At 29.4% G+C, this 72,089-nt stretch overlaps 6 protein-coding genes across 7 annotated transcripts; 2 read left to right on the top strand and 4 right to left on the bottom strand.

The window, feature by feature from the left end:
- The first annotated feature begins 38,503 nt into the window (after positions 1–38,503).
- On the top strand, positions 38,504–47,326 carry LOC123295965 (nuclear pore complex protein Nup214-like). The gene is made up of 9 exons (XM_044877427.1): positions 38,504–38,568; positions 38,635–38,773; positions 38,842–39,035; positions 40,209–40,393; positions 40,850–41,969; positions 42,693–43,577; positions 43,656–46,866; positions 46,953–47,082; positions 47,168–47,326. Exons 1-9 carry the CDS (start codon positions 38,536–38,538, stop codon positions 47,193–47,195), a joined length of 5,925 nt encoding a protein of 1,974 aa, XP_044733362.1. The 5' UTR covers positions 38,504–38,535; the 3' UTR covers positions 47,196–47,326.
- A 362-nt stretch (positions 47,327–47,688) lies between these two features.
- Positions 47,689–54,963, bottom strand: LOC123294567 (endoplasmic reticulum lectin 1). The gene is made up of 6 exons (XM_044875639.1): positions 54,733–54,963; positions 52,857–53,561; positions 50,933–50,983; positions 48,789–48,938; positions 48,211–48,450; positions 47,689–47,949 (listed from the first exon to the last, which is right to left on the bottom strand). Exons 1-6 carry the CDS (start codon positions 54,880–54,882, stop codon positions 47,689–47,691), a joined length of 1,557 nt encoding a protein of 518 aa, XP_044731574.1. The 5' UTR covers positions 54,883–54,963.
- A 1,152-nt stretch (positions 54,964–56,115) lies between these two features.
- On the bottom strand, positions 56,116–58,253 carry LOC123295964 (RNA-binding protein 41-like). Its single transcript, XM_044877426.1, has 5 exons — positions 58,045–58,253; positions 57,673–57,969; positions 56,491–57,058; positions 56,280–56,427; positions 56,116–56,213 (listed from the first exon to the last, which is right to left on the bottom strand). Exons 1-5 carry the CDS (start codon positions 58,191–58,193, stop codon positions 56,116–56,118), a joined length of 1,260 nt encoding a protein of 419 aa, XP_044733361.1. The 5' UTR covers positions 58,194–58,253.
- A 588-nt stretch (positions 58,254–58,841) lies between these two features.
- Positions 58,842–60,360, top strand: LOC123296696 (WD repeat-containing protein 18). 2 transcript variants are annotated; one of them, XM_044878287.1, is made up of 2 exons: positions 58,842–58,916; positions 58,982–60,360. In XM_044878287.1, the coding sequence occupies exon 2, from the start codon at positions 58,989–58,991 to the stop codon at positions 60,342–60,344; it is 1,356 nt and encodes a 451-aa protein (XP_044734222.1). In that variant the 5' UTR covers positions 58,842–58,916; positions 58,982–58,988; the 3' UTR covers positions 60,345–60,360. The 2 variants fall into 2 exon arrangements, with proteins under 2 accessions (XP_044734222.1, XP_044734223.1); XM_044878288.1 differs by having other exon boundaries at positions 58,856–58,916; positions 58,976–60,360.
- A 1,578-nt stretch (positions 60,361–61,938) lies between these two features.
- On the bottom strand, positions 61,939–65,100 carry LOC123296697 (gamma-secretase subunit Aph-1). The gene has a single exon (XM_044878289.1). It carries the CDS (start codon positions 64,850–64,852, stop codon positions 64,130–64,132), a length of 723 nt encoding a protein of 240 aa, XP_044734224.1. The 5' UTR covers positions 64,853–65,100; the 3' UTR covers positions 61,939–64,129.
- Positions 65,101–68,245: 3,145 nt separating this feature from the next.
- LOC123296699 (glia maturation factor beta) lies at positions 68,246–71,013 on the bottom strand. Its single transcript, XM_044878290.1, has 4 exons — positions 70,870–71,013; positions 70,690–70,792; positions 70,574–70,623; positions 68,246–69,205 (listed from the first exon to the last, which is right to left on the bottom strand). The coding sequence occupies exons 1-4, from the start codon at positions 70,870–70,872 to the stop codon at positions 68,933–68,935; spliced, it is 429 nt and encodes a 142-aa protein (XP_044734225.1). The 5' UTR covers positions 70,873–71,013; the 3' UTR covers positions 68,246–68,932.
- Between the last annotated feature and the right edge of the window lie 1,076 nt (positions 71,014–72,089).

Raw genomic sequence — 72,089 nt, 5'->3', positions numbered from 1 at the left:
GTATATTTCATATCCATGGTATAATAATAATAACCAACAACAAACTTGAAAAAAAAACTTACAACTTACAATTTCTAAAAAATTTACGGAATGTAAATAAATATTAACGATATGAAATAAAAAATGATGCTAGTAATAAGAGAGTGATACTAGTGATGCTAGTAATACGAACAATTTCAATATTATATTGCATTTTATTAATTATTTTTTATATTATAAATTACTTAATTTATTTGCAAATTTAATACATTTATATTCATTTAAAGAGTATAAAAATATAAAATATCAATATAAAATTTAAAATTTAAAAAAAAAATCACATTTAAAACCAGTATAAGAGTTAAGTTACTTTTATCATTAATTTGAAGATATTATTTTCAATAAAATCAGCATTTAAATAATACCAACGTAAATGGTGTAACTATAAGGAAATGACACTATTTATTTTGAAGATTCCGTATCGAAACTTGTCTTTTTTGTAATTTCAAATGAATTTTTGAATTAGATTTTGATGATTTGAATTAACTATTTAATTTAGAAGGAAACTCTACATTTACAGAATTACATAAAAAATACAAATCTTCAAGGGAATCTTAACATCTTTCAGATTTGTTATAGATATAAATCGCCGCGGATAATAATCAAAAGGGGTATATTATAATTATAAAAAGATTGGATTTTTACCTCCGTTTTCCATAAATAACACTAATTTGACCTTTACTTCAACTAAAATTATTAAAATTATGTAGTATGCTTGACGGCGCTTAACCCACCCCCTAAAAATCAACTTTACCCATCATGTGTTGATCCATCAATCAATCAGTTTGTTCTTTTATTTATAGTACCTAGATGCCCGAAATTTGCTCGTTATTTAAAATGAAATCAACCTAGATCGATTTTTCACCTCCGAAGACCCCTCCATACTAAATGCTATGAAATTCGTTGGAGCCGTTTCCGAGATTCAAAATATTTATATATATATACAATAATTGTTCGTTTAAATACATAAGATTGATGACAAACAAAATATTTAAAAAATTGGAATATGTCAACTTGTAATTTTAAAATTCCGTTACAAAAAAAAAAAAAAATGGCTAGCTATTCAATCAAAGTACAGCTCCCAATTGAATCAATTCAAATGATTTAAGTAATTAAAGTATATTTTTAAGTGTTTCTACCATATAAACATCATAAAAAATAAAATTATAAAGAATGTTTAAGTGTAACTAATGTCTATATTATAAATAATTAACGATAAAATCTAATGTCTTGTTGATTTTATAATATTATTTATTTTAGTGTACAAGAAGACTACTTTAATTATTTGATGAAGCTTCAAATATAACAAAAGAATATTATTTCAAGGGCATGGATGTTTGTTTCTTTTAAAAAACGTTTAAAAAAATTAAATTTAAAACATCCGCGCTTCCTTATTCAAATTTCTGTGTAAAATTTACACATTAATATAAAACTAATTTGCAAGGTTAATTAACAATTATGAAAAACTGTAGATATCGTTCTGAAAATGGAAGGAAATGATGTCATTTGTCTGACAATGAATTTAAGTTCGTACATAAGTCGATGGCTTGAATAACACAAATATTAACTGTATAAAGTCTTCATTGTAATACACGTATATTATTTTTTTTAAATTCTTTTAATAAATTAATTTTCACCTAATTGAAAATTATATGCAATAACTATCATGCATCGTAATCTTGGTATTTTCTCATCGTTATCTTGATCTTCTTGATATTTTGTAAAGAGTCATAAATGTTAATTGCGAGCAACTTTTCTGAATAACATTTTGTAAACTTATAAAAAGGGAGGGTAGTTTACCAAAAAGAAAAATAGTGATTTCAATTTTTGGCTACCCTGTACATTATTTAGAAGTTTTAAATATGCATACATACTTTTCAGATTAAGCAAAATTTTTTATAAAGAATGCCTTTTTTTCTTAAAGTGAAAAATAAGAAAATTTACAAGTTATCTCTATCCGGGGACACACTATATATGATTTTTTTTCACCTTTTGAAGATTGATACAAATAAAGAAAAATTAGGTTTTAAGTTTTAACCGTGTCTCGAGTGACGAATTTATGAAACTTGAAACATATTTTTTTCAGCGAAACTTGTCTCTTTTACGACAACGATACTATCCTTTCGACATCCATTGGATAGTTGAAAGTTTGATTCCATTTGTTTTGATGTCAAAAGATTAAGAAGGGGACAAAAATCTTATTTTTCTTCATTCAGAATCATCGAAAGATGATCATAACTGATTTGATATATAATGATCATAACTTTTGTCGGTAATAGTTTTTCGAGAATCAAACAGTTAGGGATGAAATTGAATACAAAAATAGAGAAATTCTGCTCTAAAACGCATTGACAGTCAGAGGTGATAAAATGTTTCCAACAAACTTTGAATGAAAATGAAGCTTTTTTATTTAAAATTGCTCGTATGTACTACCTTAACAACTTCAAAAATTATATATCAATCAAAAAAGTTTCAGACTAAATAAATGTACTTAGATAACTGTAATTTATAAATAAATACTATTCGTTAATAATACATAAATGATTCATTTTAAATTAATTGGTTTTATATTATTAAGACATTAAAAGGATAATGACAACAAGTTAATAATAAGTATAATTTATAATAATTAAAAACGTGTAGGTGAAGAACATTAGATATATTATTACGCACACACAGGTGTGTGTTATCACATAACAGCTACCTACAAGTTCAAGATATTATTATTTATTATTTACAAAGTTATATTATTTATAATTTATATAAATGCAGCCATTACTCGACCGCTTCATTGGACTATTATTCCAACTTTATTTCCATAACTATTGGTAATTTTAATATTCCTTCAATGGTCAAATCATGCATTCTAGAAAAATCTTCGATGCCATTTAGTATCCCGTTCACATTGATACTGACATAATGATACTCACAAACAATTTCTTACCGTGTACCTGCCCAAAAAGTCCGTGAAAGAAAGTATAACATATATATATTTATTGTTATACTTTCGTACGAAATTATTACCCCTAAATGGTTCTTAAAACTATGAAAACAAGAAAATATTAACACCTGAAATTGTTATGATAACTAAAATCGTCATTATAGTCGGGGGACCTCTAAGATTAAATAGTTTTCCACACGACCGAAAAGAGGTTCCCCGACTGTAATGACGATTTTACTTATCATAACAATTTCAGATGTAAATATCTTTTTGTTTTCATAATTTTAAGATCGCGAATCTGTAATTGTCGGGGTTTTAGTTTTCGAACTTTATTATTATTTTATATTAGAACTAGCTGTGAACTACCCGCTTTGCTGGGCAAAATCCCCACTTGCACCCCTCCCTCCACATTTCCTTGCGTGGGATAACAGTTTTGTAATGTACACGTCATGCTCTTTTATTTGATACCCCACTTAGGTATATTTGTAAATATTCGATAATTCCTTCCCACTTTCTCGCTACACCTTTCTACCCTCCGAAGGTTAAAAGTAGATAAAAACAATAGATCTTTGAAGCTGGTTGTATATCGTGTCAATATTTTAGCTTAATCGATGCACAACTTTTTTAGTTTTTTAAGCATATCCCTTTCAACCCCTATTTCAACCCCTTACTCTACTATAATATGGATGTATTATACATAAAAACCTTCCTCTTGAATCACTCCATCTATTAAAAAAAACCGCATCAAAATCCGTTGCGTAGTTTCAAAGATTTAAGCGTACATAAGGACATAGGGACATAGGGACAGAAAAAGCGACTTTGTTTTATAATATGTAGTGATATTCCTGAAATATGTCTCTGAAAATATGTATAATATTGTGAATAGATTCTGTTTTTTTAAATAAATAAATTTTTTTTTATAAAGTAGTAAAATATTTTTGATGTTTTTAACTTGAACCTTGTTATATGCTGTACATTCAGTTGTTATCAATGATTCTTTTACCATTTGCAATACGCAATATTATACAATTTTAACAAGTTTTATATGTACTGCAAAAACACGTTAAGTGTTATTTTATTTTATTAGAATATGTACCTATACGATTATGTTACTGCTACAATACATTGAACAAAATCTTTAATTCGTAAGTTATTTTCATTGTTTGATAAAAGGTCTAATTTTATTTTTAGACTGGTTGCGAGCCATACTAAGGTCACGAATAAAGGTTGAAAATATTAATAAATGAGTTGGCATTCTCTGTTTAAATCCAAGAACATTTTGGATGATCGATCATATTTATATGAGAATGGTATTTTTTCGCATTTCTTAACAAAATATGAAATTCCGTGAAAGTTATGACAAAAAGTGGAATTAAAATTAAAATCGGTCAAGAAATACCGTTGAAGCATTTTAAATTACTAAATAGACAGATATTAGACAGAGAGATTTAGATTTAACGTAGTAGTTGACTTCACATACTATGTTTGCCATAAGAACTCCATGCTAAATTCTGTTTTTCTAGAAAAAGGTAGCCTGTTTTTTACTAAGCGGTGCATTTTTAGACTGTGAATCTTTTTTTTTTGTCAATAGGCAACACGATAAGCTTGAAAATGAAGGTAAAATGAAATTTGATAAAATGAAAAGGGAAGATATCCCGTGGACAGGAAGTTGTTTAGAACCTGAAACCTACAAAATAAGACATAAGATAGTAGGTTTTTTTTCTAATAGACAATATAGGCATTTTATAATACAACCAATTTAAATTTGCTTGCACTATTTATATATTATAATTAAACTTTACAAGTTGCATTTTCTATGAATGGTACTGTAGGGTTCAATAAAATTATGTCAAACTATAACGAAGATGATATTTATTTTCTGAATCGATGAAAATGTTTGACCAAGTTGCACTTCCACCAAGATAGCACTCCAACTCATTCTGTGACCGTTTCATAGGAATTCCCATCACTAGACCATCCTCCTAATAGCATCAACTTATTTGACGAAGAATAAGCTAAGATGAGCGATGATTTTCGAGAATAAGTTAATATTGAATACGCGCTTTGAACGCATGTTTAAATAAAATAAATACCAAAAACGCATTATTTAATGCATTAATAAATAGTTAGATTTTTGCGTCCTGGATCTTCTTTATCCTGGAAGTTTATTCAATTATCGTTCACCATAACAGGTTTACAGAATGTTCGATTTTATTTTATAAATATCACGAGTATGACAGAATACATGTGTTAAGAGCAATGCATCTAGGTGAGAGGTATTATATACATGTGTTGAAGCTTCGATATGCGTTGAGATTATTGTAAGACGTTTGGAGAGTGGGAGTTTCTTAGTTGAATAATTGAACTACAACAGATAAGCCACGATACAAGTCACTTTTGTAATTTCATATAACAATTATAATACCTCTTTCCTAGATGCATTGCTTAACGCATGTACTCTGTCATACTCGTGATATTTATAGGTAAATATGTAAATCGAACAATCTGTATAAATATCTCACAAAACAACTGTTATGTGGAGAATTTCAGTATCAGTTTTTTATAATTATATTGTACCATTTAGTATAAGTATTTAAAATAGTATTACCTAGTTGTTCAACTTGACATTGGTTTGTTTCAACAGTTCGTTGTTATTATTGTTGGTGATGTTAACCAGTATAGAAGAATATAAAATATATGTAAATAAATTTATATATTCGTAAAATAAAATAATTCTTAAACATTATATCAGATTTATCAGACAATTATACATTACATATGTGGCTTGTTTATATATTTAAAGACAATCACATATAACACTAAAGAAAATTGTTCATATTTAATGAACTTCATAAAATATGTACTGTACTGTACAGTGTACATTGCAGTATACGATGGTAACTGACCTTTAGGTATAAAATCATTTTCATACATTGTAAATAAAGTTCATCACATCCTTGACCATTACTAGGAATCTTCTAGTAGGAGGATGCTAATATTAATGCTAGAATTATTTTTTTCGATTTTAGAATTGATGAAGAACAATTTGTACAGGCCTGGTCTGGTTCACCATGAGTAGTCTTCTAAAGGACGTTCCTCGGGAAGAACCAAAAATCTCGTTTTCTTAAGGAAATCTTTAAAATCATGTATATGCATTCTTTGGGGGTGTAAAAGTTTGCGTTGAGCTGTTAAAAGATTCACTGGTATACCATTTTTAATTAAGACTAGGTACAGTTCGATGATTTTTCACATATTAATAAAATTTATTTTCTATTGTTTTAAAATTATGAATTAATTTATGCAAAAATAAGCAAAAATTTATGTATTCACACACAGAGTAATACATGAACCAAAACGAAAACAAAAATTTAAACACTTTACGCACATTATAAAATAAATGTTATCAATTTTATTTTCATTTTAAAAACATACATGAATATTCAATTATTTAAGTAAGTAATTACGTTGCTAGCTTGGGAACAGGATCCATAAAATCCTTGGACCTGGATGAAAACATATAGATCTATAACCAAGCCGTCTAAGCAAAAGAAAGATTAATTATTCTAATGAAATTTATAAAGTAAGGGGAAAAAAACTGCCCAGCAAACTATCAACCATGCAGACTGGGTCCAGGGCCGTAAACAAGGTACATAGCGCCGTTGATAAGTATTAAGGTTTCGCCTTATATATATCGGGAACGGCTCAAACAATTTTGATAAACCAAGTATGTAATCCTACTAAAATTGGGTCATACTTTTCAAATTTGTGATCAAAATTAACCTAGCTTTAATAGGTTTCAAGAAGGTGGAGTCCTGACCACGGAATTAAGCACATAAGTGATAGCTAGCAAAACTGGCATCACTGCTGAAAAGATTGACCCAAAATAAATGGGTTTCAAGAAAAATTCCAATAATTTCAGATCTAATTTGCATGCATTATCAAAAAAGTCAAATTTTTTAACTTTATGACATCATCAGAATCAAAAAAATTTAATTTTGCTCTATCACATTCAAATTTTATCCAATTTTGATAAACCGAATATGTAATCCTTCTAAATTTGGGCCATAATTTTCAAATTTTTGATCAAAATTAACCTAGCTCTACTACATTTTAAGAATATGGAGTCCTTGTCCCTGAATTAAGCACATGAGTGATAGCTAGCGAAAAAATGACATCACAGCTGGAAAGAATGACCCAAAATTAGTGGGTTTCAAAAAAAATTCCAATAAAATCGTATCAAATTCGCCTGGGTTATAAAAAAAATTGAATTTTTAACTTTATGGCGTCATCAGAATTCAAAAAATTTAATTTTGCTCTATCACATTCAAATTTTATCCAATTTTGATAAACCGAGTATGTAATCCTTCCAAATTTGGGTCATTATTTTCAAATTTGTAATCAAAATTAGCCTAACTCTAATTGCTATATCTAAAAGTGCCTTATTAACCATATTATGCGTATACACAACTATGGGCTACAACCAATCAAATTGTGACAGAGTGTGCATTAGGCTCTTAATTACTAATATTAAAAAATTGAAGTGCTCTTAATATTTTGCTGGCACGACTCAACTACTTTAATATAATTAGTAGGCTTTAAAAACAAAACCATATTTAAATCAATTCGAATTTCATTAAACACAGAATTACGAAATCAAAAATTTTGTTTTGCACCTTAATATGAGATCTTAACACCTAATCCATTACAGAGAAATCATTTTTGACATTTGATGTCCACTATACACATATTTATCAGATCTAATTCTTTTTTACTAAGTTGTATTTATCATATCTACATAATATCTGATCAAATTTCACTATCAGTATACGATATTCACAATATATTATAGATTATTTTTGCTGTCAGATTCACTTTTGACACATTAACAACTGATTCGCTCATATATTTATTATCTATTGATGGATGATGTGATATGTAGAATCATTTTATTTTTAGATTTCAATCATTGAACCTTTATTATTGGTCCGTAGCGAACAATGCAGCTAACTAAAATAAATTTAATCGATTTTCTTGGAATTATTTTCGAAGTTACAAATTTCTGTAGGTGTAGTTCTGGGTAAAGCAGAAAGGTGCGTTTAATTTTAACGGAGACATGATTTTAAAGTTTATGAATATCCATTTTAACGTCCCATTATAGCGGAGTTAATTGTAATCGATTCGATAATCCAAATCTAAATTTTCAGCATACCTTTACGTTTTATAGCCAGGACAATTTCGATTGATGTCTATCTGTACGCATGTGTGTGTGTTCAAGGACATTTTTCGGGATTGTAGAATGTGGAGGTCTGGTTTCGGAATTAAGCACATAAGTGATAACTAGCGAAAAACTGACATCACAGCTGAAAAGAATGACCCAAACTTAGTGGGTTTCAAAAAAAATTCCAATAAGATCGGATCAAAATTGCCTGTGTTATTAAAAAAATCGAATTTTTGAACTTGATGACGTCATCAAAATTCAAAATATTTAATTTTTCTCTATTACATCGAAATTTTATCCAATTTTGACAAACCAAGTATGTAATCCTACTAAATTTGGGCCATACTTTTCAAATTTGTGGTCAAAATTAACCTATTTCTAATAGGTTTCAAGAATGTGGAGCTCTGGTTTCAGAATTAAGCACATAAGTGATAAAAAAATTGCAAAAAATCGAAAAAAATTTTTTATCTCCAATTTCGATAAAATTCAGTGTATAAGATAATTTTGACCCAAAAAGTACAAAAATAGCATTTGATGACTGGTCGAATAGTTTTTGAGATACGGACTAAAATCCTAATCCACTTTGAGTTTTCGAGTAAGCAAATCAATCACATTACAGAATTTATTGATGATTGTTATTTAAAACATAAAAAAACACTTTAGCGATACCTGTATTTCTGAATCACATAAGTGTACTCTTTCTCATACTTGCAAATTTTAATTCACTGAATACATATTTAATATACTTTGCAGTTATCCTTGTAGCCATCAATCATAATATATTCCAGTTTAAGTTTTTATATACTTTTTTTCTTGTTTATCAAGTATAGTATAAAATTCTTCCTTAAACAATCCATTTATAGAAACTAAGTTTGAACTATATTTTGATCCAAGTTCGCAATAGACAAGTGTTTTTTAAATTCTTAAAATAAATAAAAGCAACCTAACAAAATTATCCAAAACAGTATCTCCCTAGGACGATACCAGCCTAAAATTTTTGAGGCAAGTAAATTGTAAAACGCATGACTGAGAATTATCGGAGTAGGCGAGAAATGTCTGAGGAGGGATCCTAATAATTGATGCGAGTGGAGTCCAAATCAGAGACTCGACCCATTTTGCGAGATAAATACTAGTTTATCTAATTTACTTGCACCACTAAATTATATTTTTCCTGTCGCTTCCACCAAAAAACTAAAACTAATAAGAACTGATAAATTTTTTACAACAGATAAAAATAAATATTTCACAAAATTGACTGCTCATTTTTCAATTCCACTTCTTCCGCGGGTTTTTCACCTTTATAAAATATTTCGCAACAAATATCTACCAATCACAATTAAACGGCATAGACACAATTTAAAATGCAATCATTTAATCAAGTTTAAAATTCAATAAATCATTTTGTTTTATAAATATTTTGTCATATTGGCCATATATCTACCTTCGATAACACGTAAATTAAAATTGGTATATAATATCTTTATACATCCATTTCATAACAAAAAAATTAAAACAATAAATTAATAACAGATGCTATGGAAAAAAAAATGATATAGAATTCTTGAAACTAGTTTATTATAATTGCGACACTCCCATTTGGGTAACTCTAGAAATGGATTTAAATGTTAATAAATCTCGATTTATTTACTCTTTTTTTCTTTTTGAATTTCCAAATTAAATAGCTATAAGCCAACACCTTTGGTGTCAAATACGTACCTCTATATACATATACAGTAGAATCTCGATAAGTTAAAGTCCAAGGGAAACACAAAATATTTTAAGTTATAGAAGTTTTAAGTTATCAAGTGTCTATGTTAGGTAAAGGTTAATATAGAGGTATGTACATGTTTCTATGTACCCTAGTTAATATAGAGGTATGTACATGTTTCTATGTAGTTACTGAGGGCCTATACAGAGATTATTTATTTAAGTTATAGAGGTTGCGTATTTTAAGTTATAGAGGTTTTGGGCTCTGATGGGAAGGGAACATAGTATTTTTTGAAGTAACAAAGGTTTTTATGTTACCGAGGTTTAAGTTATCGAGATTCTACTGTATTAAAATTTGAAAAACCAATTTATCCACCAATATTTTTTGGTCAATTTCTTTTTCATTCCTTAACAGAATCTATTGCTAGAGTGATACTATGTATATTTCTAGCACTGCTATAAGTCTATAACTCTTATAGAATGATATTCTGAACCCTTGAAAACACGTTTCAGTTTCGACCGCTTCCTCATTGAAGCCAAATCACTAAATTATCTACCCAACAGATAAAGCTTCTTTTCCCTATGGGATATTTTATGTTTGAGAACAGGTAATAATAACTAAGAACCCAATTAGGATAATAATTTCAATGCAAAAGTAACTCGTAGTGCAATTCATGCAGAGTTTTCTATCGGTTCAATTTATTTTTCTATCGCTAGAGATTGTACAGACTCATAAACGTATATATATGTATATGCATACATATTTATGTATATAAATTTTAACGAGGGTCATGTTTGACATCTATTAGGTAGGATCATCAGTACAAAAGCAATAGCTCCATTTCCTTCGAAAATGCGCTAATAGGAAAACCATAACTTTGCTACCCACTCAAGTGACTTTCTATGTGCTTCAGAAGTGTACCTACTAATAGAATAACTTCAAATCAAAACCCAAAAATTGGACATATTCTATTAATTAATAGTTTTAAGCCCAACTTCTTTTCACCCTTTCATTTCACAGTTGTTTTTACGATTTTTTGGGACTTTGTTGAATAACCACTCAGACTTTGTCGATGTTTTCGATATAACAGCCTTTTGTGCTCAACACGATACTTATTTTACATTATTTTCAAGGTATAGGCCTTTTCGGGGCAATTTTTTTTCACTTACTATTGCCTTGAACATTGGAGAGTAACTCAATCCGTAATCCACTGAATACAAGTTTAAAAAATATTTTGTCTTAGTGATATAAATAATATAATATTAATTAAGTAATTTAATTCGCAAGATAAGAAACATTATTAAATGTATTTAAATAACATATAAACTATAGCTGTACAGATGGTAAGAGGTAACTAATATCACTACGCTATCGCTATTTTAATTTGTTCAGACAATTAGACATTAATAATGTACCCTTTTAAAAGGTTAATCTGATTTTATGTAACGATAAGAAATTCAATTCCAATTATAAGATCTTGTTCTTGCTCAAGTCATTTACCTATCACAGAAATTGTTTTTCTGCCGACTTTAGTCGATTATAATTACTTTTTTTTTACTTTTGACACAACATGTCAAAACTAAGAATTAATCTTACAAGTAACATTAAAAAACTGCAGTTTTATTAACTACTTACTCATATTGTACTACATTTGCTGTAAGCCTAGCCACCGACTTTTCATTTAACTTTTACTTTTTTTATTTTCATAAAATGTTTGGAAAAAATGTGATCTCCTTGAAAATAGTAAAATAATCTATATAAACAGTTAATACAAGAAAAATTTAAAGAATTTTCAAACTTCACCAGAACTTATTAAACTTTTTTTTTACCTATTATCTTTGAGAGATTAATATTATCAAGTGGTCATAGTGTCAGAAAAATCTCCTGCTGAGTTTTTCCAGACCGATGGCTTAAATATGACGTTATTATGCTCATTTTAAAACGCAACCCTTTCAAAAAAAAAGTAGGAGAAAGTTTGGTAGACTCGCCAAAACGATGTCACTCACGCAGTTTCAAGTATATATTACACAAAAATTGAAAAAAAGGATGCTGTCCCGCGTACACGGTAAGAAATTTTTTGCCAATATAGTATGAATGTATAGGTGTGACACAAGACGGTATGGCTTCGATGATTTTGATTTGCTATACAATTTTAAACATATATGATTTACCATTAAATGTATCGGTAACATGAGCAACAGTCAGGTGCATGAGCCGATGTCAGTATGGGTGTGAGGCTCATACTGACTGGTGATATCCATAATACTTCTGGCAAATAGAACTATTTAACACTGTAATGTCACAGATTCAACATGGTATTCCAGCAATATTTCTTAAATTACAAAAAAGGTGAAGAATAATAGAGGGAAGAGCAATGTGACAACAAACATAGCGTTTACACCTATACTGAATAGTATCGTAGATCAATAATGCGTATTTATAAACGCACTAAAAATCAAAGCGGGAAAAACAAGTAGCATTGCAACATCTGCAATGTGGTATTGGGTCCAAGACTATACTATCGAGTTGACCATACTTACGACAATATTATATCAGAAACTTTTTGAGTATCTGTCCCTATACCATACCAGCATTGTAATAAGCGCCATGCATTTCTTACAGTGTACTAATACTTTGTAATGAATATTTCCCAAATTTAGTTCCTTACTCTTCGATTATGAAAAAAAAATTTGTTCGATAAAGTTATATCCATTTTGGCTATCCAATTCAATTCACACTTGACCTCTTTTTCTTAACATAGGTAGGTATTATTATTTTAAAAAATTGTCAAAACCAACACAATTAACTTGAACTAAGAATTAATTATTATTAGTTGATTCACCATGGCCTTACTTCTTATACTTCTTAATTACTAGCATAAAATAAAAATAAAAATCCCCAAATTATTAACCGATTGTGAGAATTATTAGAGACGAATAAAAATAATAATATATTATTATTAATAAAATGTTATTGACTTTTATAAAAAGAATGCAGTTGTATAAATATGAAGATTTATATACAGTCAAAGTCAAGTTTGACGTCCTTGAATTGGTTACCAAAAAAGGTATTAAATATTGTCTCAAATAAAAAGACTTATCATCGGGAACGGAGGATTTTGATTTAATTAAATTACCTTAGGAGCAACACTACTGAAATTGCGAAGATTTTTTTCAATACTAACTTAATTTCAACTTTTTTGTATATCTTTGCTAATAGAGACGGAGTTAGGTCTATCAACCAAAAATTGTGATTGAGGAATGAAATTTACCACGAGTGTTGTATAGCCCTTACCTTCAATTTAAAATGGATGCTCCGGCGAAAGGTAGACAAAGCTTTATAACGAAAAATCATAGAAAATTGTTTTGTCTTATCACATATATAATCACATTTTTCGGAAAATTGTTGTTTTTAAAGCTCAAATTCATGTCCAGTGACCGTTGAAATTTTGAATTTGACGTACAACTCCTCTCCACCCTTGGTTTTAGTCTGCGGGATAGGACCCTTTTTGTTAAATGATTAATACATACTTGTAACTTCATGAATAGCTTCCTTTTGGCGAATATACCAAACTTTCTCCCTACGGCTTTTTCGAAAGAGCTGCGTTTTGAAATGAGCATGATAGCGTCATATTTAAGTCATCGATCTGAAAAAATGCGACAGGGAATTTGTCGGACACTATGACCGCTTCGAACATGTCGTACTCAAGTAGTTTTGATTTTCAATACATAAATAGTTCACTTTTGATAAATTGTTTAATAATTATTAATGGTATCAAATGGTCATAGTGTCCGACAAGTTCTCTGCTGCGTTTTTTCAGATCGATGGCTTTAATATGGCGTTATCCTGTTTATTTGAAAACGTAACACTTTCGAAAAAAGTTGTAGAGAGAAAGTTTGGTAGACTCGCCAAAACGAAGCCACCCTCGAAGTTTCAAGTGTTGATCATTTAACAAAAAGGGCGATGTACCGCGGACTATTCTTTAAGAACTAGGTTAGGTTATATTGGCTGTCCACAAAGGACACACTTAGGCTATAGAGCCCATTGTGTGTTTTACCACCTTTCCGCTGATAATTTCATTTATCAGCTCCTCAATTTCAGAGCCTGAATGCACCTCCTTCATGCATATACCATGCACTACACCAGCCCATCACAACTATTAATTAAATTAATTTTGTTGCGACAGCGAGAATCGAACCCGCTACCCTAAGCTCATCCCGGATGGAATTGGTTAAGCTCCATAAGCAACATATGAATGAAAATTCATAATAAAACTTGACAATAAAAATTACTTTCACTGTATGTATACTTTGTTGCGTTTATTTTGAGTAGCAAAGTGCTTTTTTAATACAATATCATTTATGATGCATCTATTCTGTAATATACACTCAATTCCATTAAATTGCCCTACAGCTAGACCATTGCGGTTTTTTATACACTTCTTTTAAACAAATTATAGTTCTATAATATATTTTTGGAAAAAAAAATTCATTACATTTTAAATTATAGACTGTGATTTATGTGCTTCCTTTTAGTTTATTATTTTATTAAAAAAATATACCTTTATCATCAAATCGGAAAATAAATTAAAATTTCATGCAAAACCCGACGATATTTTTCTGGAAAACTAATTTAATTTAGATTAAAGTGTAGGTAAGGTAGTTAACGGATGAAATGCTTTAAAGCTTTTTTTCCAAAAAACTATCATGAAAAATACTCGTAAACACTGAAAGCTTGATAAGTTGATAAGTAGAGTAAACTGTTCTAAGAGTATGCTGGAGATAAGAGTATGCAGTGCAGCTAGCGATTAAACGTTTTGCGACTTAATTTGCGACCACTCACCTAATAAATTCAAAACTGATAAAAAATTATTATAACTAGTGTATCACATAGAAACACACATTTTCACAATATGGCGTCTTGTGGTCGCCATATTGAATTTTCTGCCATATCTTCAGTAGCACTCACAAGGTTACGAAAAATCGATTGAGGTAAGAATCGTCCAAATCGGACGAGGTGTTTGAACTCTAGTGAACAAAAATAGACTGATAAACACATTACCATTCCTTTGCGTTGCTCAGTCGGGTAAAAACTAATTAATTTTTTGTTTTTTAACATTGTGAAGCTTAAGTGCGTACTCTTATGTCAGCTAACCCTAATTAATAAAATTCAACTCATTAGACTAAAATTTTGGGTTTGAGGATTAAAAAACAATCTCTGATTTTTTTAAACCATCGATATTTCATATCCTTCCGATTTCGAAGTTCTGTATTAATCAGTATAAATATATGCTAGCTTCCTAAAATAAACTAATATGGTTCCCAGATAATACGCTCTATATTCGGGTTCATAATTTCCAAGGAAAATGGTAGGAATAGGCATAAATATTTCGAATCCTATTTCTCTGAAACTATTGATTAACATTTAAGGCGTATTTAATGCTCTAGTTTTATGGCAAACGCGACCTGATTTTTTTAAGAGAATTAAAAAATCAAAAGCCAACTCCTTTTGATTCTATAATTTTAAACAAACTTTATCACAATATTAAGAGGAAGATTGAATGTCTAAAGAACACAAAAAATATTAAACCACTATTATGGAATTTTAGTCGCGTCAATATTTTGGTCACTTTGATAAAGATGTTAAAAAAAACTATTCAAACGAAATCTTACAAGCGTGAATGTAATAATAAACTCTTCTGTGATCATTTAACACGTTTTTTATTATAATATTTTTTCGAATGTATTTTATTTTTTACTCATGTGTAACATTCACGTTTTAAGTGCCTATGTATATACATATACCTGTTAACGATAGTGCAATAACTTAAAAATTATTTTAGACATTGTGTTAAAATTTTGGGAGTATATTGTCAATAAAGGCCGTTCATGCTTAAAATTTTTTTGATATTTATCAATTTTTTTTACTTTTTATACAGTTGTGAGTGATCACATACTAAATAATATGTTGAAAAGACTTTGAACTTATTCAATTACCGCATGCAGTAATCTAAATTTGGTTCGGCGCGTGAAAACTATTACAGGCTAAGAAAATTAGTAATTAATATTTCCCAAGCATAAAACTTTAAAAATTTCAATTTCAATCAATCAATACATTACTTAAATTATCATATAAACAATTAAAAACCGAAATAAAACCGCTGAGGGCGAAACTGTTACTTATTATTACCTTTCCTGATTTTTATCATTGTTAAAAGTTTTTTTCAATTATTTAGAAATAACTTATAAAACGAATTCACATTACCTATAATTAGAAGCTAAGAACTTATCAATAAATTCCAATGTAATGATTAACTTCAGTAAAAATTAATACATCACTGTTTTAGTGGATAGTTGTTACTGGTACAAAGTAACTGACTAATGTAGCGATATTATTGTCCCTGGTGGTGTTTCGAGGATCGTGATTTATGAATTGTAGAAAGGATAAATTTATGACAGTTAAATATAAGCTTATACAAGAGAAAACAAACAATTGACTGAGTTACTTGTTGAAATACTGTGTATAGACAATGTTGATTACTTTATCACACTACACATATATACATGTCACACATACGTAACTGATTTACCCATATAAAATTACAATTTGCACATAATATTTGCTCTCTCACGGGTAAACAGTGGTGTTAACGAAAAAATGTTTCAAACAAAAGTTGTTTATTTTTTTATAAGGACAGAAAGAGATAAACTTTTGTTCTATACAACTAACAGTTTACAAGATCCCAATTGACCTATGTTCCTCATTTACGAAGTTGACCTCACTTTTAACATCCCAAGCACGCTATAAAAATTTCAGCTTGATTGATTTCATATCTCTTTTCGTTTTTGAGTAGTCAGTCGTGATGACAGACGAACAGACAGACGACAGACGACAGACGACAGACAGACAGACAACCGGAAATGGGCTAATTAGGTGATTTTATGAACACCTATACCAAAACTTTTTTTCATAGCATCAATATTTTTAAGCGTTACAAACTTGGGACTAAACTTAGTATACCTTGGTATATTTCATATACATGGTATAACAATAAAATGTCACCATAACAACAATATGGCAAAACAATTGACTATATTATCTTGGCTGTTATCTTTGAGGGCACATAACTCAAAAAAGTATATACGGCAATTTCGAATTAAAGTTGTCCAACGAATACACTCCTAAGCTATATCCATCGTGCCACGGGACAGCCTATATTTTCGGGTACAGCAACTTGGTACCGATTAATAATCAATAACAAATATTGATACTGATAAAAACATACATTCATCAATGTTTCTTCCTTATTAAATGTTTGCTGTTTGTTTTACGTCATGTTTTTTTTTACTCTGAAATTCATATCAATTTTTTGGATCAATTTATTGAACGCCACTACTAATTATCACCGTTCAATAAACATATCAAAGTGTTTATCCTATTATGAGAAGTGAATGAATACAACGGTACTTTTAGTATACAAAAGTATCAATTTTTATAGGGGTGAATCACCTATTTAATATTAATAATATACAAGAATTAAATTAACATTCGCACTTAGCTATTCCAAATCACTTATCAGCAAACCAGTCTAAGTCACCCACGCTTATTTTATTTAAAGGAATTAAATATATTTAATTAGATATACACCTAACTGTTTATACAATATAATTATTATATTTCAATTTTATTAAAATAATTCTTGTAAGATATAAACATTATTGACATTTGACGATACATATTAATTTTGCTAATAAAATTCCATGCAAAAATTTTAATACAGAGTGGGACAAAAAAGGGTGCGATTTTGAAAACGCTGTAAAACATAAAACCCATTAATTTTTCCAAATTGTTTTTTTATCTTCTTGAAATGCATACTTTTATTGCTTAAGTCGTTAAATAACATAAAAAAGCATTAAGGGCATTCCCAAAAAAACCACGTTTTCTTAGGATCATCTTAAATCATGTATATGCATTTTAATAAGGTAATGCCCTTTATAAGCAGATAAATTTTTAATACCCCGTTTTTGTACCATGTATGTGAAATATATCAAGGTATACTAAGTTTAATCCCAAGTTTGTAACGCTTAAAAATATTGATGCTACGAACAAAATTTTGGTATAGGTGTTCATAAAATCACCTAATTAGTCCATATCCGGTTGTCTGTCTGTCTGTCTGTCGTCTATCATCACAATAACTCAAAAACGAAAACAGATATCAAGTAAAAAGTGAGGTCGACTTCATTAATGAGCAACATAGGTCAATTGGGTCTTGGGTCCGTAGTTACTTTCTTTCCTGATACTTCGTTTCACGTAAACTCACAAAAATATTCAATTAAATAATAATTTACTTAAAAAATTTTATTCATTATACAAAAATACAATTCAAGATGGCAAATAAATTATTTGGAAAAAAATATGAGTTTTTATATTACAGTATTTTCAAAATCGGACACATCCCTGTCCTCTCTTGTACAGCTTTAGAAATAAAAAACATTAATCATGTACAATGGTCAAAAATTTTCTCATAATCTGAATAATCCAATTTGCATAATCCTTTCGGAAATTTCCTTTCTTCATACGTGGGTCAAAAGTTCTCTTAGACACAAATTCGAAGATTTAAAGTATAAAAACTGAATGGTGATTCAAAGATCAAACATGCGAAATAGCACATTCTTTCAAGATTTTATGCATATATGGCGTAATACTCGCCAAGCATAAAACCGGAAGATTATTAGAAGTTAATTCCACGGAGTCTTCTTCTGGTGAGTAAAACCAGGGAATGAATTCGTATGTTTTACTCACCTCATTGTGGAGGGTACTTTGGATAGGTCTTTCAAGAGTTTTTCAGTAACTTTTCTGCTCAAGTGATTATCATACCAAATTTATGCTACTTAAAGCGTGTATTATTATTGCCGGTCTTTGAACTTTGACCAACTATGTCTCAACAAATCGTATTAGTCAGACTCGATTCTTTCTAAATTATCGCAAATGGGGCACTTGGAGAACATAAGTTGTACAGTTATTTACATAAATTTTAAATAATAGGCATATAAACAAATAAGTAAATCAAAAGGTTAGCTACCAAGAGGGTAACATCAGACTTTAAATAACCACATACTGTGGTAAGAAATCATACTATATTTTTCAACTCGAGTAAAACATTATATTAAGCTTTAGGTAATTAAATATTTATATGTATATACAATAAATCTCTTTTTATTGGTAATTTTTAATACCAATAAATTATACATTTCCTTGCAGACTCTAAGGACATGTGGACAAGCTTAGTTGGTAAAATAATGTTTTTACGATTTACTTCGAGGCAGGCCAGTATAAATAAATTTTTTAAATAACAGGCAGTATTTTTTGTACAACAATTTTTAGCATCTTCAGTGACACAAATAATTAATGTATTTAAATTTGCAAAAAAAAAACCAACCGCATTCTTCATGTACAATGTGCAATGTATTCATTTTATGAACCCCTAACCTTTACAAGGAAAAGAACTGCATTTTTATGAATTTTTTTAATTCAAATTTTTTACATGACTTAAATTTATTATTCTCAACCATAAATACAAACTGTGGAAAACCACACATCCTTTATTTAACAATTTTACGTTCAAGTAACTACTACCTTTCTTCCCTACTTTAATGAATTCGATTATTTTGCTAAGATGCTGATGGGTTCAATTTTCATTACTTTCTCAGCACACCTTTTACTACACTTATCCATAGTTGCCTGAAATTCCAGACTTCCATACAAAATTCAATAAATGAATGGATGGACATAAGGTTGTTGACTGGTCGAATCGTTTTTGAGATACGGACTAAAATCGATCCAAATATTGCAATATCCCAGAAACTCTGCATCCAATCATTAAATTAACCTGATTTTTATACTTTTTGGATCAAAATTACCCCATCCACCGAAAAAATATTCATGTTTATAGTAATTTTTACGGTGCGCAGGCACAGGGTGACACGAAAACTACATGTTGAAGTTAGTTGCAATCTTTTAACAACATGAAGTTAGTCGATAAACGAAATGTCACTCACAATAGACAAGGTTAGATAGAAACAACTTCTCACGCATGTACATATAAGTGCATAAACGTTCTTTTTGTACTTTTCAGTTCAAGTAAATAAAATTCAGTTGCGAATAATATAACAATATGCATATCTGTATTTTGGCATTACTGTACTTAAATTCCTTTAATCTACATTTTAAGTAATTCTTGCGGTACTTAAAAGCAGCAAATATAAATCTTTTTAAAACAATTTCACACAGTTTAAACAAAAATAACTGATAATCGACCTTGACCTTATTTTTTGGTTTTTTTAGTATGCAAAAAAATTAAATTAAAGTTTAAAAAAATGGCAATACTATTAATTAAATTTGTATAATTAAATACATGTTAAACGTAATTGATAATATATAGAGGACATATTTTTTAGAGAATAGAGACACAAATTATAAATTTAAAAAAATGAATAAATATCTTATTTAGATAATAAATTTAATTCTAATTAAAATATTATTTTGTTTACAGTAACGGATTAATTTATAAGCGAAAAATATTGGTTTTGAAAACTCACACGACTTCTATAAAAATACAATTTTATTACGGAAAAAAACACCAAAGAATTCGTCGCAATTGAAGTATCAAAAAAAATTGTCGTAGTTTCATATATTTGCACCTCCGATGAAAAACTGATCCGATCTTGATCTTATACAGCTCAGTTGAAAGTAAACACTTTCAACTTTTTGAAAATGTAACTCGAAGTCTATTATCATCCCCTACCGCTCTGCATCGAGAGTGGGAAACTGTCAAAGCGAAATTGACACTTTTTACTTGAAATTACTGTATCTTCTGGGAAAATGATACCAAAACCAGTAAATTGATTTGTCATATTTTTCTATAAGAGAAATTGTTAGGAAGTTGATGTTGATGTAGCAAGTCCTAAAGGTCCTATACCTGACTCTGAATTGATAAAATGGACAACTTTTAAAAAGAAAACCATAAAACAATTCTCTTCAGTTATAGCGAACTTGAACACTATAAGCGATACTTATTTTAATCCAACTCACAGATCTAATTTACGGTCGATAAAAGAATTTTTCAAATACGTTATACCATAATTTGTTGTGAATTGTTACAAAAAGTTTGGTGGTCTTGAAAAAATTTTTTCGATTTTGTATAATTTTGTTTTTTTATTCTTATAAGTGTTATTGTAGTTGCCCTATTAGCTCAGTTGGTTAAGGCGTAACCAATTACGTCCGCGGTTTGCTTGGGGTAGTGGGTATGATTCCCGCCATCGCAACAAAATTAATTTAATTAATAGTTGTGATGAGCTGGTGTAGTGCATGGTATATGCATGAAGGAGGTGCACTCAGCCTCTGAAATTGAGGAGCTGCAAAATGAAATTATCAGCGGAAAGGTGGTAAAACACATATATGGTATCACAATGGGCTCTATAGCCTAGGTGTGTCCTTCGTGGACAACCAATATAACCTAACCTAACCTAAGTGTTATTGTAAGATAAAATATTTAAGTTATTTTATCTTAGCTTCTGATGATTTTATACTTTATATATAGAAGATATCTATCTGTACATAGAAGTTACAAAACCAATAATTATAATTAATTATCCATCAGGTATCAATAAATAAAAACAATAACGTAGTACTACAAGTCTGTGCACATTTTTTTGTTTTTTTAAGTAACCAGTTTTCATATTTTTGTTCAAAATTTATATACTGTATTAATTTTTCTAACGGCTATAAATAAAAAATAAATTTTTTATAACTGTTTATTTTTCTTAAAAATACATCTCGGTATTATGTTTTATGATTTCCTTTAGTAAAAAAAAGATTTATTACGCAATTATTATAATTGCTCTCCTATTTTCAATGCTCCATGCTGTTATTGTTGTAGTATCATAGCTTTTTTGCGGGGCTTTAAGCGAGTACCAAAACCACGATTTTCTGTATTTTGGACTAACGCTCAAACCAACTTACCTTTCCAGTGTGTAGTATAGTTGTGAACATTTCTTCCATAAGTTGATATCTTGTTTATTTCATTTGTTTTTTTTCCAACGATTTTATATATCTATATATATATATATATACAATAATGGAAGCTGGCTGATCGATCAACGCTATGTTTGGTTCAATTTTAGTCCGTATCTCAAAAACTATTCGACCCGTCATCGAATGCACCCTATTTTTGTATTTTGGGTCAAAAATACCTTATATACCGAGTTTTATCGACATTGGAGATTTAAAAAAATTTCTCGATTTCTGCAATTTTTTTAAGGGGTACCCCTTTGAAAAAATCGAGAAAATCGCAAAAAAATTTTTTGTTTTGGTATTTGATAAAACTTGGTAGATGGGGTAATTTTGATCCAAAAAGTATAAAAATCATGTTAATTTAATGATTGGATGCAGAGTTTCTGAGATATCGCAATATTTGGATCGATTTTAGTCAGTATCTCAAAAACTATTCGACCAGTCATTAAATGCACCCGATTTTTGTACTTTTTGGGTCAAAATTACCTTATGTACAGAGTTTTATCGATTTTTGTATTGGAGATAAAAAAAATTTCTCAAATTTTTGCAATTTTTTTAAGGGGTACAATTTTTTTAATTTGATGAAATTCAGACAACCAGTCAGACCAAAAGTGAAAATTTTTAATTTTAAATATCTACTACTTCTAAAATGGATGATCTAAACATCCGAATCTATTCTTCGAAGATGCATATTAATATATTTTAACTGTTAGTAGAAGCAAATAAATGGTGACTGGCATACTGTTACTTAATCTTGAATGGAAAAATTAATGACGTGAATCATGCCGTTACCTATAGAAAAAACGCTACAAATTGAATTCGATAACTATAAAAAGTTTTTCGTAAATAAAAAAACTAATAAAAACTCAAATCGAAGTAGGTAATAAGTTTTGAAATCGATTCATTTTTTATATTTATTTATTTTATAAAAAACGTATATTTACATATGGAATCAATAAATTTCTTTAATTAAGCATAACTTGATAAAAAACGCAAAAAAAAGATTCGTTTGCAAATATATAAACAAATTATAATTTGTTTAAGTAGACAGAGATATATTAATAAAAAATTTTTGACACAAGTACATACGTTTAGATCTAATTAAAATTTTAGATGATTACTATATTTAAAACACGTTTTAAGGTCATTATAAAACAATAACCTTTAATAAATAATAAACAAACGTTCCGACAATTTGTATATAGATATTGTAATTCTATTAAAAATTATATTATATAAAATTATCGTTGCAAATTTATTCATATAGTGTAAAAATACCACAATCTATGTGTTACATAAATATTATGTAACAAGAACTAAAATGCTGTGTCATGGGTAGATAGAGATGTCCAAAGAATATATCATGCAAAACTGAAACGAATGTAAATATCTCCTTTCACTATAGTACGCTCACGATTCGATGTATCTTTTAGCATTCTCAAATAATTTCTCAAAAATAAAAAATAAAACTTTTGACAAAAAGAAAACCGACTTCAAAAGAGAAAGTTTTCCAAAACAAATTAAAATGCACTAAAAATTAAAAAAATATCGATAATATAATATCTTTAAAATTATTGTTATTTTTGGAGTCGGTGTCAGCCAAGGAAACAACTCAACAACTGACACCGACTCCAAAAATAACAATAATTTTAACTACATTATATTATCGTTATTTTTTTACTTTTTAGTGCATATTAATTTGTTATGGAAAAGTTTTTCTTTTAAAGTTGGTTCCAAAAATCGTGCTATTTTGTACCCCAATCTAACAATATTTTGCTGGCTGAATGTTACTTTTGGTCCTTTAAACACGTTTACAAAAAAGTTTCATTAAATCGTTGCTGTTTCCCAACTTTCTAATGTATTTCGGCTTATTAACTGTGCTGTACTTAACAAGAGATGTTTTTAAAATTCATTCTTTATAAGTTTTCTTAGAGGATCGGTGACATTATATGTAGGCAGAGCTAGCGTTATGTTTCGGAAAGTCAAGCTTAAGGGTGGTGATTTTAGAAAAAATCAATAAGTAAAAAAAATAATGGAAGTTTTCATGTAAATTTCGTTAATAAATAACAAGAAAATATATATTTTTCGCAGCCCTATTAGTTCAGTTGGATAAGGCGTAACCAATTCCGTCCGCGGAATGCTTAGGTTAGCGGGTTCGATTACCGCCGTCGCAAGAAAATTAATTTAATTAATAGTTGTGATGGGCTAGTGTAGTGCATGGTATATGCATGAAGAAGGTGCACTCAGCCTCTGAAATTGAGGTGCTGATAAATGAAATTATCAGCGGAAAGGTGGCAAAACAAACCATATATGGTATCACAATGGGCTCTATAGCCTAAGTGTGTCCTTCGTGGACAGCCAATATAACCTAACCTAACCTAAATATCGCACTGTTTTTACTCACCGTTATATTTTTTATGTGCTCTGCTCTTTTCTAGAAAATCAATAATTCAGTAGAATTATGTTCCGGCATAGCTAAAATTCTAAATTACCTTCATAATTTTGATAATAATAAATTTAAATTTAAGGACGCAAGAATGTTTCCATTTTCTGTTTGTATGCCAAAATTTGTAACCCAAATACATGATCAACAATTTATATTACCAGGTCAGTTAATTTTCAACATACTTTGTCCTCCATTGCTCTAGATCTATAAACAACAACAACAACAACATTAGGTATTATAGAATAGGTAACACTGGTATTTAAAAAATATGGGCGTTAATAATAAAATTATATTATAGCCAAGCAAAGTAATTCCAAGAGTTAAATTCATTAAATATGTATTATATTCAAAATGTAAATAATATGATAAACAATGACTAATCTTTTTGCAAAATATTGTAACTGTACTAGCCAAACCCGAAAATAACAACAAACTACCTAGTAAACAAAAATTTATTGTCGTAGTATCTTGTCGTGTTCATAGTGTGTGTCCATCCAGACCAAACTATAGGGTAAGATGTTGTACCTAGAGTCAAATGTACGTTGAATCATTCTAGAATTTCTCAGAATCATTCTAAAATTTCTAATTTGCTAGTATGAATTTTTCTTGAAATGAAAGTATTTTTGAATGACCTATTTACTTTACTGGCTGTCTATTTACTTTATTACAAATAGTTCTTTAATTAAGATTACTAGACAAGATATTTGTCAATATTTAGTTTACGCTGTATGTATCATATTAAAAACATCAATTATAATCGAGAGACCATGATGTAAATAAATATCGTATGCACGATTAAAAGTAAACAAAAACAAAAAGTAATAATGTTAAAAAATAATTTTTACAAATCATACGGATTTAGAAAAAAATTTCTGTAATAATGTCCCATTTTTGAACACAAGGGCTAAAAACTTCCGAACCCAACAAACTCAACTCAACCAACTCGTAATTAAAACATTGCTCCGAGTCTATAAAATTTTCGGTTTTTTCTTCTGTCTATTTTTTTCGATTCGAACCAACGCTGGATTTAGGCTTTGGCACGTGAAGCAGTTGCTTTTGATTCTAGGTACTGCACTTTCCCTTAATTTTATTACCTTGGAATATATAATGTGTTCATGATATTGGACCGTGTGTTATCATCTGTATATGTAATTTTTGCTAAATATTGACCTCAACATTGAATCAAGTATCGGACTTCCATTTTATCTAATTATATTTTAACTCAATGAATATGCCAAATATATAAAAATGTCAAAAATTGAGCTTAGGTTTTATCAAAGAGTCCTTGTTTCAAGAGTCAACTACATAAGGGAAAGCTGTAAGAGTCAACTACATAAGGGAAAGATAAAAGCTAGTATAGTGATATGAAATCATAAATGAATCGCTAATTTGCTATCGCTAATTATATCATTTTCACATATTCCATCCCATTGTAACAAAAACAGAACAATAGACTTCCCAAGGCAAGTTATGGCTTGGATCGAGTAGAGTATTGTTTTATTCTACACGAATAAATTGCGGGGTTAATCATACGAATATATCGCTGGGTTAATCATGACAGATCAATAATCCACGACAGATCTCGGATTATTTCCATTAAAAAAAAAAAAAAATTTACCGAAAAATGTGCTCTAGCGAATAAACTAAGGGTTGGTCAATTTATGTTTAATTTGACGACCTTAATACGCGTTTCCATGACAAAAAGAATTTCAAGGAACTATGTGCAAAGTTTCGGAACTGTATCCAAAAGTGCTGTCTATAAATGCTTTTCGTCGTGTAGTGACAGCACTACCAATCTTACACACGAATGCACTATTTATAAAAAGATCTAGATGGTCTAAAAAATTTATGACAATGGTAGTGATTTGATGTAATTCAAACCAGATTTTATTATTTTATTATCAGAAAAATTTAGCATATACCGGAATAGGTATATTGAGATTCTACATAATATAGTATTTTGTCACCGAGTTAGTTAATATCACTAAAAAGTTGAATAACCAAAATGTGCTAAACTGAATTTTAAATAAGTCTTTCAGGTACGGAGACAACAATCTTTGATTTCAAATTTTTATGCTCATAGGTCATCAGTTGATACGGAATCACTTACAATGTGTACAATGAAAATTAAATACAATGTATAAAATTCACTAAATAGATTAATATAGGTAATTGAGTTGTTGAATATTTTTTTTGACAAAATTGGAAAGATAAATATAAGTTTTATATAAAAAAATTGATCATATTAGGCACTTTATAAAATTGATAAACCGGTATTTAGCTTGATAAATGGATCGGGTCTCTGATCTGGATACCACTTAATTGTTAGAATTCCTTCTGTAATAAATATAAGCCTACTCCGATAATATTCATTCACGTTTATACTTCGAAATGCATATGAATTAGTCACTTTGCCCTGAAAACGTATGTACACAGATTTAGGCTACAACCTATATCCAAATTCCTCATCTAATTCTATTTTTCATCAACTATCCTTCAAACAAGTGAAAATTTCAAAATTTAAACGTAAAGCTGCGCATCTTTATATTCGTCTTATCTTTATTCTTCTCTATTTAATTTGTATTAAAAACTATTATTTTTCAATTTGGAAGCGCTAGAAAGTAAACTTTTCTCAGCGCTTCCATATATAATCATTTTCAAATGCTTTAAAACTAGGAAAAGATCTGAAAATCTTCAAAAGGCAGATCATATATGCTTTTTGACCAGAAGTCGATTATATATTTTTCAAAGCCATATGATGCCATGAGAGACAAATACACAAACTTGTTATTATCAACTTTTTATGGCACGCGTACGTATATTTAACAGCTTAATAATGACAGTCTGCTTACAGATAGAAAAAATTACAACAAATATTTACGGAAATCCTCCCACTCAATACGTACTTGTCATAATCTGAGGATATTTTATTTTAATTAATAAAATACTATAAATTCGGTCAGTTGTGTTATATTCTTCTGTAACAGCAATTTTATTTGCCAATAAATTATCAGTTTTGGATAATTTGTATTCAGTACAACCACATACCAAAAAAAAAAAACATAATAAATTTTTTTTTTTGTATATATTATATTTTATTTATATAATAAGAATTTTTTTGCATGTTGGCGTCCTTTCAAAAAATATAAACATTTAGCACAATATTATGTGTTATTATATATCTAGGTCAAATTTAATTCTTCTTTTAAGTATACATTTTGGAAAATCCTTTATGAAGTGAATAACCTGGAAGTATTTTTTTTTCTTTCTCAAATTTTTCTACTGCATCAAAATATTTATTGATCCTTTGCACAATGGCGTCATCAGAATGCAAAAAATTTGATTTTGCTCTATCACATCCAAATTTTATGCAATTTTAACAAACCGAGTATGAAATCTTACTTTATTTGGGTCATACTTTTCAAATTTCAACCTAGCAAATTTATTATTTTAGAAATTAAAATTAATTAGAGCTAGGTTAATCAAAATTAACCTAGCTCTAATAAGTTTCAAGAATTTGGAGTCCTGGTCCCGGAATAAAGCACATAAACGATAGCTAGCGAAAAACTGACATCACAGCGGAAAAGAATGACCTAAAATTAGTGGGTTTCAAAAAAAATTCCAATAAGATCAGATCAAATTTGGCTGTGCTATAAAAAAAAAAAATATTTTTTACTTTATGACGTCATCAGAATCCAAAAAATTTAATTTTGCTCTATCACATCCAAATTTTATCCAATTTTGATAAACCAAGTATGTAATCCTACTAAATTTGGGTCATACTTTTCAAATTTGGGATCAAAATTAACCTATCTCTAATAAGTTTCAAGATTGTGGAGTCCTGGTCTCGGAATTAAGCATATAAATGATACCACAGCTGATAAAAATGATTCGAAATTAGTGGGTTTCAAAAAAAATTCAAGTAAAATCGGATCAAATTTGCCTGTGTTATCAAAAAAATCGAACTTTTAACTTTATGACTTTATGTAAATTAATGTGCGCTTTTTACATGATTTTTTACTAACTTTTTGTTTTGCGTATAAAACATTCGTATAATTTTGCGCCTCTATTTCTTATGCGGCGGTGGCGGGTGCCTCCTTTCCCACGCCCTAGTTACGCACTTGTTAATTAATATAGTCAATGGTTTTTATATATGACTAACTACCTCAAAATTAAATGATATTTGAAATGATTCTGAGGCGTAAGTAATTTTGATTGACGATTAAATTCACATACTGAAAAGCACGGTAGAGAAAATAAAAATGATATGATCGTTAGATGAACGTATTTCAAACCAGTTTGGGCAATCAACCAGATGACGATATTTTATATTTTAAATATCGTACTAATTTAAAAAAATTTAGTTTTACTACCAACATAAATTTAGAAATAATAGCAACATAGCAAGATCTGGTTGGGAATTCCAAAAAATATGAGAATAAAATTATCAATACATTTACTAATGAGTACCTATATAACTCTTTTATCAAAAATTTTTAAATGATGTAAAAATTATTATTATAAATATATGACAAAATGCACACAAAATATTTATATGACTCATTTCTTTTAACAAGTTCATTAACACAAAAGGTAATTAACTTTTACATTTATAGGTAATATTATTTTTACTAGAGTGATACCCACCCGCTTCGCTGGGTTTAAAAGTAAAGATTGATAGAGATTGCAGTCGCTTATCCATCCCCTTTCTATAACACTCGAATCTAATTTTTTAATTTTTAACTTCCCGCTAAGAAAATAGGGAAGTTATTGTTTTCACTCCGTTTTGCCAAAATCGAGTTTTAATCAGATCTCGACGTTTTAAGGTGTCAGGAAGCTTCCCTGACTACTTCCGCGAGGGTGTCTGTATGGCTGTATGTATGTATGAGTGTGTGTGTGTGTGTGTGTGGATGTATGTAAACCTCTCATAACTTTTGAACGGCTTGTCCGATTTGATCGCGGTTGGTGTCATTCGAAACGGCTTGACCAAACTTAAATTTTGAGGCCTATTCGAACCGATAGATTTCGAGCAATCTAAAAAAAACTGCAAAAAAAAATTTTTTTTTAAGTTGTTTTTTTTTTATAATAACTTTTAAACGGCTGTATCGATCAATTCCAAAAACTAATCAGCTCTCAACATCAAAAAACCACGTCGATCACCACCAGTCCGGTCAAAATCGGTTGATTCGTTCGTGAGTTATCGTTGACGAAAGAAAACCCAAAAAAGCGTTTTTTCGGAATAACCTCAAAATTTTTTGTTCTATCAATTGAAACTTAAAGATTCTTCATGAAGGTTTAAAAACTGCGTCGAATGTCACCAACCGCGTGAAAATCGGTTTATTCATTCTAAAGTTATCGCGATTTGAAAATTGGATATAACATCAGAATAGATAAAATTTTTTACACGTTATGAGTCAATACTTAGCGGGAAGTTACAGGGATGACCTGCAGGGTCAACCGTTTTCCAAATTTTTTTTAATGTTTTATTAATATATCTTTATAAATTATATCTCATGTCTTATTCTAATATATCAGCTATATTGCTGTACAGTTTCATTAAAAACCATTCGCTAGTTTAAGCGTGAAAGCGTAACAAACAAACAAACAAACATGCTTACTTTCCCATTTATAATATATAGAGATTATAAAGAGTGTTCCACAATAGACTAGAAGTAAAAATTTTTACCTTCAGCCACCCTTATGACTAAATATATTTATATGAATACCTAATTAGTCCATTTTCGGTTGTCCGTTCGCGGTCCATCTGTGAACACGATAACTCAAAAACGAAAAAAGATATCAAGCTGAATTTTTAATATCAATTTTTACAGCGCAACAATGACCAACATAAATCAATTGGGTCTTGGGTCTGTAGGACCCATCTTGTAAGTCGTTAGAGATAGAATAAAAGTTTAAATGTAAAAAATGTTTCTTATCAAAAAATAAACAACTTTTGTTTGAAACATTTTTTGTAAACATCACTGTTTACTCACGAGGGGCACACTATGTATTAATATGGGATTATCAATTATGTATGTGTAATGTGATAGAGTAATCAAAACTGTCTATACATGGTATTTCAACATATAACTCAGTCAATTGTTTGTTTTCACTTGTTATTTTGATAATTTTGTTTCAAGAGTTAGTTTATTATTCATCCTACTCAAATCAAACACTCCATCAACATATATTTTAACTTATGACTAGTCAAGTACTACATTCATATTGTATTATTTGCTCTGCTTTTTAGTCATTGTGGCCTCCAAAATATAGACTTACACAGCGCTTCATCAGTGATAAAAGAGACGAAAAAACTCTAAACCAGAAAGTTATTCCTTATTTAAAAGGTAGCATTTTTATTTGGATGAAAAAATGGAAAATAGTGTTTCAATAAAAAGCATCTTTTAATAAGAAGTATATAAAGAGGAGGAAATATGACCTTAGTAATAGAGTTCTGCTGTTCAAAGTTTTTTTTTTTTAAACTGTAACAAACACTTTTATTTTGTGTAGGTACACAAATTGCTGATATGTAAATATCTTGAATTGATTTTTCAAGATCAAGTCATTTCTATGACTTTATAAGAGTCAAGCCGTGTCAATGCAGATGGTGATTAATATTAAAAATGATATCATTTCCTATCTATTCTTTTAACAATTTATTTACGAATTATATTTATTTTAGAAACCAAAGAAATGGTACTCATATCCAGACATTAATGTGTTTTACAAAAGGTATTTTCATAATACGGCAGTGTTGCCAATGTGCGGATAATGACCCTTTTTTTTAAGTTTTTTTAAATTTCCTTAACTATTTACATGTTTTCCTGTATATATGTCGCAGCCAGTTAACTTAATTAGCCTGCAATTAACACCCAAACCTTTTACTAAAGGGTGCCGTTCAACTAGCGGCCTGAACTATATTAGCCATTTAATGAAATAGTTCGCCAAATAAAGTTTAATTACTTTCCTAGTCTAGTCGTTTAAATTTAGTTCCACTTGCTACCACCTGGAGCTGAAACTAAAACACTGTCAATATGGGCGTTGGAAAGCAACAAACAATATTGTTGGCGTTTCTCACAGCTTGACTACGTTTACGCAAAAAATGACACAATGGAAGAGTGCATGGACAAAAAGTTGGAACCAACTTTGGCACTATTAAAAACTGGATTTCGCGGAATGAGTTACAGTACTCAGGTGCAAATTATGTCGAAGAAATTTCGGAAAGTCAAATATCCTTGAGAGAGGCTGTAACTGGTCATTCATTTTTTGGTGGCCAGGATTCCAAAGATGTACGCCTGCCAGGATCTAAATGCCATGGAACTTTATCTAGCTATTTTATGAATGGCCTGTGTATCAACCAGCCAGTTCACTAAATGTTGTATTAGATTCTAAGGGCTGAATATCATTAAGGCTGCTAGTTGAACGGCGACATTTAGTAAAAAAGCTAGGTTGTTAACAGAACTCTTCTATTACAGGCAAACTATGCTTATTCTTATATCACAGACAGACATCGGATATCAGATAATATCAAATTTTAGGATTGTTTAATAAATTTTATGAGTGATTGTTTGATTGTTGAAAAATTTTAAGACTGAAATTGTTTATTTCAAAATGTTAAAAATTATCTTTAATAAGTTAATCATTAAAATCATAATATATATTATATCAATTGATGATTACATTCCATTTTTAATTTCAAAAGAAAACATGGAAAAATGCGTGTAATGCCCCCACAAAAGATGCAGCTAACTCTGCAACTGTCCAAATAATTCTTAATGGAATTCCTATAGGTCCAAGCGCTCTTAAAACTTGCAAAATCAAACTTGAAGTGACAGGCCTAATAATTCTGATTAAACTTCCAATTATTGCTGGTACACCAGAAGGTTCTGCACGAACATCGCCAGCAATCTAAAATCATAAATTTTATTAAGTAATTTAGAACAGGTGCTGACCGGATTTGAGTGTGCAAAACTATAGCCAAAATTTTTCTGTAGAATTGTTTAAAGGAGTGATATAAGCAAATGAATGTTTTCAGTTTCAAAAATAGTCGAGATACCCGTCTGAAATTTTGAGTATTGAATACGTCTTCTGTATAAATTTCAATTTGATTCTCTGTACGGTTTACGAGAAATTAATTATTAAAACTAGCCCTTTTTACATGGTGGTACATTGAGAAGTCATAAATGTTGGTTTTTAGTCAATAAGTGCTTTTAAAAATGTTACCATTTACATAAAAAAAAAACTTTTATCAATGTTTCTCAAGTTTTAAGCTTTATAATCAGACCAAAATTAAGAACCTTCGGAGTCTCTTAATTTAATAATTTAAATAAAACTGTGCATTAAATTGAAAAACCGATATACACTCAGTCAAAAATAAACGCACGCAAACTTAAACCATTCTAAGAGTTATTACTATAATATTACATGTGATTCACATATAATGTGTTAGTTTTAACACATAGAATGGTAAAACACGTGCATTTTGTTGTATAAAGAGTGAAAATGAAAATGATATCAACTATTTTTAATTTTATTTATCAATTAATCATCTTTTTATATGTCTTTTGTGGAAAATTCATATCGATTCTCTGTACAGTTTATGAGAAATGTGCTCTTTTTTTTTCATAAACCGCACGGAGAATTGATATGAATTTTGACAAAACACGTATAAAGAGGTGATTAATTGATTAAAAAATAAATTAAATTTTCATTTTACGTTATCGAAATACCTTAATAGCACTTACCAATGTAACATGACAAACAATGAAAACCATAAAGATGGCTAAGCACAATGTAACTGCACTCATAATGTTGAGAATATTTTAACAAATACTTTTCAAATAAGAGTCAGTCAATTTAGTGGTGAAAATTTTTTTTCTAATTCTGAATTATTTTCTACGCTTATATATGCGATAGGTACCTACTTTTAATGTAAAAACGTTATGCATAATTATTTAGGACAATAGAATTAATGATCTCTACGATTTTAATTTTGCTTTGTTTTCTGGACTCTAAAAACAATTAAATATTTTTGTTAAATCATTTTCATATGTGGGAAAAACATATTATATTTGGAAGTACCGTACCTCAAATCATAATAACGACGAAAAAAATGTCTACGGACGTACGTGGGTACGACAGAATTGGTCTCAGAGATACCTGGTGCTCATGGGTAAACGGTTACTCGTCGTCTAGTGGAGTTTTCGGGAAATTTGTTAAATAATTGGTCCAAACTCGTACCACGATAGTTTTTGGGGTCGCTGAACACGAATCTCGTGACAAAATTGGTCTCAGAGGTACCTGGTGCAACGGTTTCTCCGACGCCTGCTGAAGTTTTCGTCACGATATTCGTGTTCAACGATTCCAAAAACACCCTAGTAACGAGTTTGAACTGATTATATGCAAATTTCTCGAAAACTCCAGGAGACGACGGGGATACCGTTGCATCAGGTACCTCTGAGACCAATTCTATATCGTACTTAGATGAAGCTATATTATTTAATTTTAAAATATTTAAATTAAATTAAAAAATAAATTTATTTAAATAATTAATATAACATTGAAATTTTTAAATTCGGTGTCAATTACAAAAAATAAAAATGAACAAAAATAAATTATTTAAATATCACTTATTACAAAACAAACTTTATTTTTTATGTTCTAAAATTGTAAGCTAAGGTTCTTCGATCATTTAAAACTTCTAGAACAAATGTTTCTAGAATATTTTGTAATTTCTTTAATGTTTCTAGAATATTTAATATATTTTAAATTTCCTTAGATATTCACAGATACAAAAAATTTACGCGAATGGAATTTCGTTCTATATTAAAACTTTGAAAAGAACGTAGGTACTTATACAAGTAGCACTTATTCAATTTTTGAAATTTTCGTAAGTATTATCTTGAATTTTTTTTCATTCTTCGAAAATGTTTCATAAGGTGACTAGTTGAAGTTACGTACAAATTTTCAACTCCCTATCTTTTACAGTAATGTTTATGAAAAAATATTTCAAAAAAAAATTGTTACTTTTTTTATAAAGAATAACTTTTACATTTAAACTTTTGTTCATCAACTCACTGTCAGAAAAAGTGCCATTTTTGTGACATTGAGTATACGTACTGCGTCAGTTTTGATCTACTCTAACACATTGATATAAATGTAAACCAACACTGATGTACGCTTGTGTACATTGATGTACTCTGATGTACACAGATGAACTACTGTACATCAATTGTGATGTAAGTAGATCTACACAGACGAACAAGTGTACATCTACTAAGATATAACTAGATCCATTATGATCTCAGTTTTACCTTTTTTTAATCAAAAGAAATCATCGGATATATCCTGATATATAATACAGTTTTTCTCGGGACATTCAAATTGATTTGACTTTGTATTTTGTCTAGGACCCACTGAGGATTTAATTTGGCTATATAGCACTGAACAACCTTAACATTAAATAAAGAATATGTATCTAACTGTTACAATTCATTAAATAAGTGTATAGTATATACCTGTGTACAATAAATACATATATATTTAACTTAATTGATATGCGTTGGCTGTTATTGCAAATTTATGCAGATTTCTTCTACTGATTCCGCAATGGATCCGCTAAAGTTGTTTTGTTTTAAAGGACTAGGTCAATGTTATTCCCGGTCACACGTAGGTTGTTCGTTGTTGATGTGTTGCAAAAAGGCTTGTTTATTATTATTATTATTTTTATTTTTTTTTTTAATATATAACACAAATTATTCAAAATATGCATACCACGTTTAATCAATAAATATTCGTATTTTTTATTTTTATTATAAAATAATAATACTTAGGTATAATATGTTAATTTTGGGCGTTATTTTTATATTGCCAAAAACATAAATACCTTTGATATAATAATTGATGGGTAGGTATATATTATATACATATTATTAAACGTTTTTTAATACATTCTTATACGATAATTGTTTTGAAAGCGAAATTTTCTTATTGATTTTAATTTCTTAAGTGTGTTGCACGTTTTATAATTAACTAAATTAGGTAATTAAGTCATTAAATAAATCCAAACAGTGAAAATCACTTATGGCGTGAAGAAGTCTTAAATCCATTTAAATCTTAAAAAAACAGCAGTGGCCTAACTAGACTAGTAAAAGAGTAGGCTATTCTTTTAGGTAGTTAATTCATACATTTGAACAGTATTACTATAAATTACTATGGTTTCTTAATATATATCTGCTTATTCAATGCCTACTGAAACCTAGTTTAAGCCTTTTCTCAAAATTCTATTTTAATCCACTGGTTGTCACGTGAAAATGATTATAATCTTATATATTTAAACGAGCAATTCTTGTATATATATATATATATATCAACGATCTTGGAAATGGCTCCAACGATTTTCATGAAAATGAGTATGTAGGGGTTTTTTGGGGCGATAAGTCGATCTAGCTAGGTTTCATTTATCAGAAATGTCGTTTTATCCGTCTTTTCATGAAAAATTGAAACATACAATGTAAAATAGGACTGTGCCTGACATCTATTGGTGTACCAAGGGATTCAAATTGGTAGTTATGTAGAGTTTTAAACGGTTCTTACATACAATGTAAAATAGGACTGTCCCTGACATCTATTGGTGTACCAAGGGATTCCAATTGGTAGTTATGTGGAGTTTTAAACGGTTCTTATTTTAGTGATAAAATTTGTCTTTTTAAGTAAAAAAATACCGAGCAAAGCTCGGTCATCCAGATATTGAGTATAATCTTTTGAAAAGTATGTTTGGTCCCATTTAGGCTCAGTAGCTGACCGTAGTAGTTCGTTTTGTAATTTGTATAGCTTTTAGGGTTCTTAAAAAGGATATAATACATACGGTAAAAAGGTCATCGTATGCAAAATTATTTCAAGCAATTTCTCTTTCGATTCTTGTTTATCGGGTATGTACAAGAATAGAAAATGTACTTATTTCTGGGTAAAAATTCCCAACTATTTAAGTAGTGAAGTGATGAAGCTGACTAAAAATTTATTTTATGCTTTTTAGTCCATATTTTTTAATAAAGGTTGATTGTTAGTTTTTTTTTTAAAAAAAAAAGGCCACGTGATCACTAAATGTATGCCTCCTTCATCATTTCAATTTCTAGTTTGTATCTTATTTTCAAATTCCGCTTTCGGAAATTACGAAGAATTTAGTTGCGATGGGCGTTCATTATGGAATAAAAATTTGGGAAATCAAAAATTCACATATTTAAGCCAATAAATTAAAAAGGGATATTTTGGAGCTAACGTATTCTTTAAGTCTTTGTGATCATATTTTAATTAATAAGCAAAGATGCTTAAAATAATGTATCTAAATATAAATACGAAATTATAAAAACATTATTCTATGATTTAAAATTAATATCTTAACTGACCTCTGTTCATATTAAGTTAAACTAAATACATTGCGCATTGGTTCAAGCCTTCGCTAGATAAAAAACGACAAGTTGAAAAAGTAATAATTTTTAATGACAAACTTTTTTATCCGCTTTTGATAAAGTTTTTATTAAATTACTTTATTAAAATTAAATTAAGTTTTAATTCATTGAGTTAAAATTAGGTTTTAAGAGCTTTATTTACTATTCGCGATTCTAAAGTGCTGAGCTGACCTGGTGCTAACTGATTTAAATATAAAATGGTGAGGTGGGTAATATGATAACTGAAAGTTGCAATTCCCCAACTGGTGATAATAATTAGTACTAATAAAAATCAGAAGAAGACCCGAATTCTGTAGTTAGAATTTCGACTACCAGATGGCAATACTTGCACTTACCATTTTTAGGGTCAATAAAAATATTCAAATCAGTTAAATCCCGCCTACTGGCGATACAAAATTGTACTATTAAACAGGAAGTGGACCCCTTTTCAGTAGTTCCAATTTAGACCACCAGATGGCAATACTTGCACTTACCATTTTTAGGGTCAATAACAATATTCAAATCAGATAAATCCCGCCTACTGGCGATACAAAACTGTACTATTAAACAGGAAGTGGACCCCTTTTTCAGTAGTTCCAATTTAGACCACCTGATTACTTTCTTCTTCTGACCTCTCCACTAGAGGCCATGTCCTCTACACTTCATATCATTGAGCTACACGAATTTAAATTATGAATGATGAAATCGATTTAGAAGGAAAATGAAGAAAATAATTATTTCTAGAATTAAAAAAGCGAATTGAGTTTAGTAGCGACCACGAATTGGCTTTTATATAGTAGCTCGCACTAGAAGAGTGATTTTATTTATCTCGGATACATATATAAATCTTCAAAAAAGATCAACCCGTGGTCGCTCAATGCGTATTAAACTACTAGCCTTTTTCCATCCTGAAAATAATTTGATCGTTCTTGTTGAATAAAGTCTAAATTCCAAAAAACGATTCAGACAAACTTTGATGGGAAGGTTTTGTTTAGAAGTAGAATCCCGAAAAAATTTTATAGGCATACAGAACGTTTTGCATCTCTATACCTTCCTGTCCGGATTTGATTTGCAGATGGATAAAGAACGCTCAGTTCATTTTCTATGTCTTTAATTAAGACTCGAAAAACGATGAAAGACGCTGACCAATATATGTTAGGTCGAGTCATAAGTTTGTTACGCAACGTATCAAATGATGACTTGTGATTGATTAACTGAGTCCTTAGCTGGACAGAAAACACTAACTGTGCATTTTTATTTATATTGTAATTGCCAACAATTTTATGACGTTTTAAGATTATTTTTAACAAATATGAATTAATTTGGGAAACTTTTGGTTTCTACCAAAATTATCACGTATTTAACTATTAGATTCTCATCTCTTGCGTATTCCAATTCTATTTTTAATTTCACGATTAGCCGTTGATTTGCTGAACGTAGCCTACATACTTGACACAAAATTAAAAATATGAAATGAATACAACCTTTCAAATAGAAATATGGAAAATCGTTTTATTTAAAAATAAAAATAAAAGTATTTTTTATCTACTAATATCTTATTAATTAAATCAGTGACTTTTAAAAAATTTCACCTTACTGAATATCGTGGTATTTATAATATCTTTATAACTTATTTACGACGCTGAATTTAAAAATATTTTTAAAATGGAGTTAGCTCCTACACCTCTAGATGTTGAGGTATTATATTTTGAATAATAAGAAGAAGTATTCAAATACTAACCATTTGTCTTTGTTATATTACAGGAATTTAAATTCAAATTACAATGTAGATTAAGAGTTTTTCAATCCAATGAAAAATTAACGCCAACAGAATATCCTAATCTCATCAGCGCTGCAAGTCTATATGGATTAGTTTTCATTGGATGTCAGAATAATTTACAAAGTAATTTTTTTAATTATATCGATAATAACACACACACATACTTATTCATTTTTGAACATTTCTTTTAGTATTATTTTCAAATGAAATTACAAACATTAAATCCAAAAATGAAGTTGCAAGCTACAAGCATCGAACAATCAATCTATCAACATCAATAACTCACGTAGCTGTTAATTGTGATAGTAGTTTATTATGTATTGTTACTACAAGGGATAGTTGCCCAATCGCTATTATTTATCAAGTTACAAGTTTTTTATCACAGGTAAATAATACAATTTAATTTAATCTCATTTGTAAGTCAGTTCAATCCATTTGAAATTTATCAATGGATAAACTTTTAGTATCAATGAATAAGAGAGTACATTATTTGTATCATGTGAAATCACGGGAACTTATTGTTATACACTTGGCAGGAATTCCTCTCATTCCTGATCTCTTAGATGATACAAATAACACAGGTTTGCGACCAAGAAACTGCATAAGATTTTTTTACATTTTCTTATAGATTTTGACCTCCCAAAAACAGGAAAACTATTCAAAACATTCTATCACATAGGTTTTCATAGATATTAGTAACAACATAAAGTAGTATTATATAGTATTTTATAGTAATATTATATTAAACTAGTCTTAAAGTTATTGCATAATAAAAATAAATTAGCTTCGCTTCCAATTGGTTATTCTGTGCATATGGAAGAAAACTAACTATATAACAATTTGGCCATTACCCTGGAAAGAATCAAATATCAGGATCATCAATGGTTGGTTTGTGGGGACTTCAAAATACTCACGATGCTTTTGGGTCAGCAGACAGGCTATACTAAATACCCATGCTTCTTATGCTTATGGGATACTAAGGATCCTGACTACAAAACCATTATTCAACTAGCAGCATACGAAGCTCAAAGCTGCAAGATAAGCCTGAAGGTCCATTTTTTACACTCCTACATAGAATATTTTCCTGAAAACCTGGGAGCTTACAGTGAAGAACAGGGGGAGCGGTTTCACGATACCAAGGAAGATTGGATGTCATTATGCTTGCAGGCTACTGTATAATTTTTAATAAACGAGTGCTTTTACCTAATTTTTGTGTTTGAATTTGCAAAAAACCTTACGTGATAGAAAAAAAATGGCCATCACTTCTGAAATCAGCGCATTTTAAAACATATAATTCAGTAAAAATATCTCATGCAGCTGACAAAAAATATTTTTGCAGACCTGTGTAATCCATGTAGAATGTAGTAGTATAATTTTGTTCAATTTTACCAGACTTCATTGATCAAAAATGTTTTTAACTCTGTTAATGATTATTTATTTTCTTAAATCACAATGAAATTTTAATTTTTTATTTTATGAACCGACCATTACACCAAAAACTTAATAATAAACAATTGTTAGTCTTACGTGATAGTAAAGTTTTATTTATTTATAATAGAATGTCCAGATTGTTCAAGAAATAAGACTATCAGCAACTCCAAATACTAGCGTAATTGAAATCGCTTGGAATCCAAGTATTCCTAATGTATTAGCCGCATGCATATCAGATGGATCTGTGGTTGTAGTTGATATTAATCCAAATGGAATTCAATTAAATTGTTTACCACCTCAATCACAGTCTAAGTATGATTCTATAATCCAAATATTTAGAGGCTATTGGTGCACGAGTCCCCAATGCTAGATTTTATACGAATTAAGGAAGTTTTATTCTACAAATACTGTTTAAAAAAATTTTGCATAAACTTTACAGATTTGGCACAATTTTAGATCAAAGTCGAATTCAAACTCTTAATAAAATTAGAAACAGTTCAAAAATTGATGTTCAACTAAATAAACGTAGCGTATTTAACAATTAACTCGTTAGTTGGTTTTTCACTTCTACTCTCTTAAATTTCAACACTTTCATGAAAACCAATATTTTGAACAATATCTTTTTGAAAAATTACCTCAGCCTATCATTTCTCAAGACTTAAAAAGTCATCAATTCGGTAAAGTCTCTAGCACCCGGTCTTCTGAACCAATAGTCTCTAGTGATCTTGAATTTCATTTACTATAAATAAAAATATTAATTATAAATAGGTGTTTATGTTGGAGTCCTAAAGGAAAACAAATTGTAATTGGAGCATTAAATGGTTCACTCTCGCAATACAAGCCAGATTTAAAAATAGTAAAAACCTACCCAGGGCCACCATTAAGTCAAACCCCCAACAATATTACGGTTGTAAATGTATTATGGGTAACAAATTATCAATTTATTGCATCGTATCGTAGTTTACAAGATAATTCAACACCGCTCTCCATAATTGTTGTCAATGTTCCAAAAGGTGCTCCAACATCATATGTCAATTTTGAGGATATATGTTATAGTAGTGGTAGTTTACAACAACCACGATTTTATTTTATACATCAACAAGTATGGAACTTAGTGCTGACAGCATCTGCGAATAGCATGGAAGTAGCTGTACTAGGTATATTAGATGGTAGTGGTGGAACATCATGGCAACAATGGATCCAATCAGATGAATCACGTGCGGAATTACCATTATCTGCGTCCAAAGAAGAAACATATCCAATTGGATTTGCTTTTGATACAAGTTCAACTTTGCAATTACCATGGGGTGAAAATCAAGTATTGCCACCGATGCCTATCTTATATATTTTATCACATGAAGGTGTTTTAAGTGTATTTAATGTAATTAATTTGAAACAAGGTGTGTCTATGATATGTTCACCTCCACAAGCTTGTCCAGATCAAAGTGGATTGCAATATTTTACTACAGAAAACTTAACACCTGTAATTCAATCTGCCCCTGCTACAGTTCAACCACCAGCATCGAGTATGAATACTGTAGCACCTCAACCACAATTTCAACAAATACAGGCTAATCTAACCAGTAATCAGTTTACAAAACCACAACAACCGCAACAATTACAGGCGAATGCAACCAGTAATCAGTTTGCAAAACCGCCACAACCGCAACAGTTACAGGCTAATGCAACCAGTAATCAGTTTGCAAAACCACAACAACCGCAACAATTACAGGCTAATCAAGCCAATCATCAGTTCCTACAATGGCAAAAATTACCAGACGATATTACATCTAAACAACAACCATTACAAACTAATACACATACAATCAACCAACCATCTGCACAAATAGCAAAACCTTTTTCTTTTGCTAATGCCACGTCAACTCCGGTAAGTAAATTAATTATATCTTAAATAGATAATATTTTTTAACATTAGTTGTCAATTAAGGGTCAACTAGAAGTTAAAGCTTATACCCTTATTATTTATGTATAAACATGCCATTTTTTTAAAGAAATGTTTAATGAGGCCATAGATGTCAAAAAATTTTGACATGGTGACACGCCATTTACTAATTAAATTTAAACAGAATAAAGTATCACTATACCTATAATTTAGGTCGACTTCCATATCTTTATACACGTGAGAAAGCAATTTGCCCAGACAAATGAATGGTTTTTTTATTCTGTAAATATAGTTTAAAACTGGATTAAATTTTCTAACGGAATTGATATTATTTTTATTAAAGTCTCAATGAACTTACGTGATATTCTTCTCATCTTATTTCAAATTAAAAATTTGCTCTGTTATGTCTAAACTTTCAGATAATTTACCACTATTAGAAAGCTCCTTCCCTTTCATTCAAACAACCAATTAAATTTTTAAAAGAACGATACTGCCATTATAAAGCACGTGGCATAGAATATAAAGGTAATCAACTGATTGTTAGCGTAAAACGAAAAAGGTTCTCTATTTGATTTATTATTATTTAAACTTTGAAGTAACCACGCGAATAAAAAAATTCAATAAATGTAATTCGGATCAGGGCTTTAGATAATTGGATTGAAACAAAAATTATGTGTTTCATTTATAAAATACTAACTTTTGTTTTAGATAATAAAAGAATTTGGAGCTCAACCACCAAAATCAAATTTTTTTGTACCTAATGTTCCCAATATTTCATCTAATACAATTGCAAATTCAACTGTTCAATCAAATGCTTCTGAATCAACAAGGCCAATAACTAAAGATGTTCCAACTATTGCAAATGAAACTAAACCTATAGAAATACCTCAGACACAATCAAAACCCGATGAAACTGTACGATCCGAGACTGCCGACAATAGCTTTGTATTTTCCTTAATCAATGAAGAATTAAAAAATTTCCAATCAGAAATCAATATATTATTGACTCGATGCCGACAAATAAATATTGAAGTAGGCAGCGATAAAGATAAAACAGAATTAGTTGAGCGTTGTGAATTATTAGTGAATTTTTTTAATGAATTAGTTGAAACTACAGCCACACAAAAATCTGAAATACATTCATTAAAACAATTATTAATTGAAGGATTTGCTTTACAAGAAGAGACTCAATCACGCTATAAACGTTTATCTAATCCCAAATATGTAGAATTATTTAAAACTCGAGAAATTGATCCAATCAGTGATAAAAAAGTATCAGAAATAAAACGATTATTATATTATGTCGAATCCCAACTAAATCAAGTCAATCAAAGCATTGACGAAGAATGGAATGATTTTCAAGATTCGTGCCAACGTGTTGCTAAAAATATTTATCATACTCCAACGTTAGAAGCAATCTACCAATCGATGATCAAACAAAATGAGATTATTTTACGACAGAATTTTTTAATTAAAGATATTAAAGCTCGTGTTAAATCTCGTGCACGTAAACAAGATAAAATGTCATTATTAATGAATTTAAAATCTGATGCAGATGTACCAAATTTGGTTGATAATTTAAAAAATTTGAATGTTAGTAATAATAATGATGTTTTATTAGCAAAATATCAATTTATTGAAGAGAATCAACAAAAATTTACAATTCAAAAGGAAGATAAATTACGAGCGCTATTATTATCAAATAAATTAACTCGAATTACACCAAACAAACCAACAAAAAATAAATTATCAAGTTCAATACTTCCAACAAAATTTGTATCACCAAAAAAACATATTGATTTATTATCTAGAAAACTTGTATCAATGCCAATTGTGGAGACAACACCGATTGCTGTTACAAAAATAATCGATGATATGAAACCAGAAGTAAAATCACAAAATAAGGTTTCAAAGAAATTATTTGATTATTATGAAAATGTAACACCTCCAACGACACCATTAAAAATTGACAATACAATAACATCCATGGATCAAGTGAAAAATGTTGCTGAACTCAATATTAAATCGGAATCGATTCAAAAACAAACACCCTTATTTGGAAATACGACACAAGGAACAAAATTATTCCAAACACCACCCTCTTCTAGCTTTTCTGCTGTACCTCAGAATAGTTCATCATTTGGTACATCAAATGCTTTCCAATTTTCGATAGGAGATAATAAATCAAATCATAAAACGGCTACTTCAATCGCTGATACTAAAAATAAATCAAATGAAGGTTTTGCATCATTAACCAATCAAAAAACTGAAAATGTAACTGCAAATACATCTTCGTTTAGTTTCAGTGGTTTGGATCAGTCTAAACCACTGTTTGGTGGTGCAGGATTTGCTCCGATAACAACGACATCATCAGCATTTTCAATGAAGCCAGGAAATTCTTTATTCGGAAACTCAACGCCCCTCTTTGGTGGTACTACAATTACATCCACTAGTGCTCCAACTTCATCACCATCGATATTTGGAACAAGTACTTCAGGTGGATCAATCTTCGGTAGTTCAAAGGCGACATCAGCTGGAACTCCCACAACAGTAACAACAAGTACCGCTGTATCAACGGCTCCATCGATTTTCGGTTCAACAAGTTCATCGCTATTCGGAAATATATCAAGCCCTAATAAACCTGCTGCAACACCATCTGCAGTGACCACAAGTCCTACTAATACCTCAACTCCATCTATTTTTGGTAACATATCAAGTACACCATCAAATCAATCTCTATTTTCGGGTACAAAAACCAGTACACCTGGTTTTGGTTTAAATACAAACACTTCTACATCGTTTCAATTTATACAAAAAACCGATGCAAAAATTACTCCATCGAGTGTTGGTAATAATACAATTTCCACAAGTTCATCTGAAGAATTGACAAAAACTGATGATCAAAAAATTGCAACTTCATTCGCATTAGCAGGAGGAAATAACGCTGTAACAACGACAACAGCTACAGTATCGTCATCTGCAGTGAATTTAACATTTGGTAATACGAGCTCGATAACGACGACAGACGCTGGAGAATCTAAAACACCAACAGTTACAACCGCTACCGCTACCGCAGCACTTTCATTTGGAACAACAGCAATAACAACAACACAATCGGCATTTACTACAAACACTAAACCAATGCAGTCTTTATTTGGAGGAGTGAGTTCTACAACAACACAATCTTTATTTAATTCACCAGCTACTTCAACGACAACACAATCGTTGTTTAATGCATCAAGTACTGCAACGACACAGTCTTTGTTCGGTACACCAACTACGTCAACAACGCAGGCACCATTTAGTTCGCCAAGTACTACAACAACACAGTCTATTTTTAGTACCCCAAGTACTACAGCGACACAATCATCATTTAGTGCGCCAAGTACAACAACGGTACAATCCCCATTTAGTGCCCCAAGTACTACAACAGCGCAGTCTCCATTTAGTGCCCCAAGTTCTACACCAGCTCAGTCTCCATTTAGTGCACCAAGTACCACATCGACGCAATCTCCATTTGGTGCGCCAAGTACTACAACGACTCAGTCGCTATTTAGCACACCAAGTACTACAACAACGCAATCTCCATTTGGTGTGCCAAGTTCTACACCAGCACAGTCTCCATTTGGTACACCAAGTACTACAGCGACACAATCTCCATTCAGTGCCACGAGTGCTACAACGGCTCAATCTCCATTTGGTACACCAATTACTACAACCACCCAATCTCCATTTGGTGTATCAAATTCTACACCAGCTCAGTCTCCATTTACTGCACCTAGTTCTACAACAGCGCAGTCTCCATTTGGCGTACCAACTTCAACAGTATCACAATCTCCATTTGGTACAACAAGTACCACAACAACGCCATCTTTATTTGGTGCGTTGAATACAAACACTACAACACAATCTTCATTTGGATTTGGATCGTCGACTCAGAGTTTTGGTTTTGGAAACTTATCAGTTTCATCTACGAATGCAACAACTTCAGCACCAAACAATTCATTCAATTTTGGTAATTTAACTGTCTCAGCTTTATCACCACAACCATCTACAACAAATAGTGGCGCAGCTGTTGTATCGACGTCAACAGGTGGTGCATCAACATTCAGTTTTGTAAATTCAGCACAATCAAATCAGACCACACCTCAATCAAATTCTGGATTTAGTTTTAGTCAAAATATTTTTAATCAAACACCTGCTACAACAGCTAATCAAAACACATTTATGGGCTCACAAATATGTAGCCCATCTGTATTTAGTCAAAACACATCAGGTTCTGTATTTGGTCAAGTAAATCAAACACAGCAACAAACAGGTGGAAATATTTTTGGACAAAAACCTTCCACTGAACAACAATCGGTGTTTGGTGCCACAAGCAATACACAAAATACTGGATCGATATTTGCAAAACCAACTAATTCGAATTCAGTTTTTGGACAACAAACTACTAATATATTTGGAGCTAAACCGTCTACACCTGCTTTTGGGCAAGCACCAGCATTTGGTGCAAAACCTACTTTTGGTAGCCCACAACCATCTAATAATATATTTGGTAGCCCACAAACAAATACAAACAGTAATTCACCATTTGCTAATCAAAATACAAATCGTAGTGTTTTTGGATCATCGCAATTCAATAACACATTTAAAGCACCTACTCAGCAAAGTCAACCAATAACTGGTGCATTTAGCTCAGGTGGCCAATCAATCAGTCAGTCTGGATTTGGTTCACCGACAGCATTTCAAAAACCAGCCTCTGGATTCGGATCACCACCTGCATTTGGATCCCCTCCGGCATTTGGATCACCCCCAACCTTTGGAGGTTCTCCTACATTTGGTTCACCACAAAAAGTTTTTGGAGCTTCACCAACACCAGCTGGTAAGTACTTAAATTTCTTAGTTTTTGTTGTATTATTAAAGAGCATAAAATACAATTGAGTTTTGAAATTTTTTTGTTTTTTGTAGCTGCACCTGCTTTCGGATCAGTACCACAAAATTCGACATTTGCAAACTTAGCAACACAAAATACAGTAGGATTTGGTAATCTAGCTCAACAATCAAATATACCGCAAACGCAGACATCCACATTTAGTGGGTACGTAATATGGAAAATATTTGGACACACTTAATTTTTTCAATTTAACAAAAATCTTTAATAAAAATTTGTGTTCTTTTTACAGGGGAAATGCCTTTAGCAGTTGGAGATAAAAACAAAATAACCAGCCGTACTGATACGTTTGTAATTAATAAGTAAATTTTTAACTATATGCCACTATTAATAGTGATACCATTAGTTTGTGTCTTGAAAATAATTTTTAATAAATCAGCAATTTTTTTGTATTAAAAAAGGCTAATTTTATAATAGACCTTTGAATTTCTTTTGTTTCAGACAGATAAATAAAATTAATTGAAGTTTACCTCTATCCGGGGACCACTATATATCAATCCATGTGTATAAGAATACTCTTAGATGCTTGTATTGATATTATTGTACTGTTCACAAGTCTGTAAGAAGACATATAATAGTATCTTTTTATACACAGTATATAGAATATAGAACAGGAACGCGTGATCTCATTTCAAAAATAAATTCACTAGGTATTATTTGAATAACGTAACACACTTTTAATAATTTTCATTAACTTTATTTTTGTTTAAAAAAATTAAAATGAAACTTGAACAAAAATTAATAAATTATTGATTACTCATTTATCACATCATTTATATTATTATCATTTAAATTAAACGCTGGTGATGTTTGACTATCTTCTAAATCATTATCAAACGATGTTTTATCAAAATGTTCGGGAATTTCTACTAAACCATTTTCATCTGCTTTGCCAATTATATCACATATAATTGGTGATTCAACACCAAGAATGTATTCACAATACTTTGGTTCCAATAAATATAATTGAACTGCTCCTGGACTCGATGAGTTTTCTAAACATTTTAATTTTACCTAAAAACATAACAGAAAAAAAGGTTATTTTAACTTGAAGCCAGCGAGTAAAATTTGTTGGTCTATAAGTGATAATTTAAAGTTATACATATTCTAAAATGTCATAATTAAGAATAAAAAAAGAAATTACGTCCGAAATGTTTTTCGCTTCGTATGAAAAAGTTATGGAAAAGGGGATATTTTTTGACCCCCTAAAACATTTTGAATAGTCAGAGAGTGTTAACTATATTTTAAAACTTATTTATATTTTTAATTACTTACTTCAGTTTGCCGAGCTTTCCCAGTTTTATCACAAACTGTTCCACCAGAATAAAAATGAGACAATTGTTTACGTTGAGCTAAAGGTTTTGGACGTTTATGTGGATTTTTTTCAAGCCATGCTAAATGTGTTTTCTTATCAAAACGCCCCAAATTTAACAATGTTCGTGATCCATCTTTTTCAACATGATATTGTTCGATATATCGGCCATAACAAAAATCATATTTCCACCAACCACTTCCCTAAAATATTTTAATAAATATTTATTTTATTATATATACAGGATGGGGCATTTTAATTTACTATTGCTAATATCTCGTTTTGTAGTTAGCCAATCAAAAAATAACTAATAAAATAAAAGTTGTAGAGTTTGATGGGGGACATCATGTTCTGACATCAGGTTGGACCTAGTTCTCTGGGTCGCTTGATTATATTCATTTATGAACTTTATTGGCTGCATTTAGTAAAAGAAACGCTCAAGAGCAAACTGGCAAGCCCTGTCTGTTAAGCAGGGTTTGGCCGCTGACTGGGAGTACTCTTTTTCTCTAAATGCAATCATTTGTATACAAAAGGATCTTACCCCATTAAGGCAATTCTTGCCTAATAAAAAGCTCTCTACAGGTGATGTATCTGAAATACCAGTGTCAATTTGAGGCACTTTAGGTTTACGTGTAGTATCTTCTAGTTCATCAATTGGTCGTATTTCAAGACGTACGCGAGCTTCACCACCCTGAAATTTAAAATAGTTTCAAAACAACAAAATAAAATGATCGGTTATTTATATGAAATGAAAATAAGAAAATGAAGACCAAATCAAATGAGTGCAAGAGATATAATGTGTTCAAATTTTCAATTGTGCAACAGTATTATCTAAATTGCACATTAAAAGTACTTCCAAACAAAGTTTACATTACATTAAAAGTCAACACAAAATGGCTGTTACGTTACCAAAGTACAAATTTCGAGCAGTATTGTTGTTAGCTTACAAAACTCAGAACACATACACTAAATATTTACAAAAATATAATTTATCAGAGAAATCGATACAGGATATTTAGATAGTCAATAATTAACAATCAACAATAAGCGTTTGTTAACTTTTTACCTACCTAAAAATTAGTATTCGGAAATATCAATACCCTGAACATAGCCCTTGTTACTATAGTAATAGGAAAATAAATCGTTATTTTTTGTCAATTTTTGACTCTTGCAATGCACTCTTTATCTTTTCAGTTAATAATCAATCTGTTTCATATAAAAATAAATTTAAATCCACAGACATATAATGGTTGTCGATTAATAAACAAACTATTTGATATCCACCCATTCCTGGCTATCTATGTTCGAATTCAAACCAATGGAACACAAATAAATTTTAAGAGTAAAAAATAAACGATTCTACAATTTACTGAGATATTGCCTTTTCTAATATATTTTGACTTTAAAGAGTTGTTTATTAGTGAACAGAAGTACTTACGTGGAAAGAACACATAGCTTCGATTCATAAAACTACAGTCGGCAAGTTTTAAGTCCCGAGTGGCGTCAAAATGTTTCTTAACAGTCTTAGAAATTAAAGAAACTTTTAGAATTAAAAATCAATATTAGGACTTTAGCTTCAATCTAAATTTTAAATCAGAGAGATCGTTAAAGAATGATCCGAATGGACATGGCGTTCAGAACATATTATCTTCTTTCGGAGAGCCTCTGTGGGAAACTTGGTAATAGTTATTACAGGACGCTGGCAGAGAGGCAAACAAGCTGGATGCTTGGGCCTAATGAATCAACTTATCATTGTCCGGTTCTTGCCATTTGGGCCATTCTTTAACGACCTCTCTGATTAAAATCTGATGATATCGAAACCGTAAAACTTTTTTTTATTATCTTTGACTTATAGTATCCTCTAAATAATAATAGGATATAGTCATACTTCCCAATATATCGCTAAGGCACGATACCCATATCAAGTTTATGTTAAAACGCGCTAGTAGAATTTCACCTTGATTACTAATAACCTTCCTTAAGGCTATAGTTCAAAATTTTTTTTTATATATGCCGCTGTTGTCTCCTTCCAAAATTTGTGCATAATTTTTAGAAAATGTGTTCAATTTAATTGTAAGATTTCAAAAACTACTATAATTTAACATTTTATAATGGTTTATTTCACCAATTCTTAGTTAATTCTAAATTTTGGCTTTTTTAATTTAAAATAGAGAATTCTAACTAAAAGGGCGGCAGAGAACCTTAACTAGAGGAAATTACTCTATTTAGATTTTACTTAACGTTATAAATAAGTTTTCGTTCCTAATTTTACCATCACTGTATTAAGCTTTAAATTCTTAACCACAGTTGAGATTGCTTTTTATAAGTTTTTGTTCCTAATTTTACCACCACGATATTAACCTATAAATTAACCACAGTTGAATAAAAAACAAAAACAAAAATTCGTTCAGTTGAAAAAAATTGTACATTATACATAGAGCATATATGGCCCAATTGGTTAAGACGCTTGGTATGGATATACAAGATCCGGGTTCGATTCCTGGTACATATTAATTTTTTTTTCAATTCAATTTAATTACCGCTGAACTAATTAACTTGAATTTGCATATATATCATTCTGCCAGATTTTGATTTTCAATTTGAAACATATTATTTTTTTAAAAATAAACACATTTACTGATTTTGCAAAATAAAAAAAAAAAGTTAAAAAAAAAAAAAACAAACCTTATCCGTATCTACTTTGAACACAGCAAATACCTTCTTCGTTTTGTCATCCTAATTAAAACAAATGCATCAATAAAAACATATCTACATAAAAATAAAATAGCTACAAAACTAAAGAAAAAAATTATAAGTTTTTCACTCAAAGCTTCATCTTGTCAATCATTCTACACATTACTGCAATTAGTTTACCAAATTTTTTTAACCGATTGGATCATGCACAAATTGCCGAAACAATGAACGGTGAAAATAAGCCACACCACTTCCTAGCTTTACGAATTTTTTGCTGAGAAAAAAACTGACAGCAAAAATATGCAAAATAAATTAATGAAAATCAATTTTTCTCAAAGTTTTGTATTCTTCGCAGCAATCAAATAAAATGCGATTGAAAAATATATTGTAAAAACACAATTATCTTGAGCTCGAAATATATGATTGGTATAAAATGAAAACCTAATTAATGAAAGAAGACTTCCTGATTAATACGTTCATTTTCATTTATTTTTCTTACTACCTAAATAAATAATAATAATTAAGCATTAAATAGTGTTAAATATTACTAAATTTGGGTGTATATACAAAGAGAGTAGTTTTTATTGCTGAGCTTTGAACATAAACATGGTGAAGTTAATTTGAACATGATCCAATCTTCAGCAGAAAAAATTTGCATAACAATTTTATTTTGTGATATTATGTGCAAAATTGTGTGTGCAAGCCTATAAAATAATATTCGATATCATTTTTCAAAGACGAATGAAGCATAGCTTTAAATTGGAGAATAACAATATTTAACTTTATTGATTCTAAATACTTAGAGAAGACCGAAAGAAAAGCACCAAACTTCAGAAGTGTAATATTATGTTTGCAAAATTATGTTTTGAAACTTAAGAGGAGGAAACAACTAATCAAAGTCCATACGAACGTAATCATCCTATTAAGCTAATTTTCACCAAGATTTTTAATTCTCATCCCAAAAATATTTGAATACATCAGTTGTAATCAACATGACACATTTTATTCTGTACATATTTCTTTACATAAAAAGAAATAAATTAAATTATTTCTTAAAGGAAAAGAGATGTTAAAATTGCAATTTATTGTTGTATATTTTTGTTATTAAGAAATCTGTTCAATAGATACTTGAGGGCACGAAAAATAATTGCAAAAAAAATGAAAGATTTTATTAACATTGCCAACCATAAAATTCCCATGTCTTCATATGGTATAACTTTCTTCAACTTTCGTATGTAAAGAAAGAATACAAAGTTATTAATTCATTATAATATTTCGAAGCTGTTTTTTAATTTTAATTACTAAAGCTATGCATTACTAAAAGAGAACTAATTTATTTTATTTATTCACTACAAATACATACGGTTATAAGGTAGTTATTGAACAAATTTTCACTTAGTTTGAATTTATTCAGCTTTAGTGTGACTTTAATATACTGCAATTTTACTTATTTAGATGCCACTATCAATATATGAATTCAATAAGCTTTAAAATTACACAAAAAAATTTATTTAAATAAAAAAACATGCGGGACAATCTTTGGGGACTGCCGATAGAAGTGAAAACTAAGTAACTTGTGAATTATTACATACAATTCACAAGTTACTTGGTTTTCCCTTCTATTGGCAGTCCCCAAAGATTGTCCCGCATATTTTTTATTTAAATAAATATTTGTGTGTAATTTTAATGAAAAAGTAACATTCAATCTATTTAAGATAAAATAGCGAATCGCCTGTTACTAACGGGCGATGGGCGACACCATTATCGGTCCTTTATATTTTGGTATTTATTTTTAAAAAGAAAGATTTGATCAATAGATACCTTAATCTGTTAATTATAATGCAAATAAAAAAACACATACAAGTATACGCATATCTTACAATATTTTTAAAATAAAAATTTGTATTTAATTTACCGTAAGCTTGCTTTGTTGACGTAATTTAATACTTTCCGCTTCCATGGCAAGTAAACTTTTAGGTTTTTTTGGATTTCCATCTAATGGTACGCAATTGATTGCATTCTCTTCAGTTTCTTTAGGCTTATATTTTGGATGACTACATAATAACGGTGTTAGAATAATTACTTCGTATTCACATGTTGATGTTTCTTTCAGAGAATATACTTCATGCTTTCCATGTGGTACACAAACATAAAGAACCTTTGTTGAGCGTGGTTTATTATTCAAATCACACACTGTACCACCTTCCATCGTCACTTCAAAATAAGGTAAAAATGCACCTTCAATTCGTTTTGTTGGAGGTTCATTTTTATTTCGATCGGTTTTCGCATCCTCTTCTTTCAATTTTTCAATAATTTTTAATTGTTCACTTTTTTCCCATTGTCCTAAAAAATATTCTTGCAACTTGACCGTTTTCCCTTCACGATCTTCGTGATACTGTCGTATATATCGACCGTGGCATATTTCATATGTCCAATATGATTCTAAACGAAATGTACACATACTTTGTGTGAATAAAGATTTTAATAATTCTATTGGTGATGGGCCTTCATAAAGACCTGCATCGTTCAATTCTCGCTGTTCTAAATGAGGTAAAAAACATTTATACTTTTCATTTTGAGCAGTTTTTACAATCATTTGTTCTTGTTGCTCTGAATTTTTCTGAAAAATATGTTTTATAACTTTTAATTATATTACTTTCCAACACTCGCATGACCTCTATATACAATTGAACTGCTTATTTTAACAACAATATTTTAATTGTCCGGCTCAAGATCAACGTAAAATAATCAAGATTGTAAATAGCAATATTTTTTATTTTTGTAAATGGCTTTAATGGCTTACTGCCCTTGCCAAAATGTTTTAAATAAAAAAAATAAAATACAAAAGCAACAATTTCAATAACGAGAAAACTACAAAGCTATTTATTTCTGTCGACATGATAAAATCTTGAATTAAGGGAAAATAAACTATCTATGACTTATTACGATATGAACAAGGGCAATTTTGGCAGAATCAATATAAAAATGTTTAGAATCGTATAATTTATCAAATAATCACGTATATACTCGGACAGAATTTTTGGTCGCAGAAAATCGAGAAGTTTTGCGATTCGAAAAATTTAATCTGTTAAGTCAATCCTCTACTCTGAAGAAGTTTTGTTTTCGGACATGATCTGAATATCAAAATATGGAATTAATAACGAAAATAAAACTATTCGATTTGAATTGTGAAAATAGTTTTGCAAATTAGTCGAAAAAATAACGACTTTCAAATACAAGTAGAAGGAAAACTTAATAAATATATGATATTAAGGGGGTAAATAGAGAGGTTTCGCTTGGTAAAATATTTTGTCCGTCTTTTTACGCATATTTGAATCATAAATATTCCCTGAAAAATATTTATTAAGAACACAAACTCCTGCATATGAAAGGTTTGGCGTTGTCGTTTGATTTTTTCTCAAATCATTGTCTATCCCGACCAAAATAATGGTTTCCGTCATAGTAGATATAGGTTTTTAACGTTATTCGGGGTCGATTTTAACCCATATACAATCCGATAAGAATTAAGTACGATTACAATATAAAAAACAAACTCGACCTATTTTCGAAGATAATATAATTAAGAAAAATGAGAGAATCAAGTGCGTCTATCGACAACATTCTATATTGTTATGAAAATTTAATATTCTAGTACTTTCTGATGTATCGACACTCTGTTATCAGTAAATATCAGCAACTATATTGAATACAATACATTATTCTGACTTTTTTTTCACGCAGTATTTGTATATAAAAGTAAAGATTTTCTAAATAATAAATATATAATTTACCAAAAGTTCATCTGTTAAGTCACCAGCCCAATTTAATTTAAACAGAACAGAATCGTCCAATCCATGATATTCAGTGCAAATACATGTAGAAATAATACAAAGAAACACCAATAAATAATATCGTATTTCAAAAATATTATAACGATACATTTTCTTCACTCATTAGTAACACACGTGGCGTAAAATTTCTTAAACTTTTTTATTAATTTAAATGTTTAATGATAATAATATCAAATCATTATTTGTATTTGTCAGTCATATTGTTGACGTTTAACCAATCCTATTCAACTTCGTACACACTTATCAAGTTATCAATTAATAAAGGCTGTTACACATTACCATTTAAACACGCCAAAGAAAAGTGATACTAAACGGTAGTTGCATAAAAAAAGATATTTTAACCGACTTCATACAAAAAAGAAGGAGGTTATCAATTCGTCTATATATTTTTTTTATGTTTGTTACCTCAGAACTTTCGACTGTATGAACCGATTTTGATGATTCTTTATCTATTTGAAAGGTAGCGCTTAACGTGTGGTTCCATTTTGGTCCAGTTCTGATAACGGCATCCATGAGAAAATCATAAATGTCTTAAATTTGCATTAAGTATGCACGACAAGAGGACGAATAACTCAATATCACGCCAAACGATTTCGATGATCCTTTTTTTAGTGACAAATTAGTTAGTGTACTTCATATTCACTAAAAATCACAAAATAAAAAAAACTTTTAACAAAAAGAAAACCGACTTCAAAAGAAAAACTTTTCTAAAACAAATTAGTATGCACTAAAAGTAAAAATATAACGATAATATAATATAGTTAAAATTATTGTTATTTTTGGAGTCGGTTTGTTTTAGAAAAGTTTTTCTTTTGAAGTCGGTTTTCTTTTTGTTAAAAAGTTTTTTTTATTTTGTGATTTTTAGTGAATCTGAAGTACACTAACTAATTTGTCATTAAAAAAAGAATCATTGAAATCGGGTGGCTTGATATTGAGTTATTCGTCCTCTTGTCGTGCATACTTGCTGCAAATTTAAGACTTTTATGGTTTTCTCATGGATGTCGTTGTCAGAACTAAACCAAAATGAAATGGGGCCACACAGGAAGCACCAGCTTTCAAACAGATAAAGAATCATCAAAATCGGTTTACCCAGTCAAAAGTTCTGAGGTAACAACATTAAAAAAAATATACAGTCGAATTGATAATCTCCTCCGTTTTTGTTTGAAGTCGTTTAAAAAGGGACAAAAAGTATTGGAAATATCACAACAATTTAAACACAAATTTAAAAAAAAAAACGTTTATATTTAAAAACAATATATACATTAAATAATATTTCTTTGTACAAAATTTATATACAAATGTGACTAGTTTAAATATTTTCTATTAATTCGATTTTCCGCGTCCATATTGTAGAATCATAGGTTTCCCTTTTAATAAATATCCATTCATTTCTTTCAATGCAATTTCTGCAATTATTTTATCTGAATAATAAACCAATTAATTAAAATATATAGCTTTAAAATAATAAATTGATTATATCTACTTACTGGGAAAAGTAATAAAAGCTTGACCTTTCATTTTCCCGCCCATTATTTTATATTTTATTTTATTTTGATGTTCTTGATGAAAATTTTCAAATATTTCCGTTAAATCAGTTTCCATTATGTCGGTGGATAAATTTTTAACAAATAATACCTATAAATATTTAAACAAAAGGTATCTATGGTTGGATTTTAAAGCAATTTAAAATTTACTTACATTATTTGGGGAACCACTGTCATAACTTTGAAACTTTGGAAATTGTTTAATTTCTTCCAAAGACAGTCGATATTTCCTAATATGATCTACTGGTATTAATTTACAATTAGCCGATGCAACAAACTCTACTCCTTTATCGATAATTTTCTTTTTATTTTCCACGATGTGAATGTTTTTTGCCAACAAGTTCGGATTAAATGGTTCACAAGTGTAAACATGTTTAATTTTTTTTACTACAGGCTCTGTTTCTTTAATATCCCATTTTGAATTATTTTTACTTGGAATAATATCCGTTATGGTATTTAGTTTGTTAGGGTTTGAATTATCCAAAATTTTTCTAGCTCTCTTTCGTCGTTTCTCTAGTGGAGGTATATCACCATTATATTTGGGAAATAAGTCATCTTCTAGTTGTTTTAAATTATTAATGGGATGGTCTAAGCATATTTTATTGTCTTTATTTTGTTCTTGGTTGCACGATAATGCAAATTTGTATAATTTTGTTTCATTACTATTCGGTTTTACACAAGTGCCTAACTCATTCAATTGTGATGGTTTTGGAATCCTAGCACTGTAATATTTTCATAGAATTATATATTTATCTAGTTCTATTAAGGTTATACGCTCACTACAACTGTCATATTCATTAAATATGTATACAGTTGAAAACTAAAAGTAAAATATAGGACCTCAAGATACAGAAGAAATGTACACTGCTATCATTCACGACAAAGTTCTCTGCCAGGTTTATTGAGCTACGGTCTTATATCACTGCTAAAATATATTTTCAATGAATATGATAGATGAAAATGAGTATAAGATCGAGAAGGTCGCGTATACTACTATAGTAAATACTACTGTATTTACAACAGAATCAGTAAATGTTATTACGATAGTATTATACAAAGCAGAGTAGCACAGTGGAACAGTTCTGGGTTCACAGCCCAGAGGGCCTTAGATCGAAGCTACGCTCTGCTAACAGATTTTTTTAAACAAAAATTATAGAGCTGAAGATCTTTTATGATTGGAAGCAATCTCCTTAGGCGTTGAAATAGGCGTATACTCTTTCAATAGGCGTATACTCTTTCAATAGGCATATACTCTTTCCAGAGGCGTATACTCTTTCAACATTGTCAGTCCTCTATCTTATACTCCAGGAGTCCTGGATGTATAGATAACACTTACCATCCTGCCAGTTGATTAGATCGTTTATTTTCGATTTTCTTCAAAATAATGTTTAAACGTTCGATTAAAATATTCGGTTCTAAATTTTTATATTTGTTCTTTAAAAAATCGGTTCCTTTTAAACTATCTTTATAAAACTGAGCTTCTTCATTGTTCAAATCACAAGAATATAGAAATTCTAAACTTGTTACAGAATTATTAATTTCTTGAAACTCTTCTAAATTTATCTGACCAGACATAAAAGTTGTAATTGGTAAAAATTGTGATTTTTGAAATTGTTGTTCCCGAGAGAGCTCTCTAAAATATCAGTTGTTAAAAATTTTACAATTAGTGATCATTTTAAGATTCAAATATTATTCCATTCGCACATACTCAGACAATTTTATTTTCGTGTTAATTTGTTTTTCCGATAAGGATTTTATCAAACGTTCTCCTTCAGATTCAACATGCTCACTTGGTATATCAAATCCTTTTCCTATTTTGTCATGCAATTTACTTCGTGTATCCTTAATATTAGCCATTTTTTAAGTTAAATAAAAATTCTATTAACTTATAAAATTGATAATCTTAAAATATTTTTATACTTTTCAAGTTTGGTAAAATTTTTAAATGTCAAATTCATGTCAAAATATAAAATAAATAATACAATGGTAGCGTTCATAAGTTATCAACCAAATCTCACAAACAATTTAAGGACGTTGTGAGTGTGCTTTAAGAGCACCGAACGACAGAAATTGTACAAAAAAAAGTAAAAGTCGAAAAGTGTAAAAGTTTAACTAAAAAAATTAATATTGACATGAAACAGTTAACAAGTTATATGCAAATATTTGTTAACTGTATTTTTTTTTGAATACTCATTGTAAATAATACATTTAGAATATTGAGAATCAAAATCATAAATGGTCAACCATCTAAAGGCTAACCCAATATAACTAAACTGAGTTAGATTTGGTTGGCATTTAGTTGTGTCTATTTATATTGGACTGACCTTTTTTTACAATTTAATACAGATGAGAGATATACTTTATTAAGATGAAATTAATGCTGCTATAAATGAATTTTCTCAAATATATAATTGATAAATTGTACACACTCAATGAGCAATTAACTATTTGTTGTAAAAAAAAAACTCACTGAACTTTAATGTTTATGAACTTAGCCCAATTTGAAACCACATGGCATATAGTTGTTGGAGATGATTTAAATGAAAAACAATAATCAATTTATATACAACTGACTGAAAGGTTTGAAATAAAAAGCTCTAAATATTAATTAAATTGAAAAACGTACATAACAAAATAAGTTTTAGATTGAAAATGGATGATTTATTTGAAGTAATATTTACAAGTGATTCATCTGGACAATTATGTAGCACTTGTGTTTGGAATCCAATAACTGGCAATGTTTTGCATTACTACAAAGGTGGAGGATCGGCAACTCCAAAGACAGTTGGTCTAATTCGAAGCGATTACATGGTGGCAGCAGATTCACAAAAACCATTACTTCATATATGGCCACTAAATAGTCAAGAACAAGTATCACATATGCGATTTGTGATGCCTAATAAAGTTAATGTTTTGGCAATTTCACCCGATGGAAATTATTGTTTGGCAGCCATAAGCGAACATATATACATTTGGCAAATATCAACGGGTAACTTGTTAGCAATGATCAGTCGTCACTATCAAGATATCAACTGTTTAAAATTTGTCGATTCCGGCTCACATTTTATAAGCGGTGGTGAGGATGGAATGTTAATTATATGGTCACTGGAAAATGTTGTCTCTGTCAAAAATGGTATTTCACAAAGAGATGCAGGTAAAACAGATCCAATTTGTGTCTTTACCGATCATTCTTTACCCATAACAGATATCTACATTGGGCATGGTGGGATTCATTGTCGGTTTGTATCGGTTTCATTAGATCGCACTTGTAAAATATACGATTTCGCAACTCAAACTTTATTATTATCAGTTGTTTTCGATGTTAAATTAACAGCTGTTACAATGAATTCATTAGAAACAACTATTTTCACTGGCGATGAAGCTGGGAATATTTATGAATTTTGTATGTTGAATCCTCCACGTACTGCTGAATACTATGTTAATAAAGAGAGTAAAAATGTAATTTATAAGGAACATACTAAAAAAGTAAATTGTTTATCAGTATCTTTAGATAATCAAACACTTTTGTCAGGATCAGATGATGAACAAGTTCTTCTTTGGCATATTCCTAGTAAAAGTGTTATAAGAACAATTCCTCATAAAGGATGTGTAACAAATGCATTCTTTTCAATAGCAACTAAAAATTTATTTGTTGAAGAATTTCATCCTAGTATAGTTTTACAAACTTTCAAAAGAAATTTTGTTGAGGCTGGTCAAGGCAAGGAGGATGGTAATGTTATTCAAATTTTAAATGTTGATAAAGATTATATAACAGATTTAAATAGTGAATGTTTCAAAACTATTTGTGATGATACAAATAATCAATTTACGAAAGAAGAATGCTTACAACAAGAAGTTGATAAATTGAAGAAATTAAATAAAGAATTATATCAATTTGCATTAAATAATATTGTTGAGCAACATGTACTATTAACAACCGACGCTAATGTACTAACGCCTGGAAAATTTGTTAGGAAACGTAAACTGGTGAACAATAAACAGAAATAAATGCTTTAAGCTTTAATATTGTTTGATTTTTTGACTCCTTATATTTTCCCCATGTAGTTAGTTAAGGATAATAATTAAAGAAAGATGAATGCCGTATAATTGATCCGTAGTGTCTGGGTCGATAGATCTGTGTCTCCCCCAAAGAAAACCCGTTAATGATTGATAGGATTGTCTGTTATAAAGAACAGAAGGTACTTGATTCTATCTAATGTTTAGTTAATAAACTCTATATTTTAAAGTCTGTCTGATTCTTTAGCTACTTTATACAGAGAGTCCTTGTAAGGTCTGTACAACGCTTTACCACATATAAAACAGCTCAAAAAAGTCCATTTAGAAAAAACTTGTTTTAGTAGGTATACTAAGTTACTTAGTTTAGGAGCTAGGTGGTCTAAAAGTTAAAATTTTAAAATAGTCTTTTGTAACCCTAACAACAAACGCAAAATGCTAATCTGACTTTGCTTTATAGCAAGCTATATGGACAAAAAAGCCCACTTAAAAATTAAGTTTATCATCATTGCATGGGAATCATCGATCTCAATGCTCTCTAGTGTGAAAAAATTATGTTTCAAAATTAAATACAATTTTTTAAAAATTATTATCATTCATTCTTCTTTATATTTTGGATCATTTTTCTTTATATATATCAGGATCTCAGAATAGAATTTATTTTTGAAAAACCACTAATTTTGGATCAAACTTTTCATCTATGTTGTTAGTTTTTCGCTACCGTTCACTTGCGTGATAAATTTCGGAACCAATGCCACACTTTCTTGAAACCTAATACAGATAGGTTTAATTTGACCACAAATTTGAAAAGTAAGATCCAAATGTAGTAGAATTTTATACTTGGTTTATGAAAATTGGATACAATTTAGGTGTGATAGAGCAAAATTAAATTTTTTTATTTTGAGTTCCAAAATCGATTTTATTGACAACACAGTCAAATTTTATTCGATCTGAATTTGAAGCTTCGTGAGTGGCTTCCTTTTGGCGAGTCTACCAAACATCCCTCTACATTTTTAACGTTATATTTAAACAATAAAATTTTTGTTCGACTAAAATACTACAGCGATGAGCTTGTCAACCACCTCGAACATACCGTACTTAAGTACTTTTGTTTTTCAATACATACATAGTTCACTTTTGCGGAATTGTTTAATTATTAATGTTATCAAGTGATCATAGTGCCCGACAAATTCTTTGCTGCGTTTTGTCAAATCCATAACTTAAATATGATGTTGTCGTGCACATTTGAAAATGCAGAGTTTTCGAAAAAAGTCGTAGAAAGAAAGTTTAGTACTCGCCAAAAGGAAGTCGCGAAGTTTCAAGTATTTATTGATCATTTAACAAAAAATGGTGCTGTCCCGCGGACTAAAAACCATTCTATTATTATCACAAATTAAAAATAGGAAAAATATGTAAATTTTCATTTATTTTATGAAAAATTATGTTTATTTATTTACGATTTCAATATAAAATTCTTAGTTTGTTTTTGTTTTTTATATTTAAAAAAAAATTAAAGTACAAATTATCAATATAATTAATATTTATTGCTAAAATTACAATACTTCATTAATAAATACGAAAATTTTTTTTTACAATTTATTATTATCCAAGTACAAGGAGTGATTTTCGTTATTGGAAATTTTATTACGATCTACAATAAGTAGATCATGATAATTCAAGTGATTTAAAAATAAATTAAATTAAAGTTAAAAAAAATCACATTCATACTCGAAAATTGGTTTATATTTCAAGATTTACTCATCCTGATAGTTCAGTACAAAATTATATTCACTTCGAAACCCCACCGAGTTTTTCTTTTAAACAATCAAATTCATTTCCTACATGTTTCAAAATATGAAACCTACATGGGAGTAGTTTTTTCGAGGGCGGAAATTTTTACAATTTATCTAGCCAGAGAAATTAACCCAAAAAAAATATTCCTCTTGAAATAGGTTGGGAATTGATCCTTGATTCTTGTCTCTCAGAGTTCTTTATAAGGATTTCGAGATTGATCACTTTTTCAATTAATCAATTGATAATTCGTACTGGACCAAAAGGCGTGTAATCAAAAATGTGTAATTTCTTTTTTATAAATTTCTAATTCCATAATTAGAGTTAATGATAAATAAACTATCAAGAGCCCACCTCTTCTACGGAAATGATTCCTGGTTTGCTCGTCTGTTTTTTTGAACCAAATTGTTAAAAATAATTTAAAAAATATACTTATCAGCAGAAAATTATATTTTATAAATTTTGTGGACGGTTTTCTTTTCTCAACCGATGTGAAATATGAATTTTCTATGTAACTTGATAAGCTTAATTCATTGTAAAAGTTCTGGCGAGATTTGACCGAAAATCATTCTCCATATACAGTGGTCCGAGGTTCTTTCTCATGATTACGGAAAAGGTTTTGGGAAGAGCACAAAATTTTGGCAATGTGCGAAATAGAAGAAAATTACATAGTAATTATCGCTTATTAAATACTTGTTTCTCCCTTAACGTGCTAATTTGGAATTAGGAATTATTGCATTATTTTCTGGGTGAAATGGCGTCTCTCAACTTTTAGATAGTAGATATGATTACTTATTAGCAAACCGAAAAGTCGGTAATGTGCGAATACCTTACACAAAATTACGGAATTAATGTTTTGATATAAATTGCGTCTTGAAAGTATACATTTAAGTTTCTAACTGTTATAATATTGTTAATTTTTATCATTTTAAGCATTATAACATCTTAGCATAAAAATTCAATAATAACATATTCTTCATTTAAATTAATTTAAAATTTAATGTATTTAAAGTTGAAAATAGAAAGTAGTTATTGTCCGATTAATAATTTCAAAATTAAATTAATTTAAATAATGGCGTATTTATAACACAGGCTTGCGACTAAAAAACTGCATAGGATTTTTTACATTTTCTTATAGATTATGACCTCCCAAAAACAGGAAAAATATTCAAAACATTCTATCACATAGATTTTTATAGATATTTATAACAACATAAACTAGTCCTAAAGTAGTATTATATAGTATTTTATAGTAATATTATATAAAACTAGTCTTAAAGTATTATTATTGCATAATAAAATAAATCGCTTCCAATGGGTTATTCTGTGCATATGACACCCTCTTTGTGGAAAGTATGAATGAGAAGGAAAAATAAGCTTGTGTATCGTTCAAAGATGTAGTGTGAAAGTTTTTGAGAAATACTAAGGATTCTGACTACAAAACCATTGTTCAACTAGCAGCATACGAAGCTCAAGGCTGATAAGCCTGAAAGTCCATTTTTTGCACTCCTACATAGACTTTTTTTCATGAAAACCTGAGAGCTTACAGCGAAAAACACGGGGAACGAATTCACCAGGATGTCCGCGATATCGAGAGACGGTACCAAGGGAGATGGGATGTCACTATGCTTACAGACTACGAGTGCTTTTACCAATTTTTTGTGTTTGAATTATCAAAAAAACCTTACGTGATAGAAAAAAATGGCCATCATTTCTGAAATCAGCGCATTCTAAAACATATAATTTAGTAAAAATATCTCATACAGCTGACAAAAAATTTTTGTTTGCAGACCTGTGTAATTTATGTAACGAATTTCAAAAAAAAATATAATTAATAGGAATGTATAAAACACTATTCACTATTGTCTTTTTTGCCTGTAATTCTTGTACAAAGATTAGCCAAGATTTTATTTTCCAACACATCACATCATAAAAGAAAACACGAGGAAAAACCTTAATACATAAACCATTTACAACCGTAAACACGTTCATTGATTTGTAATACACCTTTTGAAACTAAGAAATGTTCCACCAACTGTGTTATAAGCCAATAACCCAGTTAAAACTAGTATCACATAGGCGGACGTTAAACTAAGCAAATACAATTCGGATCGATTTACCAATGTTATACACGATACAAACATATGGGAACCAATTACCCATAAAAGATGAAATCCATTACGATTATCTAATGCATTAAAGAATATAACACTCCAAAATGTATGCAATAAAATAAAACTTAGTGTTGTTGCAGCTGATGTGATAAAAAATAAATCCGAACCAGATTTCAAACCCATTGTTCCAGGACCAACAGCATCAGCCAATACATTTATTAATGAAAATGCACCACTAATTATACCAAATCCCAATCCACTAACATACGCCAAAACATGTTTATTTTCAATAATTTGAGCACTGTTATCCGTTACTTTTTTTAATCCACCTTCAGCTTTTCGTAACACTTTGTATATTAAAAATCTGAATAGTTCTTGAAATAATACAGAAAATACCAATCCAAATATCAGTTGACTTCGTAATGGTACAACTATGAACCAAACAAGTGATGATAGTAGTAACGATAATAGCCAAAAAAAACTTGCTGCAATTAAAATGATTATTCGTATCGGATCGTGGGCGATTGTAAATGAAAACATCGCTAATGGTGGTCCAAAAGCCAAAAACGTACAACCAAAAAATTCTACGACAGTCATTATTATATTTATTTATTTTTTGTTGCCAAATATAAATTTCTATATCATTTGATATTATTCAATATAATAGCCTGGCATAATTTATTAAATGAAGAAACAACTATAGAATGATTCGGCTTGTAATTGCTTCTTCATGAACTTCTTATGGTGATGAAATAATTTGACGTCTAATCACTAATTAATCATTTTTTTGTTGTCTAAAGAATTTTGAGATTGCTTATCAAAAGAAAAGTTAACCTAACTGATCATTCCGGCCATTCATTATTTATGATTCATACGTCAACGGAATAAAAACTATTTTCATTTTATCGTTTGCTTAAAATACAGACTCAAATGAATATAGACCGATGACATTAGAAGGTATAGACTTTTTTCACATTTTCTTTTTTTTAAAGTAAATGTCTTGATAAATGGGCTAATTTTTTCCCCCGATTTTTTTGGAGCCATATGACCGGGAAAACAGACAATGAAAATCATTAAAATTCAAATTGGCGAAAACGATCCGGAAACACACGATGTAACACGAAGGTAGGTTTGACGTCATTTAAATTTGATAATAATGATATATTAATAGGACTGTTGACACTGTTTTTACTACCCCGTGGAGTTAAGTTTGGCTCCAAAAAACAAACTAAGCCCTAACCAAAGACGATTCATACAAATCATCGATTCTATATTATTATTAATTACAGATATACACTTGGATGCTTTTATTAACTCTGACCAGGGAAAAAATTAATTTTCAGCTAAAAAAAAAAAATAAAACACGGATATAACATAATTAAATTTATTTCCATAAGTAAAAAAATTTGTACACAATTATAAATATTTTAGGCCTATTATTTCAAAAATAATAAATTTAGCCGGTTTAATTTTTCTTTATAAATATTCTTTATTTAAATATAATAATAATAATGTAGTTTTTGGTTACATAAAATTCACATTAATAAATGATAATATTATCAAAAATTGGACCAATTTTGGTAAACGATTTGTCATGGATCGGTTGGCTAATTTATCAAAAGGAATGTAAAAACAAATTAGTGCAATCATATTAGACGAAAAATTGTATAAATTGAATACTTATTACTATCATTTTGGACGAAATTGTAAACTAAATTTTTTTTAACGATACTTTGCACATATAATTATCCGATAGTAATGAACATTTAAATTTCCAAAAAAAATATCACGAATTTTTAACTCTACAAACAGATAAAACACTATTTAATCTCATTTATACATTTTAAATCATTTACTCTAAATGCGTATTTCGAAATAGTACTTTACCGAAGAAAACATTTGGCTATGTTCATTATGTTAGATCTCAACCCGATAAAAAGTTTCTAGGATTCGGATTATGGTCACAGCCAATTTCGATGTACTAGAAACAGATCGAGATCTAACATCATGTATGAAGCCTTTCAGCCTAAAGTAATTTTAGCAAATGGATCTAATAACTAGAATAGTATTTAGAAATCACATTGGATATTACACATTACTACTGGCAGTAATGATTTCTATTTAATCGTTTTAGTATTAATTGAAGTCTTTATCGAATAAGGGCTGAGAATAATGATGAAATTTACGAATATTGGTATCTAGAATTAAGTAAATCCGACTCAGACGGATTATACTAACTGATTATCTAGTTAAAAAGTGATCTTTGAGAAAAATTCAAGGGGAAATATCTGATAGTAAACATTACTTTGAGCAAAATGTTTTGAGTTTCAGTTCTATTCCAAACGGAATGATCTGCGATGAGCTATAAAAATCTGAGGGTGATAATGAAAATCTATTCTTAACATATTAGTTTCTTGTGAGAAACTTCATAATGTTTCAGAATATTTTAGAATAGATCCACTATCCTGAAATCGTACTATGCTGATGGTTGGTGAAAATATACAAACATAAAAGAGACTGTGTTTTTTTTTTGGATGCTTATGTGTGTTCACGTTATGTACTTCGTGCTTATCTGTAAGCGTCCAAAACAAACAAACCAGAAGGTTCTAGATGATTTTGGCACTTTCGAGCAACTTCTTGAATATTCGAGGGCAGTGCTAAGAGAAAATGCATAAAGGCTCAAGATAAATCTTTGAAAAATAATGTTCTAGAAATTTTAGTACCCATCGAAAAAGTTATTAAATTTTCAAGAGGTCTGAAGGTTCAAAGTGAATACTCAAATGATTAACTAAAGTCATTTTGAAAAACATGGCAGAATATTTAATGAATAAGTAATGGTAGTTAGTTATCCGAGGCTAGAGGGACATTATAGCTAGTTTAATGTAAATTTCTACTAAATTCAAACCCTTGAATCCTGTTGAACCTGACTACTTTCACAGAGATGTTCCTAGTCTATACACACTTATCTTCGGCTTAAAAAACGTTAATTAAGCATGATTAATAGAGCAAGACATCAATTAATACGTAATAATAAAATGCAATATCAAAATGAATTGCTATATGATATATTTTATATTATTTATATTTTGTATAAAAAAGAATCCAATTTCCTGTAATAAAAATACACAATGACTTTGTCATTGAAAAGTAGCAAACATGAGTGAACATTTATAGAAATATTATCAAATTTAAAGCGTAATATAAAAAATTGTATAAATTGTACTAATAATGGCTAGTATTACAATGAGACCAAGAAAACAATCAAACATCACAACTGGTTCTCATTATTATTTGATTAGTTATTTGCGTATTCAGATAAAAAGCATTCGAGCTTCAATTTCAAACAATTCTCTTAATAGTTGATAGCAAGTATGGCTGTCCTGTTTTCTAGCTTTTGTCTCGAGAATAACAAAATGTATTTCAATTTTAACTAGAATGAGGAAAAATTTTTTATACCATATTTACCGAATGAATTCTATGTAAGAAATCTAGAATTGGAACATGTTAGGCGTACGGGTTGCAAATGGCAACAGGCTTGAAATAAGGATTTCATTTTATAAAAAGACATCGCGTTTTAGAAATTTCTACTGTTCGAAAATTCGAAATCCTGAAATGTATAGCAGGAGGTTTACAAAAAATTAGACATAAGATCTACAAAAGGCCATAAAATTACAAAACGTAAAATCAATCTCTTCGATTTTTTACTCATTTTAATCTCCGAGGCAGTAGCGGGAAAATGAGACACCATATTGTATCGTACCATCTCTATGGTCTATGTTTCTTAAGCTCAATACTTCAAATATTGAGCAGGATATGCTAAACTTTGATAAATAGAATTAAAATACGAGAATTTCCTGCGCCTCATTCTGTACAAAGGCATTATCAATTGAAGAAAAACAATATACTATTAAATTATATTGCCGAAATTTCTAATACTAATGTCATATAATTTAAAACCTTATATAGCTCAATACTTCAATTATTGGATGAGGCGCAGGAAATTCTCGTATTTGAATTCTATTTATCAAAGTTTAGCATATCCTGCTATTCATATTTTAGAAACGATGATACGTTGATTCGGTTAACAGGTTAACATCCAACATTCGTAATTGAAATGTTTGTAAAATGGTGAATCGGTTATTCAAACGTAGTTTATTGCAATAAAATATTCTATTCCGCTTAGTAAACAATTCACAAGTATTCTACAAAAGGATATGTAGTAACATAACTAACTTAATTTTTAATAAATATTAAAAGTTTGGATTTTATTTAATTTCAAAAATGGTCAGGTTCCTACCAACTTCAGAGTAACTGATGTCTCATACTCAAAACGAATTGAAATGATTTGCTCTGAATAACTTTTAAATGAATACGCATTATAGGATTATAAATATTTACAATTTATAATTGTACTCAAAATTTATATAAATATATAATTATATAGAAATTTAAAGGCGATCGCGATAAGAGGACTAAATGATCAAATATTTTACTTGATACAAATTTGAAAATGAAATTTTGGAAACGTTTAAATTCGATTCCATATTATTAACTAGTATAATATTATGATTAATAAATAATTTCAAAATTAAAGCAAAAGATTAAATTATTTCTTAATATTTAAACATTTTCGCCCTCTTAAAATCATTATCAAGCGATTACCGTTTTAAAATAATTTTATTTTTGTAATTTTTCAATTAACCATTCTTCTGTTAATTCATCAAGTTCCCTGATTTCATAAACACGTGTCAATTCTGCTTCACGTTGTAATGCTATTTTTGTACCAGCATACATGATTTGTAATTCTATTTGACTATCTCTAGGTGTATAGTAGATAAAGCACATTGGATAGGAAACACGTCCATCATTATGCTCCATACGATAATTGTAAATGATATATCGTGGTTGATGGCCAGGTAATTGTTCTTGTAAATCATCAATTTTTATATCCTAATAAATGATAAAACTCAAATTATGTAGATATCTAGTAAAAATAAATTATCTGATAAAAATTGTTTAATTGAGATCAGAGTCATTTGATTTAGGTACAACCCGAAAATATGGAAGTAATATAATACTTATAATATTTCATAACATAAAATCGGTATAATTTTCTTAATGAAGAGTATCTAATAATCGAGAACGAAATAAACTGGATTGAAGTTGAATTTGAATTAATAAACTTGATTCAGTTTTCTCATTTAAAAGTATTGAAACGGAGAATAAGAGGAAGGTACAAAGCCTATATTGTTTTACGAATTATTTACGATATATTCTTAGGTAATTAGTCGGTCATAGGAATATTAAAGGTATATTCCTTCATCCAAGGGTAATTAGTTAAAAATATTATATTTGTAATTAATTTCTAAATTGTATTTAAAAAAAAAAAATACATTTTTTCTTTAGGGTAAAAGATTTTACTTTAAATAGAAAGATTTTTTGCTCGGACCAATCTACAACACACGCAGAATTCGCTACCCATTTAAATTTTCCCGCAATTGAGAGTGCGAACAGCCGCAGCCAATGAAAAGCAGGCATGTTGCTTGAGGCAATCTAAAACCATGGATATAGAAATATTAAAATCTAAAACACACGAAATATTATCGTTCTATTTGAATTTCTAGGCACATTGCATCCCCCTGAGTGATACACTCCCCTCGTCAAAAAGTAAGACTTTATACTAAATCCCTACTATAATTACTAGATCCGTGATATAATGTTAACAAAAAATTTGGTTTGTTTATACTTGAAATTTAACTCAACATTCGATTAATTAAAAAAAGATCCGACATACGAGCTAAATCGTAAACTACAATTTTAGATGAAAAAGGGTGTTTGATTAAATCTTTCGACGGCTTTCAAACATACATTGATTACTGCAGCGAGCCTTTGGAAATGAGAATTAAATGGCGTAATTATATGAAAACATTCTCATTAAATTTATATTTAGCGTTAATGTTTCTTTATTTGCATTTGTGGTTTATTAACCACAAATTCTATAAATTTGAATTTTATCATACATATTGATAAAAATAATGAATTATGATAGAACTTTTAATATAACTTTTTGGTCGTCTGCATAGTTTTAAGAACCATAGTTTTTTATTGTAAATAAGTACCAAATTGTTATTTTCAAGCTTCATATCTCGAAAGCAAACATAAATTTCCTATAATGGAGTTCCAATAGAATTTTTTATCAATATAATTGTCAGAACTCATTGCCAAAACTTGGATCCTGAGAAAAATTATCTCAACCTGGGTAAGATCTTTTTGAAAAGTTAGGAAAATCTTTTAATACAAAAAGTACTAAATTCTTACCTCAATTTCTTCATCAACACAAATTCTTTGTTTTTCTCGATCCACTTTTACTAGAAATTTAATAAATCATAGGTACAACTTACAATAATTTTTATTTATATTAATTTTGATCTTACGTATAAGTGCTGCATTTGTATTATTCTTTTTAAATCGAAATTGTTTTAATCTTTCTTTAACATCATCATCTATATCGCACACTTTAACATTTCCTCCTGTTGACTAAAAGTTTAAAAAAATTAGTTTTTAAAAGTGTTCCTTATACCCCAAAATTTAATTAATTATTATAAATTACTTACCATCTTAAATAAATAATTGTTAACTATCAAAATTAAAACTTAATTAAATGTATATGTATCACAATAAATTTTGTAAGTAATTTACAAATGAGTAACAATGTAATTAGTCATAAATTCTTTGTATTTGTAAAATGTAAACGTCTCCACCTTCCTCGTATACCGTGACATTAAAAAAATATACACTTGACAGCACAAGATACAGTGAACTCAAAAAATCAATTCATTTTATACACAATGCAATCACATTGTTCATCGAACCGTTCCACAGAAAAGCATGTCTGGAAGAATATATGTATATTTTTTTTTTGGAATAATAATTTTGATAATTATTTTTTAAATATTCTTTAATAGTTTAATAGTTATTTTAAATAAGATTCTGCTCGTGACTAAAAAATTTAAGCATATATGTGTTTATGTAGAAATAGGTAGGTACGGTTCGATCTTAAAATAAAAAGACAAAATTTTCATTGATTATGAAATATCGAATCGTTAATTTCAATTTTTCTTAATTTGCTTTTCCACTTAATTAAATATGGTGACATTGTTTCGAAATATGAATTCATTAATTTAAATTTAAAAAAAAAAAATTTTTGTTCATAACTTTACTACCCTGTATCGTAGGAGTGAACCGTTTGCGGACATATAAGTTCATATGAACTTTTCTGCATAAATTTGGTCAAGTAATATGATCTTAAATTTTTTTGTACTTAGAAAACTTACTCCTATCACATGCTCATTTTCAATATAGCAATGCAATCATTTTGTAGGATTTCGGCCATCCAAATATATAAGTATGTATTTAACAAAATTTACCTCTTTTGAATAATAATTATTCAAATATTGTAAATTGGGGATAATATTTATATTTATGTAATTCTGTTTATACATGGAATTTATATTTTATAAGCATCCAAGTTTTTGAATACACGGTATAATAAATATTTATGAATATACATAGGCTGGCGGAAAGTTTTTAGTATAATAATGTATTTACTAGACATTAGCTAATAATTAAATTATTATGGCAAAAAAATGACTAATAAAAATTTACAGTTTTATCAATTGCATCTAAAAGACAAATTATAACATAGAGATAGTATTATTATCTCTATGAATAATAATGAAATTTAAAAAGTAAAAATAAAATAATGGCTTCAAAAAGCATATCAATTTGGAATGTTCGCTACTTAACAAAAAAATCTACATTTCGGTTAACGGTT

The sequence above is a fragment of the Chrysoperla carnea genome, chromosome 3 (genome assembly GCF_905475395.1).
Source record: "Chrysoperla carnea chromosome 3, inChrCarn1.1, whole genome shotgun sequence".
NCBI lineage: Eukaryota > Metazoa > Arthropoda > Insecta > Neuroptera > Chrysopidae > Chrysoperla > Chrysoperla carnea.
Note: the sequence above shows the minus strand (reverse complement) of the source record. Positions and strands in the feature narration are given on the sequence as shown.

Excerpts from the sequence above, each read along its gene's own strand:
- LOC123295964 (XM_044877426.1), bottom strand. The coding sequence starts at position 58,193 with ATGGCTAATATTAAGGATACACGAAGTAAATTGCATGACAAAATAGGA. Across the intron at positions 56,428-56,490 it reads ACAGTGGTTCCCCAAATAAT|GTATTATTTGTTAAAAATTT; the intron begins GTAAGTAAATTT and ends AAATATTTATAG. Across the intron at positions 56,214-56,279 it reads AGCTTTTATTACTTTTCCCA|ATAAAATAATTGCAGAAATT; the intron begins GTAAGTAGATAT and ends TTTATTATTCAG.
- LOC123296699 (XM_044878290.1), bottom strand. Across the intron at positions 70,624-70,689 it reads TACAAATGCAGCACTTATAC|TAAAAGTGGATCGAGAAAAA; the intron begins GTAAGATCAAAA and ends TTAAATTTCTAG. Across the intron at positions 69,206-70,573 it reads GTGTTGATGAAGAAATTGAG|GATATAAAAATTGATGATTT; the intron begins GTAAGAATTTAG and ends ATCATTTATTAG.
- LOC123296697 (XM_044878289.1), bottom strand. The coding sequence starts at position 64,852 with ATGACTGTCGTAGAATTTTTTGGTTGTACGTTTTTGGCTTTTGGACCA.
- LOC123295965 (XM_044877427.1), top strand. The coding sequence starts at position 38,536 with ATGGAGTTAGCTCCTACACCTCTAGATGTTGAG. Across the intron at positions 38,774-38,841 it reads ATGTCAGAATAATTTACAAA|TATTATTTTCAAATGAAATT; the intron begins GTAATTTTTTTA and ends CATTTCTTTTAG. Across the intron at positions 41,970-42,692 it reads CTAATGCCACGTCAACTCCG|ATAATAAAAGAATTTGGAGC; the intron begins GTAAGTAAATTA and ends CTTTTGTTTTAG.
- LOC123294567 (XM_044875639.1), bottom strand. The coding sequence starts at position 54,882 with ATGTATCGTTATAATATTTTTGAAATACGATATTATTTATTGGTGTTT. Across the intron at positions 53,562-54,732 it reads ACTTAACAGATGAACTTTTG|AAAAATTCAGAGCAACAAGA; the intron begins GTAAATTATATA and ends CATATTTTTCAG. Across the intron at positions 47,950-48,210 it reads GGAAAGCTCGGCAAACTGAA|GTAAAATTAAAATGTTTAGA; the intron begins GTAAGTAATTAA and ends TTATGTTTTTAG.
- LOC123296696 (XM_044878287.1), top strand. The coding sequence starts at position 58,989 with ATGGATGATTTATTTGAAGTAATATTTACAAGTGATTCATCTGGACAA.